The 72,089-nt window shown below is 43.2% G+C and overlaps 4 protein-coding genes and 2 long non-coding RNA genes across 6 annotated transcripts; 1 reads left to right on the top strand and 5 right to left on the bottom strand.

The window, feature by feature from the left end:
- Nucleotides 1–6,730: 6,730 nt before the first annotated feature.
- LOC310869151 (cyclic AMP-dependent transcription factor ATF-4-like) lies at nucleotides 6,731–9,883 on the bottom strand. Its single transcript, XM_083779756.1, has 3 exons — nucleotides 9,723–9,883; nucleotides 8,302–8,847; nucleotides 6,731–7,923 (listed from the first exon to the last, which is right to left on the bottom strand). Exons 2-3 carry the CDS (start codon nucleotides 8,744–8,746, stop codon nucleotides 6,800–6,802), a joined length of 1,569 nt encoding a protein of 522 aa, XP_083635882.1. The 5' UTR covers nucleotides 8,747–8,847; nucleotides 9,723–9,883; the 3' UTR covers nucleotides 6,731–6,799.
- Nucleotides 9,884–11,813: 1,930 nt separating this feature from the next.
- LOC310868735 (uncharacterized protein) lies at nucleotides 11,814–21,407 on the bottom strand (the record flags this gene model as incomplete). The annotated part of the gene is made up of 5 exons (XM_083779195.1): nucleotides 11,814–12,549; nucleotides 16,074–16,131; nucleotides 18,231–18,270; nucleotides 19,795–19,896; nucleotides 21,336–21,407. The coding sequence occupies 5 exons, from the start codon at nucleotides 21,405–21,407 to the stop codon at nucleotides 11,814–11,816; spliced, it is 1,008 nt and encodes a 335-aa protein (XP_083635321.1).
- Nucleotides 21,408–21,466: 59 nt separating this feature from the next.
- On the bottom strand, nucleotides 21,467–28,484 carry LOC310869178. Its single transcript, XR_014570135.1, has 3 exons — nucleotides 28,381–28,484; nucleotides 27,625–27,744; nucleotides 21,467–21,554 (listed from the first exon to the last, which is right to left on the bottom strand). It is a non-coding gene; the product is annotated as an uncharacterized lncRNA (long non-coding RNA).
- A 47-nt stretch (nucleotides 28,485–28,531) lies between these two features.
- Nucleotides 28,532–32,472, bottom strand: LOC310869177. Its single transcript, XR_014570134.1, has 3 exons — nucleotides 32,328–32,472; nucleotides 29,098–29,214; nucleotides 28,532–28,578 (listed from the first exon to the last, which is right to left on the bottom strand). It is a non-coding gene; the product is annotated as an uncharacterized lncRNA (long non-coding RNA).
- Nucleotides 32,473–35,834: 3,362 nt separating this feature from the next.
- On the top strand, nucleotides 35,835–48,431 carry napsa (napsin A aspartic peptidase). The gene is made up of 9 exons (XM_083779761.1): nucleotides 35,835–36,025; nucleotides 36,474–36,639; nucleotides 38,952–39,075; nucleotides 40,851–40,969; nucleotides 41,940–42,139; nucleotides 43,773–43,895; nucleotides 45,345–45,489; nucleotides 46,621–46,719; nucleotides 47,006–48,431. The coding sequence occupies exons 1-9, from the start codon at nucleotides 35,958–35,960 to the stop codon at nucleotides 47,165–47,167; spliced, it is 1,206 nt and encodes a 401-aa protein (XP_083635887.1). The 5' UTR covers nucleotides 35,835–35,957; the 3' UTR covers nucleotides 47,168–48,431.
- Nucleotides 48,432–52,379: 3,948 nt separating this feature from the next.
- On the bottom strand, nucleotides 52,380–65,968 carry mief1 (mitochondrial elongation factor 1). Its single transcript, XM_083779597.1, has 5 exons — nucleotides 65,853–65,968; nucleotides 62,945–63,113; nucleotides 60,471–60,651; nucleotides 57,522–57,799; nucleotides 52,380–54,438 (listed from the first exon to the last, which is right to left on the bottom strand). Exons 2-5 carry the CDS (start codon nucleotides 63,089–63,091, stop codon nucleotides 53,575–53,577), a joined length of 1,470 nt encoding a protein of 489 aa, XP_083635723.1. The 5' UTR covers nucleotides 63,092–63,113; nucleotides 65,853–65,968; the 3' UTR covers nucleotides 52,380–53,574.
- Nucleotides 65,969–72,089: the final 6,121 nt, after the last annotated feature.

Consider the following 72,089-nt stretch of genomic DNA (forward strand, 5'->3'; position numbering starts at 1 on the left):
CCTTCATCACATCCAGTGGTCCTGCAGTGCTACAGAAACACTAGATACATTTACATCACATCCAGTGGTCCTGTGCAGTGCTACAGAAACACATCCTTCATCACATCCAGTGGTCCTGCAGTGCTACAGAAACACTAGATACATTTACATCTCATCCAGTGGTCCTGTGCAGTGCTACAGAAACACTAGATACATTTACATCTCATCCAGTGGTCCTGTGCAGTGCTACAGAAACACTAGATACATTTGCATCACATCCAGTGGTCCTGTGCAGTGCTACAGAAACACTAGATACATTTACATCACATCCAGTGGTCCTGTGCAGTGCTACAGAAACACTAGATACATTTTCATCACATCCAGTGGTCCTGTGCAGTGCTACAGAAACACTAGATACATTTGCATCACATCCAGTGGTCCTGTGCAGTGCTACAGAAACACTAGATACATTTGCATCACATCCAGTGGTCCTGTGCAGTGCTACAGAAACACTAGATACATTTACATCACATCCAGTGGTCCTGTGCAGTGCTACAGAAACACTAGATACATTTTCATCACATCCAGTGGTCCTGTGCAGTGCTACAGAAACACTAGATACATTTGCATCACATCCAGTGGTCCTGTGCAGTGCTACAGAAACACTAGATACATTTGCATCACATCCAGTGGTCCTGTGCAGTGCTACAGAAACACTAGATACATTTGCATCACATCCAGTGGTCCTGTGCAGTGCTACAGAAACACTAGATACATTTGCATCACATCCAGTGGTCCTGTGCAGTGCTACAGAAACACTAGATACATTTACATCACATCCAGTGGTCCTGTGCAGTGCTACAGAAACACTAGATACATTTCGAGTGCTTGTTTGGGCTAAGGAGGGCTTGCTTACTTGATTACCTGCTGTTAGGATATATTTCAAATATCGACATGATTGGCACATTTGCTCCTGACATATGTAGAGAGAAGAGAGAGAGAAAGAGAGATAAACTCAGCTCCCAGAGGCCTGTTTAGACTTGTCCTATTTAGACACACAAACGAGTGCCTAATAAAGCTTTTGGTAAACTACTAACATCACTGTTTAGAACCATGCCGAAGCCACCAAGCCACCATGAGTTCATGGTGTTTAGAACCATGCCCAAGCCACAAAGCCACCATGAGTTCATTATTATATGATATCAACTCTACCTTTACAACTGTGCTATGAAATAAGAAATAAACCACCGGTATCCATGAAAGAAAACGGAAAGTAGCCTAGTGTGGAACAAGACAATGCAAGCCCATGTACTTATAAAGGTTGGTAATGAATGTGCTGTGTGACCAGTAGCACTGCCATGTGTTAATAAAGGAGAGGAAAAAACACATTTTCTACTAAAAGAGGCAAAAAGTGCTATAAAAGAAGCCACTGCTTCCTCGATGCTTTCCTGCCACAATGCTTCATCTAGGGATGTAGTGACTGTAGTCTACCACTAGGGGGAGGGGTTTACCCAGGCTAGTCTACCACGGCACTTTAGCATAGAAAGCATGCCTTCAAGAGTGTGTTGGTGTGTGAGGATATATTTCCAAGTCTTGAGTTAAACTTAAAAAGTTCCGCTCCACTTGTGAATACATACATTGTGTATAAAGCGATGGATATTTACAGTGTAAGATGATTATCATCATTGTTATATTGTACCAACAAAACAATTTTCACTGTGTAACGTCCACCAGTTTACTTTAGCCAAAGTGAAGTTACTTACTGTGTGTGATCCTATAATGTGGTGCTCGCATCATTAGTGCAAAAAACTTTGTTTCATCCAGACAATAAAATATATGGATATGTTGTTAACTTGTTAATGCTATTTCTGTTGTAGTATATGGTTTTGCTTTTTGCTTGTTTTTCATTTAGTTTAGTACCAATTGAAGCACTGAGAAAACTGTTGCGCCTTTCTTCGTCCTTTTTTTCTCTTCAAACTTAACTACGGTAGCGGTGGTCTCAAAAACATAAGGAAAACTTTGACTGGAAAAGTAAAACTCCTTAGACTGAGACTTAGAATATATTTTATTTTATTTTATCATGCTGTGCTCATGGTGCTCTGTGCTCATGGTGCAATTAAAAAGCAAACGTTTGGGTCCTCAGACCTTCGTCAGTGCTATGGTTTTTCACAGACAAAGAACTTACTTTGAAACAACTCCAAAACAATACAGCTCTTCTTCTGCTGAGAATTACTAATTGGTGACATCACCTGATTGTGGGCGTGGACATTACAGAAAGGATAATACAAAATCACAGTTATATAGGAAACAAGAATATTACATACATCACATGTTGACAGACTTATATAATCACTTTTTGAATATAACTTTTTACTTTATAGGTAGCACTGGAGGGAGATATCTTCATTTAAGCCACCTGGATTGACAGACTTTAAATAAAAAATCCATCTAGATTCAGTTTGGAGGAGTTTAGTGTCTAAATCACCCCCTCTTCTAGATGTCTTAATTTGATCAATGACTGTGTAAGACAGATCTGCTGTGGAGTGACAGGCTTCCATGAAGTGTCTGGCGACAGGAGATTTGATGTCCTTGCGTCTGATGGCACTCATGTGTTCTATGATGCGTGTGCGGACTGCCCTAGATGTTTTGCCTACATACTGTAGATTACATTTACATGTGATCATGTAGACTACATTAAAGGAACTACAATTCACAAATTGTCTGATAGTGTATTGTTTGTTAGTAACTGCACTAGTAAATGTGTTCGTTTTCTTGGAGTTTTTACAGGCCACGCAATGTAGACAAGGGTAGAAGCCGGTGACTCCATCAGCAGATCTCCTGTCGCCAGACACTTCATGGAAGCCGGTCACTCCACAGCAGATCTGTCTTACACAGTCATTGATCAAATTAAGACATCTAGAAGAGGGGGTGATTTAGACACTAAACTCCTCCAAACTGAATCTAGATGGATTTTTTATTTAAAGTCTGTCAATCCAGGTGGCTTAAATGAAGATCTCTCCCTCCAGTGCTACCTATAAAGTAAAAAGTTATATTCAAAAAGTGATTATATAAGTCTGTCAACATGTGATGTATGTAATATTCTTGTTTCCTATATAACTGTGATTTTGTATATCCTTTCTGTAATGTCCACGCCCACAATCAGGTGATGTCACCAATTAGTAATTCTCAGCACCTGAGCTGTATTGTTTTGGAGTTGTTTAAAAGTAAGTTCTTTGTCTGTGAAAAACCATAGCACTGACGAAGGTCTGAGGACCCAAACGTTTGCTTTTTAATTGCACCACGAGCACAGAGCACCATGAGCACAGAGCATGATAAAAGAAAAGAAAATATATTTTTCTAAGTCTCAGTCTAAGGAGTTGTACCAATTGAACCTTATTTTAAATAAGGTTCCATATCCGTGGATATGCACGGCTTGGGCTTGGGATACACTGCCATGTCTTCCTTCTCAGAATGCATTTATTTCATGTGGATTCCAAGGGATTCCACACCTAACTGATCTGACAGTGCCGACAATGTGTGCATCACTTCAATGTCCACAACTTCAGTTATGATATTTAACTAGTCCTTCATTCAGTCTCCGCTGTCTCTCCATTTCCAATATTGTTCTCCTAATTCCACTGCATCCATCCCTATGATGGGTACATCTGCTATAGCATTCCTTTTGCTTCCAAGTCCCTCCTTATCTTTCCGTTTGGTGCTTTAATCAATAAATGGACATCAATGCTTTGATTGTTCTTAATATTTCTCAAACGAGCCTTCACTTTCCTGCAGGTAATTCTCTGGGGTGTTTTGGGAACCAAACACATACATATTCAACGTTTCTTTACCTATAACTGGCAGGTTAAGGCCTAGTTAGTACATTGCATGTTGCATAATCCTCCTCTGCCCTCGGTTTCCTGTCGCTCTACTATATTCTATCAAAAGAAGTCAAAACTTCTAGAATGAGTTGTTTTACAAGTTCACCACAAGGGGGAACTATATGCTCACTTAACGCTTATATATTTGTAAATCCTCTTATCTAAGCTGAGCCCACAGTCTCAGAGTGAATCTGAATATTAGTGGTAAAACAAACACTGGATTCTACAACAATGGGGCGAGGACGTTGTTTTGTTTCTAAAGTGAGTTTGCGCTCCATTTAAGATGGTGTAAATCTTCATGATTATGAACAGTATACATTGTAATAACTAAGGTATTTATTAAGTTACATAATATATATTTTTTTTCAAACAAATACAATAATATAGTGTTCTTTGTCACCTTTTATCAATATATTTAGAATGTATAAAAGTAAGTAAAATATTCTATAGCCCTACGTAGTATACAACATAGATTTATAGTCAGAAACCAAAATAGGATTAGAATTACATCCCATTTCAAATGGTGTTCCCAAAGTGGGGTCCGGGGACCCCCAGGGGTACTTGAGGGAGTTCCAGGGGGTCCCCGGCTAAATGATAGTTTGGAACCAAATGGGCCGTTGTGGGTCTGTAACTCTTGAGTGTACAAATAGTGAATGGTTCCATTTGTACCATTCTCTCCTTGAAATAAAACAGGTTGAGAATCACTGCTAGAGCCGTAAAAATATTCTCTTATGGGGGGGGGGGGTCCCTGGCATGTCTTTTCAAATGGGGGTCCTTGACATGAGAAAGTTTGGGAACCAGTGTCTTAGATGACCAGGGTAATTCTTTTAAAAGAGCAGTACTAATGTCTTTTGTATAGCTCTGCAGCATTCATTGTTTTGGCCCCATCACATCCACAAGTAGATTTTTCCCAAAGCTGCCTGGTCAAAATCCTGAGCCATATAACAGTGTGTACCTTTAGGGCTACTCATACATTTAAAGAGTAACTTTTAAAGAGTTATCTAGTGATGCCTATGTCAGCACTCTCTCTCTTTCTCCCTTTCCTTTCCTGCATCGCCATTCTCTTTCCTGGCCTGAATGCATGTGCATTTCATCTCACGAACTAAAAACAGGCAAATTCAATTTCCCTACTGTCAGAAAAATGAAAAGAACTGCAGCAGAGAGGCCAAAATTAGCAGCATGCACATATAGCGTCGTTAAAGCACGCTCCGCACGCTGCCGTTTTCATCCTAAAATGGGCAGAGTCTTGGATAGGAAGTGGTGTGTGTGTAGTTTCACATGACTGTCATTTTGATGAAACACTCGTGTGTGGGCAGCACACTGCCGGTCAGGCCGGCCCCATTACCCTCCCTCACCTAGTCTGCCCTCTAAAAGAGTCTCCACAGGAACGAGACACTAGCTTCAACAGTTCCATTGTAACGTAACGCATCATCACGGGACTGGAGATCCGGTGGGTGGCCCGTTTCTGTGCTGCATTCTGAGCAAATTAACTACTTAATCCATTCTGACCTGAGATCAGATTAAAAAAAATGTCGGTTTGAAAATGACAGTTTTCCGAAAAAGCTATATTTCTATGTCAGTCGTTCTTCGATTTTTCAAAAATAGCAGACCTACAAGCTCGTAGCGCGCCACTCGGTGGCGCGCTATGAGCTTGTAGATCTGCTATTTTTCCAATAGCTAAAGAATAACATAATGCTAACACCAAAAGGGGTTCCCGGCACAAAATGGGTTAAGCTCTATTTTATACTTTTCACATTTTTTTAAATGGTTATGGTCGTCAAAGACAGGCATGCCATGTTGAAAGTGAATAATGGCCCAAAAAAAACTTCTGTTACACTTTGAGCCATTAGTGAATTCCAAAATACCGACACATTCTAAATAGTCCTAGATTTCAACACAGTAACACAAATACGAAGTACTGCACTTTCTTTACCTTTTTTTTAACATGTTCCTCCTGAGGAAATAGGACAAATTGACGGGATCAATCTTGTGTATTTATGTGGACACACACACACATGCTGTATATATATGCACATTGCTCAAGTGACTGAAAACAGTAGAATTTGGTTCAATATCCAGGTTCATGACCACAATATTATTGATAGTGCATAATATACCAAGCAGAACAAACACTTTTTTAGGGTTACAAATCAATACCACAGCCCTATAATTATACTACTGCTCGTATCACTCTGCAGTTAACCCCGAACCTAAGCATCTTATTTGCCAAAATGTGTATTGGATCCCAGTCCTATTTGAGCGTGTGTGTTCATAAAATGAGTTTAATTTATCCATTACACAATTTCTATCATAATAATGACCGACAAGAAATAATCTGTGTTTGAAGATTTCAGCTTTATTAGAGATCAAGACATAATGACCAGATATCATACTAAATATGCAAGTACATCTTCAAAATGTACAAGACAATCTCTACTATTAAAGTACAATCTTCTACATGAATTAAATACAAAGTTTACCAAGGTCCAAGGTTGTAATAAACGAATACATACAGTACTATACAAGTACAGATACTGAGTGGAAAATACTTGTAGGTTTTCATACTGGAAAAACTACTCTAAACAAGTACACAAAAAAAACAGCATATTTTAAATTTTCCTAAAATACCCATACAGTAGACTATACATATCTTGAGAAGTCAAATAACTTAGCTGGGTTTCTTTTTGGGGGGCATCTTCTCAGACATGTGTCACAATATAATAATACACACTTTAATCCTATCGTGTAATTGTTATTTCGGTGAGCACCATTTCAACCCTCTCTTTCTCATCATTCCGCACACACTTTTCTTTTTGGTACCACCCACTCGCCCCAACATGTCCAACAGTACCACCCACCCACCCAACAAGTCCAACAGTACCACCCACCCACCCAACATGTCCGACAGTCTCACCTCTGTGTTCTCCGCGTTGGCCCCACCGCTAGAGGTCAGCGCCCAGGCCTTTCTTCATCCTGGTCAGGCGAACCTCTTCCATCAGCTCTTTGAGGTACTGTATCTCCCGGGCCATGGACTCGGCCTTCTCCGTCAGTTCAATGTTCTTCTTCTCCAACTCGCCGTACTCCACGCTCAGCTGCTCGTGTTCCACCCGCTTCTTCTGGCGGTATCTGGTGGCCGCCGTCTTATTCTGCTCCATCTTTTTTAATTTCTTCTCCTTGACAGGCCTCGTCGCGGGAGCCAGCCTTTCTTCTTTCATCGTCGCCGCCGCCGCACCCCTGGGGCACTTGACTCTGACACTGGAGGAGGTGCTGGGGGGAGGGGAGGGCGGGCCGAGTCTGGATTTGGGGTCGGGGTAGGGCCTGCTTCTATGGGACTTCACTGGGTCTGGGCCGGGGGGAGAGGAGTAGACGACCTCCGGTCTGGTGGTCACAGTGGTCGTCAGGGTGGTGGTGGTGGTGGAGATCTCTCGTTTAGGGGCTAGCACGAGGACAATGCGGGTGGGGGACAGCGACAGGACGATCCTGGGGACCTGGGGGACTATGGTGGCCACGATGGGCTTCACTTCACAACACTCCGCCACGTCCACCTCGCTCCCCAGGTCCAGAGTGTATGTGGGGGAGGGGGGAGGCGAGTGGACGGGGGAGGGAGACGTGGAAGAGGAAAGAGGAGCAGGGGACACGGGCTCAGATTTGATCTCCAGCTCCTCCTGGGCCTCTGGGACGCTGTAGTCGTCCCCCCGTCCGTCCAGAAGGGACACAGAGTCCACCGCGGAGAGGACAGAGAGACACGCGGGAGGAGTCTCAGTGGACGGAGTCTGAGGAGGACTTGGCACAGAGGGTGTGGCGAGGTCCACAGGCGCAGGGAGGGGCAGGGAGTCCAGGTCCATGGGACAGTCCAGGTCCAGGGACTCCAGGAGGCCTTGGGGAGAGCTGGCCTTGGGGAGGGGCAGGGAGTCCAGGTCCATGGGACAGTCCAGGGCCTCCAGGAGACCCTGGGGAGAGCTGGGAGCGTCGTCATGTGGACTGCAGGGACCAATGAGAGTGTCCAGGTCAAACTCACTCAGGTCCATCCGCTCCGTCATCCAGTCCAGGTCGCAGAACGCAGCCTCTGTGGAACGGAAGCAATAAGAAGATCAGTCCAGTTGAATTGTGCTTTTTTTTTTACTTACATTTTTATTGATTTTCAAGACAAAAAGACAGAAGAAGAATTGTGCTTTTAATGTATACCTTTCTAGTTTGTCCTACTTTATTTATGATGCATCTTTTTGTGAAAATTCAATAAAAAAAAGATTCTTGAAAAGTTATGTTTCCAATTAATTAAGTTACTTTGCAATTAAGTGGAAATATGCACTTTAGTGTTAATTACAAAGCTAACCTTTGTGTGGTTTCATTAGGGTATTGGCATTCATGACTAAGTGCGAGACTGATTTCAGTGATTTGTGATTGTCAAGTATGTTCACTTTTTTATTTTTATTTTATTAATCACCTTTGTCGTTATCATCATCGTCCATGCCGGCAGCCTGGGAGGTGCGCCCCAGCTGGTCGGGATGGCCCAGCCATGCCAAGGACAGCATGTCCGAATCGGGTCCCGCCTTGTCTTCTTCGTCTCCGAGGAGGAGGAGTGGGGTCGGCGGCGAGGGAGAAGGGGAGTAGAAGGGAGGAGGAGACGACGAGGAGGAGGAGGAGGAGGAAGGAGGTGTCAACGAGGAGGAGGAGGAGAGGGACGAGGTGGGCGAAGAAGAAGCAGAGGCAGAGGAGGAGGCAGAGGCTCCGCCTCTGGGGCGTGGTGGCCCTTCGTCTTCCTGTTCAGGGTGGAGATGAAGGAGCGCCTGGCCCATGGGGTCAGCCATGGGACAGGCAGATGGAGGTCCGTAAAGAAGGGCCTCCATGTCGCCCAGGCCAAACCGTGAGCTTTTCATCGTCGTGGTCATAGTGGCTGTTGTCGGTCACGAGGAGCGACAGCGCGTCTGGGAACGTGTGGGACTCTTTTGTGCTGTCGCCTACAGCAGGTTTCAGGGATTCCACGAAGGACCTGTGTGTGTGTGTGTGTGTGTGTGTGGGGGGGGGGGGATATAAAGGCAGTACAGAGAGGATTATTATGAGATTCATCTCGTATTATTAGGGTGTAACGACACTGTTTTAGAGATGTTAATACAATCAGTACATTTGTGTAAATAATAACACAAAGTGTGTGTGAGGATTTAAGTTGTATTTCCCCGCCACCTGGTCATGTTTGAGCCCCCCCCGTCCCCCCATCCATCCCTGCATTTCACCTGCTTTACACAATGTGAGCCTCGAGTCTTGTGACTCTTACGTCAATGAATGGCCTGTCTGTTTCCATAGCAACTGGGCTGGGGGGAAAGTCCCACTACGCCCCACTCCCCTCCCCTCCCCATCCCATAATAACAACAACTGTCAATTTGGGTCATTTTTGTCCTGCTCCTCAAACACGCCTACTACACAAAGCCGCCATTTTGACCAAAAATGTGGAAGCGAACCATTTTCTAACTGCCACGTTGGCACCTAAAAATAATAATAATAATAATTAAAAAAATGACAAGAGTCCATTATAGCCTCTCTTTGTCGAGGGTGAGAGACAATGGAACATGTATAACACCACGTGTTCATCAATGTCATTAGAGTCGAGTAGCCTTAAATAATATATCCGCCTATTAAGCCTAAAACAACAATATGTCGCTATACTCACAAGCCTATATATATATAAATACAACGATCATCATAAAAACACCGACATTAATCGTTTATTAATATGAAAAGGTGACTTTGGAGCTCGACATTCGACATTCTATCTTCAGTGGGCCTCGCTATAGTCTGGATGCAAATGCATATTAATGGATCATGTTATGGGGAAGAAAAAATAAACTTTAAAATGTGTATAATACTCACGTCATTTTGATAAAGAGAGAGTAAAGCTCAGTGCACTGGTTGGATGCACTGTGTTGGTTGGGCGGCTGCGGGACGCGGCACACACGTTTACACTGCCATTTCTGCGATCAGCTCTTTAATGTGGCGTAAAAGAAGATATTATAATACTCCGTGTTGTAAAATCCTCGGGATGGAAAATGGCGTTGACTTTCCGCTGCGTTGCAATTAAAGGAGGACTCGACGCGCCTCTGTAGTGTCCTTCCGCACCACGCACAACACAACCCTTTACGCACAACTCCCTCCTCACCGCCCGGCGTCAGTGTATACGTAACGTATCACTCCGCCATATGTGACTGTTTGCATTCCGGGCGAAAGTAGTCACGGTCGTCTCTGCGTTTATTGCAGCATCATGGTGACATGCACGAAAGATTCGATGGTTGTGCAACGATGTTTTTTTGTAAAGCTTATGAAAGCTTCAAGAGTTCAAATGTGGTCATTCGTTCATTGGTAATAGATATATCTATTACTATTGTAATAGTAGCTCTGCAAAAGTGTGAAGTATAGGCTGTTTTTATTACAAATCAATATCCCTTTCATTGATAAATAATATATATATATATAGGACTGTACATGTTTTAAATACAATATATGCTTTAAAGTCATACAAGACAGTTACAGGGGAATTCCACTCATTTTCATTAGAGCTGTGTGTGGAAATAATAATAAAAAGTCCCCCCATTCGGTGTTTCCTAGAACTGGAGGTCTGGACACCCCCCCCCCCCCCCCCCCCCCCCGCCGTCTAGACCAGTGGTTCTTAAAGTAGGGTCCAGGCCAGGGGGTCCCAGGGGTCATTGAGGGACGTCCAGCGGGTCCCTATAGCTGCAGCTAAATGATAGTTTGGAACCAAATGGACCGTTATGCGGCTGTGGCTCAGGAGGAGACAGAGCAGGTCGTCCAATGATCCCTGGGTCGGTGGTTCGAATCCCGGCTACTCCTCTCCACATGTCAAAGTGTCCTTGGGCAAGACACTGAACCCTACATTGCTTCCAATGAGTTGGTCGGCGTGAGCTCACCACCATTGGTGTATGAATGAATGAACCGTTGTAAAGTGCTTTGAGCACTTGGAAAAGCGCTATAAAATGCAATTCATTATTATTACTAGTCCTTACCCGTTATGAGATATTGTGGCCGTGAAGGGTACTGCGCCTGGGTGCATTTGTAATTGACTAATACATTAATTAATAATCATTAATGTGTCAAATCGAAAAAAGGGCTTCGTTACGCCCTCCACATGCATATGGTCAATGCCTGTGTGAAAAGTGGGAGTGATTGGTGCAGGCAGTAAGGAGTTACGGCACTGTTTCTGACAGACAGACAGACAGACACTTAGACATTCGGTTAATTATACTATTATTATAGTATGATTATGGGTCTGTAACTCAAGAGTGTACAAATGGAATGGAACGGTTCCATTTGTACACTCTCATAGAGTTAAATTAACCTTGATTTTACAATATCAGTTGGGGGTCCCAGGGAAAACCTTCTTAGTTATGGGGGTCCCTGGCATATCTCTTCAAAAGGGGGTCCGCAGGGTAATTAGTGTCAATTTTGGGGGTCCTTGACATGACAACGTTTGTGAACTACATTGGTCTACTTTAGACTGAACTGCGTTGGTCTATACTTTAGACTGAACTGCGTTGGTCTACTTTAGACTGAACTGCGTTGGTCTATACTTTAGACTGAACTGCGTTGGTCTATACTTTAGACTGAACTGCGTTGGTCTATACTTTAGACTGAACTGCGTTGGTCTACTTTAGACTGAACTGCGTTGGTCTATACTTTAGACTGAACTGCGTTGGTCTACTTTAGACTGAACTGCGTTGGTCTATACTTTAGACTGAACTGCATTGGTCTACTTTAGACTGAACTGCGTTGGTCTACTTTAGACTGAACTGCGTTGGTCTACTTTAGACTGAACTGCATCGGTCTACTTTAGACTGAACTGCATCGGTCTACTTTAGACTGAACTGCATCGGTCTACTTTAGACTGAACTGCATCGGTCTACTTTAGACTGAACTGCATCGGTCTACTTTAGACTGAACTGCATCGGTCTACTTTAACTTTAGACTGAATTCCTTCCATATTGTGTTCAGTTCATCCAGAACTCCCTGCAGATCCTGAGCCAGCAGACGGACTCTGCTCATGAACTTGCACTCGGCCGAGCGGTTCAGCCTCTGCCCGTCCTTCTCCGTGAAGTACAGGTCCATCTCCTTGGCGAAGCTCTGGAGCAGCCTCTCGGACGACACGCCTCCTCCCCCTATGTGCGTGGTGGCGTCGTACATGCTCTGCGACAGCCGCGCCATCCTCAGCGCCTCCGGCTGAGCCCCGGCCCGCTGTAGCCGGCCCAGGTCGTGCCTCCTCAGCTCGTCCGTCCCGGCGTGGAGCAGCGCCACGCAGCGCTCGGCGTCGGCGACGCAGTCGCCGTAGTCCCGCGCCACGCCGTCCACCGTCCTCCGGTCCACGCACCGCTTGCGGGAGATGGCCGCCTGTGCCCCCATTCCCCCCGCCGACGCCACCATGCCGGCGCCCACGGCCGTGGCGATCAGAGACACGCCCATGGTCACGGGCGCCAGGGCGATGCCCACCACGGCCGCCACGCCGCCCACGGCGCCGGTGGCGCCCCCGGCGATGCCCATGGTCTTGGTCTTCTTCTGCGCCTTGTCCACGCTGTCGGAGATGCCGTCGAGCTGGGAGATGAGGCCCCGCAGCTTGGCGCCGCGCTGGGTCAGGAGGAGGTCGTAGAGACGCAGGGCTTTCCTCATGTTCAGGGCTCTCTGGTTGAATTCCCTGTAGAAGATGCAAGTGATAGAACAGATTGAGGGAAATGGTCATCATTTCTATGACGCTGGACTGATGGTTAAACCTGATATTCTTATAGCGATAACAAACACGGCACGGCACACAACTAATTTCAAGTCGATGTAGGCCTATTGTAAAAATGCCATGACTTAGCTTATAAAGACAATAGGAGTCATGACTTAGCTTATAAAGACAATAGGAGTCATGACTTAGCTTATAAAGACAATAGGAGTCATATAGCTTATAAAGACAATAGAAGTCATGACTTAGCTTATAAAGACAATAGGAGTCATGACTTAGCTTATAAAGACAATAGAAGTCATGACTTAGTTTATAAATACAATAGGAGTCATGACTTAGCTTATAAAGACAATAGAAGTCATGACTTAGTTTATAAATACAATAGGAGTCATGACTTAGCTTATAAAGACAATAGGAGTCATGACTTAGCTTATAAAGACAATAGGAGTCATGACTTAGCTTATAAAGACAATAGGAGTCATGACTTAGCTTATAAAGACAATAGGAGTCATGACTTAGAATGTCTTTTGCCGAAAAGCTATAATGTGATAATGTGGAGCTAGGAATATACACAGAAGTCTCATTCTGATCAAACAATCAACAATATATAATATTATAGGCTACAGCACAGTAACATGCACAATACATGGTCTCCGCAAAAAGAGAACATACTCTCTGTATCATAACATCTGTATAGTGGTATTCATATACCATAAGTGTGAATCGCCCCCCCCCCCCCCTCAATCCTATCTTAATGCACACACACATGTAGGCTACTCTCATAACTCTATGAAATACATATTCATATTTTTAACAGAGCCTGATTTCACAGTTTTCTCCTCTGTCTCGTCCCTTTAATCTACCTCCGATAGCCAATTAAGACAACTGGTGGTAAAGAAGATGAATTATTTATAATCGGCACATCCAGGTCACATCAAGCATGAAAGTGACGTTGAGCGTCGAGGCAAAGATTCTACGAGCTACAGACCTCTGCCCACACAGCATGATGATGTCACAGCCTACATCCTGCTTCTGTAGGACAGGATGTGAACCGAGTATGAACCTTTGAACTCCTTTTCCAGGACTTTGTACAAGTGCCAAGCCCCCTACCCTCTGGAATGCCCTCCCCAAACAGATCCGGGATGCCCCCTCAGTCACTCCCCACCTTCAAAACCGCACTGAAAACCCACCTGTTCCGAATAGCATTCCCGAGCTGATGTGTTTTTAACCTGCTACATGTACAGTTCTTATTGGTTTTTACTCTCATTTGAATTGTTTTCTAATAAAGTTGTCTTTTCTCATGTCGTCCCCCCGCCCCCCCCCCCCCCCCCCCCCCCCCGGCTCACCACACATGTAAAGCGTCTTTGGGTATTAGAAAAGCGCTATATAAGTCCCAGGTATTATTATTATTATTATTAAGTATAGGTCATTTGTAAATACCAATCACTCATTTATTTGATTAGTATTTAATTTAAAAAATGCTTTATTTAATGGCCTTGCTGTCCTGGCATTTGGCCTTTGTGCCCTAAAAACATTTACAAGACCAAAGGACCAAGTGGCCTCCCTCGCTTGCCCCCTAAATAGATGAAATTCCAGGCCTGGTTCATACTGAGGTCAAGATGTGTTACGTATAGTTACTGTAACTGTACATGCATCATGTGCATCGTATATCCAAGTATAGCCTGGATGTCAGAAAGGAAAGTTACTTTTTGTTAGTACAACATTTTAAGTCTGTAAATCTGGACGGGCTCAGCAGGCCTGATTTACACTACACAGTGGAGTTCCCAAACTCTGCCAGAACCCGACCAGAACCCGACCCATTTGTGTAATTAAGTGTAATTAAATGTGCTACGATAAGCATCTCAATCATATACAGTACCACTGTGACCCAGGTCTCTTTAAGAACATGCCACTAATGTAAAACATCTGAATTTGCAGTTTGAAAGTTACAGTCTGTCTGTTTTTCACAACGTTGTGTATGTAAGTGGACGAGACAAAGTGAAATGACCTGTAAGTGACCCTATGCGTGTACACATCGTGGTGAGATTAGGTTCCGCCTTCAGTAGCTTATAGAAAAACACATAGACGTAACAAACTGTTGGTTAATTGGTTGGTTAATCATTTTCTAGGTAATTATCAAGCTTGAGTATAAACGTATGTCTGTCTTTAATACATTTCTGCTGTCGGGAAGAAACCACCTAACTCCAAAATGTTCATATTTCAGGAAATTAAGAAAACTAAAACATATTTTGAAAACAAAGCAATACTGCCTCATCAAAGTTGGCATTGTAGTTTGCATGAGAGGGGGAGAGGTGGTGGAGTTAGTTGCTTAAATAGCAGACAGTTTGAGGGTCCAATGGAGTTACGAGGTTTTGTCCGAAGCGCTTTTCACTACCTTTCATTGGTTCAATATCTTTTAACCAACACACAAACTAAAATAATCTAAAACCTCAAAAGTGCAGTTAGGTGCATGGTTTCCCCCCCTGAAATCACCACTGTGTTATGAAACACTTCGTTCTAATCCCCGGTACGCCAAGAGCTTGTGCTGCATCATCATTCCTTCATCAGGAGATCGACTGAGAGGAAAATTATCTCAGCGTTGTCAAGCGTGAACCTTGTATGTCCAAATGAAAACTGGTTAAATATTTATAAAACGTAAGTGGTGAATGGTATCGTTATCGCCATGATGAATGAACAAATAGCATCCACTACGTCCATGTATCGTCAACCATGTAGCGTGACGCGTATCACATCGATGTTAAAATGTACCGTTACGCCCCTATGGCTGTTGTGACGGAGCATAGTGTTTACTCTTAAAGATGCTGATAACGGGCAGCCTCACTGTGGCCGACAGTAGCCGAGGATATGTCTGCGGATCTAGCACAAGTGAATGCGTGCTGCTGAATATTGCGACATACTGAACTAACTGTGAAACTATCCATAGCTATTAGCCAATATTGTTCTTTCCTGTGCACCATCTATCTTGACTTGTGTTCCAACTAAGAAGAAGCGTCGTGCACTTACACATAAAGAGTTGAAATACCACTTATGGAGATACGTTTCTGGCCAATATAATTCCAGTGGTTTTCAACCAGTGGTCCGGGGACCACCAGTGGTCCTTGAGGGGGTTCCAGGTCCCCAGCTAAATGACGGAGAGTTGGTAACCAAATGGACCCTTATAGATCTTTGACTCTTACTTGAGAGCGTTTAATTTGACTCTCGTAAGAGTTAAATTATTGATAATCATCTGCATTACTTAATTTAAAAGTAAATTAAGTAAAGTCTACACAATTAGAGCATGTAGATTGTTATTTTGATTGTTTGGCAACATAAGCATGGAATTGTGTACAAAATGGGCCTTGACGTGAAAAGGGTTGAAAACCACTGATCTAATCGATACAGGTTAGGGTTATATTAGTTAATATAATAATAATATATTATATTATATTATATTATATTAGGTCTACATAGAGACGGTCAGCTCCTCTTACCTCGTTTCATCTTCGATGTTGAGGCCATACAGTGATGGAGCCATCATGTCATTCGAGTCTACAAGGATACAAAAAGAGATGGAGTTTAGATAATGCAACAATGCACACAATGGTTTTCATTTCTCCCGGATTTCTCCTGGATTTGGTATCAAACTCCCCAAATGAACACAGGAACTTTCACCTTACATCTAACTATGTGTACGTTAAAAGGTTTGTGGGGGGGGGGAGGGCATAGAGATGTTCACTTAAATAATGAATGGTTATTATTAAAGACATGTAGGGATTGTAGGGCCTACTTTTTGCGTTCTAATGGCTGAAAAGCTGTACCCATCATTTTCCAATGCTATAGTAAAGCAAGCCTGATAAAACAAAGGTTAAAATATCTCCTGGATTCTCACAGTCCCCTGCCAAGGCCACCAGTGACCAGCACCACCCAAAACCAGATCCAACACAAAGCAAAACACAACATGTTATACCGTACTTACATGTTATACCGTATATATTACAGGTATAATAATAACAACATGTTATACCGTATATATTACAGGTATAATAATAACATGTTATACCGTATATATTACAGGTATAATAATAACAACATGTTATACCGTATATATTACAGGTATAATAATAACAACATGTTATACCGTATATATTACAGGTATAATAATAACAACATGTTATACCGTATATATTACAAGTATAATAATAACAACATGTTATACCGTATATATTACAGGTATAATAATAACATGTTATACCGTATATATTACAGGTATAATAATAACATGTTATACCGTATATATTACAGGTATAATAATAATAACATGTTATACCGTATATATTACAAGTATAATAATAACATGTTATACCGTATATATTACAAGTATAATAATAACATGTTATACCGTATATATTACAGGTATAATAACAACATGTTATACCGTATATATTACAGGTATAATAATAATAACATGTTATACCGTATATATTACAAGTATAATAATAACATGTTATACCGTATATATTACAGGTATAATAATAACATGTTATACCGTATATATTACAGGTATAATAATAACATGTTATACCGTATATATTACAGGTATAATAATAACATGTTATACCGTATATATTACAGGTATAATAATAACATGTTATACCGTATATATTACAGGTATAATAATAACATGTTATACCGTATATATTACAGGTATAATAATAACATGTTATACCGTATATATTACAGGTATAATAATAACATGTTATACCGTATATATTACAGGTATAATAATAACATGTTATACCGTATATATTACAGGTATAATAATAACAACATGTTATACCGTATATATTACAAGTATAATAATAACAACATGTTATACCGTATATATTACAGGTATAATAATAATAACATGTTATACTGTATATATTACAGGTATAACTAGAAAAAGTGCCCTTCTGGGCACAGGTCTCCACCAGGATAGGAATGTAGGACATTGCAGCTTGCCTTCATCTGGTAGTTGGATAAAAGGGCAACAAAAGTAAATTATCCACAGATCCGTGCAGTTAGAGGTAAAAACACTTTTCGGCCAGTTATAGCGCCACCTTGAGGCTGAGTTGAAATTGTTCATGTGGCATTTCGTCCTCGGCCTAGTGGGAATGTGCGTGCACAATTTCACGGAAATCACGCGATGTGTTCATGATTTGCAGCATTTTGTTTGAAACTGAGCACTCCTGTGAACTTTGGAAGCCAATCTTAACCAATCAGGATGGAGTCTGAGAAATCTGAAAGACCGGTTTCGTTGAATGGCTCTAGAGAGACTGTGTACCAATTTGCGCGATGTTTGGACAAAATCTGTAGGTGTACTGTGCAAAAACTTGTTTTGCACAAAGCGGCCTCCTGGTGGCGCTATCACAGGCCGTTCTGGAAAGTTTGGGGCAGAGATTCATCGGTGGCATCCAGGGAGTGTGTGTGCAAAGTTTGGCATCGACTGGGTTAACGGTGGCCGAGATTAGCTGCTCACGGACACACACACGGACACACACACGGACGGACACACGGACGGACGGACGGAGTGCAAAACATACTCTCCCCCCATGCCTTCGGCCTGGTGGAGACAATAATAACAACATGTTATACCGTACTTTACTTACATGTCATTGTTTTCAGCCATCTCAACAGACTGTCTACGTCCTGTTGGGAAGAAGAGGGTTTTATTGTCAGAAAGGGGCGGTAAAATCAGCGTAGCTTCAGGCAATGCATTTACAGTTAAGTGGATTATTTGCAATGACACATTTGACTCTAGAATCCAGGGGTTCTCAAGGGCTTTGGCCATGCATGTCTTGTGACTCTCGCCCCCCAATACAAATTGACCACTACAATAACCTTAATAACAGAGAAAATACATGTCCATTCTTAATTTCCATTTATCAGCCATTCAGTTGGAAAAAGAAAGAAAGGGGGGGAAAAAGAGTTTTTGAAAATAATCTAGAACTAAAAAACATCTCATGGATGCACCTGGGACGTACCCTCAGTGATGTATCCCAAGGTCATCACCTGGGACGTATCCTCAGTGATGTATCCCAAGGTCATCACCTGGGACGTATCCTCAGTGATGTATCCCAAGGTCATCACCTGGGACGTATCCTCAGTGATGTATCCCGAGGTCATCACCTGGGACGTATCCTCAGTGATGTATCCCAAGGTCATCACCTGGGAAGTATCCTCAGTGATGTATCCCAAGGTCATCACCTGGGACGTATCCTCAGTGATGTATCCCAAGGTCATCACCTGGCACGTATCCTCAGTGATGTATCCCAAGGTCATCACCTGGGACGTATCCTCAGTGATGTATCCCAAGGTCATCACCTGGGACGTATCCTCAGTGATGTATCCCGAGGTCAACGGGGTTTCGGGTCTCCCAACATCATACCCCTCCCTCAGGCGACCCAGCCGGAGTGATCAAGTCCCGACTTACGTCCCAGTAGCTACCCTCAATCAGTCCCACTAGGGAAAAACCAGGGGCACACAATCCGTTGGAACTACTCCAGAACTACTCTGCCAGGGCTGGGAGGTACACTTCTGGCACATAGAGAACCCCCCAAAATATTTTGGCAACCCCCAGGTTGAGAACCTCTAGACTAGATCCTACTTTTTTGCGGTGGCGATTATAAGGTTAAACTACAGTATGTATACGGTTTGGTTAGTAGATTCTCACAGATTACAGATTATGTGAAATTAGTGTAATGATCTGCAGCAGTGTTCCAGTGAGATGCTAAAGAAAGTAAAAACTTAAAAAAACAATATCAAATAGTATTGTGCATAAAAGTATTGTTTGTTGGAAAGGGGAAAAGGAGAGCAAAAGAGTATAATTCGTAATTTCTTTGGTTACAAACCAGACAGTGGCCTTGTGGTTAGAGTGTCCGCCCTGAGACTGGGAGGTCGGGGGTTCGATCCCCGGCCGGGTCATACCAAAGACTCTAAAAATGGGACCCAATGCCTCCCTGCTTGACACTCAGCATCAAAGGGTTGGTTTGGGGGGTCAAATCTACTAATCAAATGATTCCCGAGCGCGGCTCACGGCTGCAGCTCACCGCTCCTTGGCTGCGGCTCACCGCTCCAAGAGATGGAGGTCAGATGCGGGGGAACAAATTTCACTGCGGTAACTAACGTGTGTGACAAATCGTATGACTTTGACTTATGGCCATAATATTATACCTCCTCCTGGTCAGCGTTGGGGTAGCGTGGTCCAGTCGGTGGTGGTGGTGGGGTTCGGGATAGTCCCATGTACTGTTTGTACGTACTGTTTGACGGCCTGATCTGAAATGACATTCAATTACACGTTATTCAGGACAGGAAAACCCTTTTGGTGTTTTAAGGATTATGTTATACTTCTTTAGCTATAGGAAAATAGCAGATCTACAAGCTCATAGGTGGTGCCCCGGCACACTATGAGCTTGTAGATGTGCTATTTCAGATCTGCTATTTTTTTTTAAATGTGGCGCAAATCTTTGAATATATACAGTGCCTATTCTTTCAGATTAAACGTTTTTAATTCAAATCTTCATTTCTGTTTTTCAGAAAACTGTTTAGAAGACATTTTCTTAGAATGGGCCTCGGTCCTAAATGGGGTTATAAACCACGTTAAATCCTGGCATCCCAATTATGTGCGTGTCGTTATCGGTGGAATGTTTAAATGGAAACATTTCAAGCATCTTTTCGAAAATAGCAAATCTGCAAGCTCGCATTGTGAGCTTGTTTATGAAGCTATTTTGTTTGTTTATTTATTACAGTACAGTACAGTACAGTAGGGGGACAGGAAACAGGGAGAGGGATGGGGGGGGGGGGGGGGGGGAGACACACAGCAAAGGTCGTCGGGATCGGATTACCAGCCTAGAGGAGCGCTATAGCCCCTCCTATGCCCAGCGTTGTCACAAACACGGTGATTTGATTGGCTGAGCAAAGTAGGATAAAAGTGAGGGCAGAAAAGTGTGTGTGTGTGTGTGTGGGACGGGGACACACCCCCTCCCCACTTCTCACATCAAAAATTATTATCATTATTATTTTGGCAAAAATATGTTTTTGACTTTTTGACGATTTAAGCATTGGGATTTGAGCCCGGGTTTCCCCACATGGGAATCCCCCCCTTGGCCAAAAGAGTCATTAGGTTTCTGATGATCTTCAGCAGGGATCCTCTGCTGTATGCATGCATGCATGTACAGTATGTGAGCATGCATGTTTTCCTTATATCGGCCTATGAATGTAACCGTGTGCGTGCGTGCGTGCGTGCGTGTGTGCGTGTTGTAATGGGAATTTTAGAATGCCAGATATATGCATCATTGTGTGTATACATATATATTCCTTCCATGAAGTGTTTTTGCTCACCAATGTGCTCAGTCTAATTCACGCAGCTGTCAATCTAACTGACTTGACTCCTCCACGCTGTCAGCAAAGGTATACTTATTTGTGTGTCGCCCTTATGTTTAGCGCAGATCCTTGTATGGACATTCAGTGTGGCGTCTCTGTTAGGACAAGACTATAAGGACTGTCTGAGAATGGGGTTGGGGAGGCTTGCGCCCGGAGGGGCTGCTGGAACAGGCCGTTCCTCACTCTCTGCATGTCGTTTCTCTGCTGAATCACTTCACTTCGTCATGTACAATTGTTCTATGTGGCATTCTAAAATTCCCATTACAGTACAGTGTGTGTGTGTGTGTGTGTGTGTGTGTGTGTGTGTGTGTGTGTGTGTGTGTCTCTCTCACCCTATTATGGTTCTCGTCTGGTAACACTTCCAGGTACGGGGGATACTCTATGGCGGTGTACAGGTCCTGCATGTCGTCATAGGTGTATACACCGGAGGAATACGTCGACACAGCTGGCCTGGTCACGGGCCGAGGTGGAGGGGGAGGAGGGGTGAACGGTGGTGGAGGTGGCTGCTGAGGCCGCTGTGGTGCCCCCCCGCTTTCTGCTGTGTTGACGTACTGTCAACGGATAAGAGACAAGTTATATAACGGTTCACATTATTACAGTCACAAACAAAATGAATCATTCTGAGAAATGTCACAGACTCAACAGACTTTTCAACCCATCTTCATAATTTATAATAGGTCCTCACTAATAATCATGATAAAATGGCACGATTTTGTTCTACTCAGTCCGTGTCTCATAGGAGGGCTGTGGGCGGTTTAGAAACCGTCTTCCAGTGACATCATCATTAGGCAGATTATTTTTTTAAACAAGATTTTTTTTTACAAAAATGTTTAGATTTTCATTATCGTGAGAACCATGGCTTCCATGGCAACTTTTCAGGACTAGAAAGCCTGCAGTTTCTATTAGCTTGTATTCCCCGTCGATGATGCCACTGGAAGACGGTTTCTGAACTGCCCACAGCCTTAATATGAGACACAGACAGAGTAGGAAGAAATTGCGCCATTTTTTCATGATTATTAGTGAGGACTTATTATATGAATATAGGTTGAAAAGTGTTGAAGTGGTCCTTTAACAGTTTCCACTCATGTGATGTCTTAACTTTTTTCTAACTTTTTTTATTTTCACTTTAAGTTTAGCATCCCTATTCTGGGACAAACATTTGGTAAAAAATAGCATAGTATCGACAAGGTTTGATTGATTGATTGATTGATTGATTGATTAGTTATAGTAACGTGGCCGTGGTCCGGCCAGGCCGATTAGCCAATTTTAATAAAAGGATAATACAAAATAAATAAATATTATAATATAGCATACTGTAATCGTTTAATAAATATATTCAACTGGAGAAAAAAAAAAGTGTCGTGTCATCTATACGTCTGTGGGTTTAACTGTAATTTCCCTCTCTTTGTATTCCCTCGTCATGGCAACGAGAAGCAACCTTTTTCCTAATCGTTATATCTGAAGATCTGTATCGTCAGTTACAGTTACAGGAATGCACGTGAGCCATTCACAACTGTTCACCAGAGTGTGACACTTCCTTCTATATGTTTACTGTACACGTCTATTTACAGACATCAAAGGTATGCCTCCCCTTAAGCAATAAGCAGTGATTCAAAAGGGTGGGGTCTCAAGAAGACTGACAAGCCTACTTCATCTTCCATGACACTGGCATGACACCTTGGCACCTGGCCAATGGGGTTTCTCCCTTCACCAGAGACAGAGGGGAAGCTTCACAACTCCACAGTCATTTGAGGCATGTCAATTATATTGCTATTGTGTATCGTCTATGTTTAGAGAGCCTAATAAACATTCAACAATGATGCACGATAGTTGCTGGTATAGCCTAATTCGTATATTATTTATTTGTTAGTTTTATTTCATTTGATCATTTATTCAATTGTATTTAATTCCTTTATTACACCAGGAAATTGATTAATTTAATTTATGTAGAATGGGTACATTTCATTTCAAGCACAACTGAATACAAAAACTGCTACAAGGATAAGCAGAAAAAGGACTTGTTTACATCAGGGTCCTCCATTTTCAATTCATCAGAACATTTAGAGACATACAAATATAGGCTATACTTATAACTCATCATATATACAGTGAAATAAAGTAAAACAAAAAAGGGGGGGGGGGGAACGTGTACAGTATGGAAAAATAGGGGAGGGGACTTTTTGACAGGGGCCAATTTTTCGAATTGCAGATGCCCGTAAGTGCTCTTTGAGACCGGTTCTGAAGGAGTCTAGGGATTCACATTTCTTTTAATGGCCATTGGTAGGGCGTTCCACATTTTAGTGGCATAGGAGCAAGATTAATTTTAACCCCTTGTTTGAGCCAGAATCTGGGTTGCACGTGGTTTGTTGAACTCCCTGTTCGACAAACCTCTCCGCTCAGTGCCGATGCTTCACACATACAGTGACAGAACGATAGATATACCGTCTATTGTCTACCACCACAATCACTTCACTACCCCCAGGCTACCAACAATCAGGGACATGCACACACAGACATCAAAGGGGGCTTCAGCCCCCCTGCCCCTTTAAGGCCTATTCATAGTCTGGATTTTCGGTGGTGAGCTGACCACCGCGGCCACCGCTGACCACCGCGGAATAACGTTGAGCGGTGGTGAGTAAAAACAGAGAGAAGTGGTGGCGGTGGTTTGCTCTTCACCGCGGCTCAGTGACGTCATGTTGTAGTTCGGTGGTCACCTGAACACCGTAAATCCAGACTATGTATGAGCCTTTACCCGTCTGTAAAACAACTGCCCTTTCCAGACCACTAATGCAGCATTTGCTATGGCGCAAAGAAATGCAAATGCCACTCCTTTCCTTCCATGCCACATGCCGGAAGGCAGCATTCAGGAGAATTGCTATTTTTCCGAAGTCTCCTGAACTTGAACACAGTATTTTTGCGTTGAACAATGTCGTACACAGCATCTCCAGTAGCTAAAGAGTGCCGAGTTGTGCCCCGAAAATAGCTGATCTACAAGCTCTCAACGCATCGCAGCGCGACACATTGTGAGATCTTGTAGATCTGCTATTTTTGTTCCAAAAGTGCCCTCTTAGGGGATTTCAGCCCCTGCCCCTCTAACAGTAAGTAAGTAAGTAAAACTGCACTATAATGACTGATACTGTCTGTATTGACTGCTATACTGTATAACCGGTGGAGCAATTTTGTGGAGCCAGTGGTGAAACCTTCAAATTCTCCCCAGACAGTCTAGGACTCTAGGCCAATAATACAGAGCAAGGCCCCTATAGACTCTAGGGGTCTTGCTCTGTATTCTCCCCATAGACAGTCTATAGGGCCTTGCTCTGTATTCTCCCCAGACAGTCTATAGGGCCTTGCTCTGTATTCTCCCCATAGACAGTCTATAGGGCCTTATTGCTCTGTATTCTCCCCATAGACAGTCTATATGGCCTTGCTCTGTATTCTCCCCATAGACAGTCTATATGGCCTTGCTCTGTATTCTCCCCATAGACAGTCTAGGGGCCTTGCTCTGTATTCTCCCCATAGACAGTCTAGGGGCCTTGCTCTGTATTCTCCCCATAGACAGTCTAGGGGCCTTGCTCTGTATTCTCCCCAGACAGTCTATAGGGCCTTGCTCTGTATTCTCCCCATAGACAGTCTATAGGGCCTTGCTCTGTATTCTCCCCATAGACAGTCTATAGGGCCTTGCTCTGTATTCTCCCCATAGACAGTCTATAGGGCCTTGCTCTGTATTCTCCCCATAGACAGTCTAGGGGCCTTGCTCTGTATTCTCCCCATAGACAGTCTATAGGGCCTTATTGCTCTGTATTCTCCCCATAGACAGTCTAGGGGCCTTGCTCTGTATTCTCCCCATAGACAGTCTATAGGGGCCTTGCTCTGTATTCTCCCCATAGACAGTCTATAGGGGCCTTGCTCTGTATTCTCCCCATAGACAGTCTAGGGGCCTTGCTCTGTATTCTCCCCAGACAGTCTATGCGGCCTTGCTCTGTATTCTCCCCATAGACAGTCTAGGGGCCTTGCTCTGTATTCTCCCCATAGACAGTCTAGGGGCCTTGCTCTGTATTCTCCCCATAGACAGTCTAGGGGCCTTGCTCTGTATTCTCCCCATAGACAGTCTATAGGGCCTTTTTGCTCTGTATTCTCCCCATAGACAGTCTAGGGGCCTTGCTCTGTATTCTCCCCATAGACAGTCTATAGGGGCCATGCTCTGTATTCTCCCCATAGACAGTCTATAGGGGCCTTGCTCTGTATTCTCCCCATAGACAGTCTAGGGGCCTTGCTCTGTATTCTCCCCATAGACAGTCTATAGGGCCTTTTTGCTCTGTATTCTCCCCATAGACAGTCTAGGGGCCTTGCTCTGTATTCTCCCCATAGACAGTCTATAGGGGCCTTGCTCTGTATTCTCCCCATAGACAGTCTAGGGGCCTTGCTCTGTATTCTCCCCATAGACAGTCTAGGGGCCTTGCTCTGTATTCTCCCCAGACAGTCTATAGGGCCTTATTGCTCTGTATTCTCCCCATAGACAGTCTAGGGGCCTTGCTCTGTATTCTCCCCATAGACAGTCTATAGGGGCCTTGCTCTGTATTCTCCCCATAGACAGTCTAGGGGCCTTGCTCTGTATTCTCCCCATAGACAGTCTATAGGGCCTTGCTCTGTATTCTCCCCATAGACAGTCTATAGGGGCCTTGCTCTGTATTCTCCCCATAGACAGTCTAGGGGCCTTGCTCTGTATTCTCCCCATAGACAGTCTATAGGGGCCTTGCTCTGTATTCTCCCCATAGACAGTCTAGGGGCCTTGCTCTGTATTCTCCCCATAGACAGTCTATAGGGGCCTTGCTCTGTATTCTCCCCATAGACAGTCTAGGGGCCTTGCTCTGTATTCTCCCCAGACAGTCTAGGGGCCTTGCTCTGTATTCTCCCCATAGACAGTCTATAGGGGCCTTGCTCTGTATTCTCCCCATAGACAGTCTATAGGGGCCTTGCTCTGTATTCTCCCCATAGACAGTCTATAGGGGCCTTGCTCTGTATTCTCCCCAGACAGTCTATGGGGCCTTGCTCTGTATTCTCCCCATAGACAGTCTATAGGGGCCTTGCTCTGTATTCTCCCCATAGACAGTCTATAGGGGCCTTGCTCTGTATTCTCCCCAGACAGTCTATAGGGCCTTATTGCTCTGTATTCTCCCCATAGACAGTCTAGGGGCCTTGCTCTGTATTCTCCCCATAGACAGTCTATAGGGGCCTTGCTCTGTATTCTCCCCATAGACAGTCTATAGGGCCTTATTGCTCTGTATTCTCCCCATAGACAGTCTAGGGGCCTTGCTCTGTATTCTCCCCATAGACAGTCTATAGGGGCCTTGCTCTGTATTCTCCCCATAGACAGTCTAGGGGCCTTTCTCTGTCTGTATTATTGGAAATTACTACCAATTAAAGCACAGATGTAAATCCAATGAAGTCGTTAGTGGAGTCATGTGCCCCCCGGCCCGGGTCTCATGTTTCCTTTAGATTGGGACAGCTTGATGTATAAATGCAACCAATACAGTTATAGTCAAAGAATCACAATATATTCCATGACACCATCAGGGAATCCTGCTAGCAAGAGTTGTATTCCTATATGGTACTAACTCTCTTTCCAACAATAACAATAAATAATTCCATAATAAATAAATACAATTGACAGGCAGGCAGGCCAATAGGCGGCAGGCCACCAGGAAAGGTCCGGGCGTGCGTGCTGCCGTTCTGCCATCATGGTAATGTCACTGTACCTGTATCAGTGAGTGACAAATAAACCCTCTGCAAAGGGTTGTGTAGTTGTCTGTTGGTTTGTATCATTTATGTTGTTCTGTAAAAGTGGTGGTATTATTAGGGGCTTGTTTGTTTGTGTGTGCCTCGACGGAGCGGGGCGGTAGAGTTTCTGGTTGTGGTGGGTGGGCCGGTCTGGGCCAAATTCACACGAAAATGCCCGGGCCGAATTTTTGTCCCAGTACAGCCCTGCCCTACCCCCCCCCCCCCCCCCCCCCACTTTTAGTTTGTCTACCTTAGTTTCTAGTTTTTAACTTTTTTTTTTTTACTTTTTTTTCTTTTTTCGAATAAAACAGTTTTTATTATTTTGTTTTGTAAAGCGACTTTGAGTACCTTGAAAAGCGCTATATAAATTGTTTGTATTATAATAATAATAATTATTATAATTATTATTATTATTAATAATACAGCGCCCAGGGAGCAGTTCTGGTTCAGACATGGACACGTCCGACACTCTGGTCCACCGTCCAGGGGGTGAACCAGGGAGTCTTGACCCGTTCAACTACGGCCACCCAATGCAGATCAAAGACTATATCCACTTTTAGGGGGGATAAAAGGCCTATATATCTGTGCTGCTATGCTATATGAACCATAAAGCTTCTTGAAGGAAATCGCAACACACAAAAGAAGCTTCCAGCAAACGTCATAAAGGAAATGCATGGCGCTACTGTATAATATGGCCTGTCTGGTACAGTGAACAGGCAGCAGAATGCATGGCGCTACTGTATAATATGGCCTGTCTGGTACAGTGAACATGCAGCAGAATGCATGGTGCTACTGTATATGGCCTGTTGTCTGGTACAGTGAACATGCAGCAGAATGACGTACCTGATGCGTTAGTCCTCTCTGATACTCTGAGGGGTCGAGGTAGCTGGAGGGGGGAGGGGGTCGTGGAGGTGGAAGAGGGGATGGTGATCTGCGTCTCTCTCCACCATCTATACGTATAGTCTGGACAACACATGAACACAATGTTCAATTTCTCCAGCTAATAAACTACTCCTACATATCCTCCTACATATCACTAGCTGTATAGAGTACAGTATACTGTATAGAGTCATGGCTGAGTGGAACAAACTGCCAGCTATGATCACAAAAGAAAAAAAGGAAATCAAGTTTCAAGAGACAATTGAAGAGGCATCTTGAAACCCAAAAACTGTAGGGAGCTCGAACGCGCACGGACATACACACACACGCACACACACACATTATGTTCTGTGTGGACCCCAGGAAGATTAGCTGCTGCTATGCACCAGCTAATGGGGATCCTAATAAAAGTCTAAAACTCTAAACTAGCTGTTGTTTTGTATGATCCACTGTTTGGAAAATGTTATGCCGCAAATATTTTGTTTTAATTAAAAATGGCTACACATGAATGATGTCAACATTTCAGAGATACTTGAGTGTGCCTTTGAAAATGTGCATATTTCGCAAGTCATGAGTGTTGCTTACTGCAGTGCTTAGCGCTCGACTTTCATGCCAGCAATTATTTTGATTTAGATTCATGCACGCCCGATATTCTCTACGAATAACGGACGTGTTATTTTGATTGGAACATTTCATTTCACTGCCTTTTTCATTTCCTACCTCCAGAGTTGTTGAGCTGTTGTTGTTGTTGTTGTTGTGGCCTCCATTAAGAGTTGTAGTGGAACCACAGGAAGTCAGCCGCTTGCTTGTAGGGGGACTGGGAGGGGGCGGACGAGCCGGACGAGGACATGATTTGGACCTGGGAAGAGGCCTGAGCCTCATGGTGGTCAGGGACGGGCTTCTGTCCATAGGGTCAGTCTGAAGGTACAGTATAAGAGAAACCTATTGGCATTAACATTAACACCATAAACGGAGATCATTGGAACACATGCAATGGAATTATTTTGACTCAACAGATTTAGTCAAAGAATCAAGGGAGAAATTCTCAACTCAACTTTATCATCACATCACAGTTTTAATCTGTTAATCTATATATGTATATATATTGTTTAACCTTTTATTTATTGCTTTTGACAATACAAAGTGTACAAACAAGTACAATATAGCCCAATACAGTAGCCATATAGGATGTCAAAAGTTTTTTTTTCTTTCTTTTTTCCTTTGTGCCCTTACATCTTCCCCCCCACCCTTGGTCCAACATACAACGACAAAGAATACATACAATTACAAACAAAAAACTAGAACGAAAACAAATCAAATAATAATTATGATGAGTCTCGCTATCCCTCCTGGCACTCCCTCATGGCACATATAGTATATATACAGTATATAGTATATATATATATATATGAATATTTGGGTGAGATATTAACTTACCTTTAGGGAGTCTATGTCTTCATAGACAGCCTCTGTTGGGGTGGAGGAAGGCACTTCACAGGGGCCAATGATAGTAAAGGACTTCTCCAGACGTTTTGTCCTAGGGGGTACGGGTGGCTGTGGGGACAGTTATGACAAAAGAATGCAGTTGTTCTGGTTAATACGCAGTAAAATACAAGGTTAATATAACTCTGTGGAAAAATAGACCCGGTCCATTCACTTTCACATTCAAGAGGAATAACCCAGACGAAAAACTAGTACCGAGTGTGAATCAGTGTGACAAACCTTTCAGGTGTCGGGAAAACATTTGATCTGAACCCGTTCATTCAGAAAACGTATCCGTCATCGCACTGTTCATAGGAGCATTATGTAGGCGGATTCTATTGTTGTGTTTTCACACGTTTTTCTGTCCCGCATGGGTTATCGTTTAGATGCGAACTACGTACATCTGTAATACTTTTTCCTGCTCATTATCTGGTCATCGCATGCAGTTGAGATGACATGTTTGATAAAGCAACATTGTTTCGCCGTCCGGGAAAACATATTTCTTGTATGAATGGTCATGTTGATGTACATGGGGGAGGGACCTTATGTTACCTCCACGTTCCCTCAGGATTAGAACCCTATTATATCCTAAGGATTAGGGTTAACATAGTGCTGAGAGAATTTAGGGTTGAGGGGACATACACACACTCAATGTCCAATTCATCATGGCTTTAGCATGTTACTGATTCCTGGAGAAGCGACACAAGAAATTAAAAAAATAAATATACAGGCACTGTTGTAGCAATACAGCTGCAGCTAATGAAATTAATAAAACTGGATGTGAATCTGTGTCCCAGTGTGCAAGGCTCAAACATGGCCAATATTGTTGTTGACTAAACACATCCATTATAAATTGTATAGCTGTAGCTGTGTCAGTCTTTCGCCTAGCCGAAAATAGCAGAATTAACCTTTAAATGGAAGCAAATCCATTAAATAAAAATAATGTCTAGGGTTTGTCTCTAGGCCTAGGGCCTGTAATACAGCACCCAGTTTGAATTAATGCAATTCTAAGAAATTAATAAATAACATTGCCCAAAAGAAGAAAATGACAACTCATCAACATGGTAAGGGATGTACTCCTGCAGCCAGCACTGAAGTGCTGAGACACTTATTGTAAATGGTAAATGGTGCATTTATATAGCGGCGCTTTACATAGATTGTGCATTACATTCACCCATTCACACACACATTCATACACTGATTGCGGCGGAAGCCATGCAAGGTACCAACCAGCACATCGGGAGTAATTTGGGGTTCAGTGTCTTGCCCAAGGACACTTCGACTTGTAGACAGGAGGAGCCGGGATTCGAACCGCCGACCCATGGATCATTGGACGACCTGCTCTACCTCTTGAGCCACAGTCGCCCCAGTGTATATCATGGTCAGGGTAACAAATATGTGCGAAATGTACGATAAACCTGAATTTATTTTGGGGTGTCCCCAGATTATTACAAAAAAAAAAAAAAAAAAAAAATTGCAACTGACTGGCTGGAAAATGGAAATTGAGAGTTTACATAGTACACATAGCGCATGCATAAACTTTCCTTAATGATGATCTGGTTTCAGCATTTATTTATGATGCCTTTTCTCTATTATTAAGGTCATTGTTTGTAGCGGTCAAACTTGTATTGGGGGTGGGGAGGGGGGCGTAACGGGACGGGGGGCATTTCCCAGGGGTCCCCAGTCAAAACCGTTGAGAACCCCTGGCTTATGTTCTAGCTAGATATGAAGTGTTTCTGAAAGGAAACACCTGCATGGAAGTGAGAGGTCGTCTGAGGCACTAGACCATTGTTTTGGACCTCAATGTCCTTTACATGTATGATTGATTGTGACAGTGTGTTACAGTAGAGATATGGATCTTGTATTGTGTTTATGTACTGTACTATGTATTGTTTGCAGTTGTGTTAAACTATGCCAAATAGAATACGCTACCTTGTGTAACCTGGTGAGGAAACCCAACCCGCCACAACAACATAATCAAGCTATAGAGCGTCCCAGACTATTGTCTTATTCACTCAGTAGACAATTTACAATTTACAATTTAGGCATTTAGCAGACGCTCTTAATCCAGAGCGATTTACATTAAGCAAGAACAAAAAAGCATGGGAATACATCACATAAAAGCATGTATCATGAAACATGCGTAAGCTAAGAAAGTAACAGTGGAATATCTATATAATGAAACTATACATATAAACTATACATATATACTACTATGCTATACATATGTACTATGACGTGCTATGACTACATACAATGCAATTATTATTATAGTGCTGTCTACATAACATGCTATAAGTCTGTATCAAATGCTATCTAAGTCTACAGAAATGCTATCTAAGGGGGTGGGGTAAGTGCTATGGGCCATGATGGAGTCTGAAAAGGTGGGTTTTCAGACTACGGCGGAAGATTGGGAGTGATGCTGCAGTTCTGACTGCAATGGGAAGTGCAAATAGGTAGACTACTATTGGCTTGTGTGTCTTATTCACTCAGTAGGTAGACTCTTGGCTTGTGTGTCTCGCTTCAAGACGTTTTGAAATGTGCCATTCCACTGGTTTGTCCAGTTGAAGGCTGTTCTATTGTTTCTCAGGCATTCAGAATGGATTATGCAAGCCTGTCTGTTGCCGGTGCGCGAAGGCACGGTTTCAGTGACAATGCCCTGAAAAGCAACTTTTAAATTTTATTGTTTTACTCAACAGAAACAAAGTGTCAAAATGAGTGGGATACATTAATTAATACTAATAATCTAAACATCAGTCCCTAGAATAGAATGATGGGACAGTGTTTCCGTCTGTGTGCACAGATAAAACCCTTTGATCCCATTGTGTGGGAAACAACATGTTTACAGTAATATACACTATACCACAGTGGTTCCTTATAGTAATACATATATACACTATACCACAGTGGTTCCCAAAAGGACCCCCATATTGACACTAATTAGGCCCGAAGACCCCCATTTGAAGAAATATTCCAGGGACCCCAAGAGAAGAGTTACAGATACCCATAAGGGTCCATTTGTTTCCAAACTATCATTTAGCCGGGGACCCCCTGGAACTCCCTCAAGGACACCTGGGGGTTCCCGGACACCGGACCCCACTTTGAGAACCACTAGCGCACTACCAGAACGTCCCATAAAGATTTCAAAATACATTTTCATGTAATGAAACATGTTTTAGCCTTACCGCCATGTTATGTTCCAGTCAGGTCCTTCTCTCCTCTCTCTCTGAATCCCTATTCCTTCCGTCGGTTATCGATGCACAGTTATCGATGCGCGATAAAAAAGTCTCATCGTTCTGAAAACGTGCAGATCCCATCAGGGTTTGTCTTCTCTCTGTTGCCACACTCGTTTTTATGAAGCCATGGCAGGTGTGTGTCTGTCCTGGTTGCTCTCTATATGACGTAGAGAAGAGAGAAAGAAAAGCAGTCAGGGCGGATCACCTGTCTTCTACAACTGGATTGAAGACAGGTGATCTCGGGGGGCGGATCACCTGTCTTCTACAACTGGATCTAAGATCTAAGGTGATCTGGCAGGAAGACAATCACATTGCAAGGAGGATGTACACATGTGCATGAAGTGTTACATTACATCTCAATGATTTGCTGTATTCACCTGTTCGACTTTAAGATAATTGCATTTCTTATGAATGCCTCATGTTCATTTGTATTTTTAACATGTTTGTTTATCTAGTATCTAATCTATCTACGGTATTTATTTATTCATGTATCATCAGCATCTTGGAACCTAACCTGAAATACCCCTCTAAGTCAATCTGTCAAACAAACGGTGAAAAATCAATAACATTGGGTCACAGTGTGATTCATAACAATGAACGTGTCTTTACACATGTCATGAGAATTGAGATTTATTCAGCCAGTCGAACAGGTCAAGTGAGTTTTATAGTTGGTAACGTTGTCTGTGCGTCTGGGTCATTAATCAAGGGTCTGTCTCAGAATTGTTTGCATTTGTAAGCTTCCAAATTGGCCTACTTTTGGAATGCATGATGAGTTATGACGGATTACAATTAATTACCAAGGAGGTATAATAGTTCCTATGTTTATTCTTATCTCCAGCAGGCCCGAAGGAGAATGTTTTTGTCCTGTCCTTGTTTATCTGTCTGTGTGTGTGTGTGTGTGTGTGTAGCTAATCTTGGACACCGCTGGACTAATTGGCATGACACTTGAAATGAAACTGCATCTTCCCGCCAAGCCAAGGAAGAACCGTACTTCTAAACCAATTTACGATTATCCTCGTGGTCGCGCTATAACAGGCCGTTATAACAGGCCACTATAACAGGCCGCTTCACTTTTTAGCCTATATATTAAAATGCCATTTCGACTAGTATATGCCTGCAGCACCTCATCATAATCATGTACTTTAGCACCCCAAAGGCATTAAAAACAAAGCTGCAGACAGAACCTGTATAAACTGGTCAGGTTACTCAGGGTGTAGGACAGTGAAGCAACTTGCAATGGGCCTGGTCTTCAACTAAGATATGCAAGAAAACACCCATGTACCTGTCGGACTACTTTACACGAGAGGGAGCTCCACTGGTCTTTACTCAGCCCAGATTCAGCACAGAAACTGGGGTCGAATTCGCCAGTCAACACCTTTGATTCTGCGGGGGGGGGGGGGGGGGGGGGAAGAAAAAGAAAACCGCTAAAACAAATTGTATTTATTAAATGTAGTATATAGGAATATATTTTAGTATATAGTATATTTTAGAATATATTAGTTTGTTTTAACCCGTACAGCACTTTTGTCAGCTTTTGTTGTTTTAAATGTGCTATACTATAGCAGCTATATAGAAATAAAGTTTGATTTGATTTGGTATCATTAAATATCCAATCATTTCTTTTTAACATAATCAAATGATTTATGGTCATGGATCACCAGGACCATGGATGGCTTGATTTTAGTCTTAAAATAATTGATATTTATATATATATATTTATATATTTATTTATTATATATTTGTGTAAATCTCTATGGGAAAAATGAATGGCCAGTTATGGTTCAGTGGAACCAGAAAACCACGCCCACTGCTATGCCCTTAATATATGCCACCAGAATGTGGAATGCCACCAGAATGGGAATGCCAACACAATGGGAATGCCAACACAATGGGAATGCCCTACCAACTGACGTCAAAACCACAGCTTCCTCATGTCTTGTCGGCTGCATATTTTCTATACAATCTATGGCTGCACCCCAACGTCACGCCTGAGAAAGGCCTATCGTTAGTCCAGTTTTCTGTGAAGACCGGTGACTCACACAACACATCTCTCATGTTAAAGATGGAGTGCCACCATTTTTTTCCACCCTAAAACATGATCATCAGGTATTATTACAATATAAGAGGGAAGAACTTTTTCCAAAAAGTGTACAGTATTTGTTAAAATCATGCTTTTATGTGGACACGCCAACCAGTTCATTAAGTATGCCTGGTTTGCCAGGTTGGTGGTGATGGGTGGTGATCCACCTGAACTGAAGCCACACCCACAGCTTTAGTTGTATGATAAAGGGGGAGGGGTTAGGGGAGGGGCTGATAGTGTGGTGTCACTATATTACTGTTTACTTCATTGGCCCGTTTGACTGTCAAGGGTTCAGCCTCCAGGAAGAAACCCTAAATACAAAGTCAATACACCATTGCACATAAAAACAACTCCAGGGTGTCTAATGAAGTACGGTCACCTCATAGACACATGAAAAACTGGAAAAATACAAAAATTGTGGCACTCCATCTTTAAGTTACTACCGGTAACCACCTGGTGGTCAGGTCACCTCTTCACCCAAAACTACAACATCTCTCATGTTAAGTTACTAACGGTCAACTCTTCACCCAAAACTGGACTATGAACTGGCCTTAATGTCGCGTGCAGCCAAACCAGGCCTGGCAGAGATCCTTTTTTTTCTTCTTTTTTCTAGTTTTTAAAATAAAATAAAATGACTTACATTTTCTGTTTACTCTGTAACCACAATACCAGAACAACAGAAATGATGTTGGCTGGCATTTAGCAGCCATAGATGCTGTCAACAAACTCAACATGTTAGTGATTATAAAGCTCTCTGTGCCTGCAGACATGTGTGTTCTTATTGCTGACAGGATTAGGTGGAGAGGGATAATGCATTTGAGGCATTTTGAGGCCAGGGACAATGCTCCTGCTCATATGGTTATTTATTTGAAACCAACTCAACAGATGACAAGGGCCCACCCTATAGCTACAGATTATTAAGCTACTATTTACAATGGTTGAATAGTTGGGCTGCCTTACCTATATAGTCTCAATCCATTCTGATAGGCTATCTAAAGCCATTTTATCAGTTCTTTCTGCTTTAGTTTTCAGGCTGAAACTAAAGCAGAACTGATAACATAGCTTTTGAAACATTCAGCCATTTTAGACAAAGAGAGTGTGTGACCCAGGTCACTTTCTGCCACAAGAATGAACATTAAAAAAATGGCCTAGTACTGTCTAGTGTCTACAACTCGTGACCTGACGTGAGAGAATGAATGGGGGACCGAAACAAGTGCAGCGGTGGGTTGATGAATTGAGGTGATGGACATCCCGTCCATCCAACCGGATCGTCTCAATCTCGTCCCGTCGCCAACGGTCGCCAATCACCGAGTGCCAGCCGGAGAAAGCCGACCTTAGGCGGAAAGTACCGAAGAGCATCACGGATGTAAACTGACTGAGGCTGACTGATAGTTTCCTTGGTGCGTCAGTTTGAAACAGTTACTTCTGCGTTTTTGGCTTTTGCACGAGTGAAAGAAATCTATATATTATAACTGTACTGGTTTTCACGAAGGAGGACAATGACACGACTGGAAATGCTGTGTGCCATTGTCGTGCTGTTGACAGCACACACCGCTGCGATTATAAGGTAAATACCGTTTACCGTTGGACAACAATGGGACAGAGCATATGGTTCCTTAAACTGTCCGTTTATGCTACATACTGTAAACATAAACAAATGCATCCAAGGTTGTTTTTTTGATTCACGTGTTTTTTCCACAATTCAGTGCTGAAATGTTTAACGTTGCATATTATAACGTACAGGTCAAATGACATGTATTTTGGACTGTTTATGTTGATAAAGTAGTATAGTAGTCTGTCCGAACATTATGTGCCACGAAGAATCGCACACGCTCTTTGTGCGCCGAAATAACATCTCTGCAATCTAATAAAGCGGTGTTGTGTTCATATTAATTTAATGTGTGCTTTTTAACGATTGCACTTGCACGATTACAGCATGTGGTTGGCTCTAAAGGACCTTAGGCTGCGGCTATAAAGTGTGCATGTTTCTTCTTACCCATGGTTTCCTCCTACAGAGTTCCTCTTCATAAGACGAGGGCCGTGCGCCGCCTACTGAGCGACAATGGAATGACCATCGAGCAACTCCGAGACCTTGCATCGGCCTCACGAGCCGCCGAGGAGGACACCGTCTCTGCCCCTCTCCACGACCTGCCTGTTGAGAGGCTCACCAACTTCTTGGACGTAGGTGCTGGCAGTGTTGTTTTCGTCGACTAAAACTAAGACGAAATATGTTCGTCGACTACCTTTTTTCACTGACTAAAACTAAATAAAAAGGAATCTATGATGACTAAGACTAAATATAGTGACAATTTCAACAAATAAAAACTAGACTAAAATGTTAGGAAGGGACTAGTGGACGAGAGATCCAGTTTTATGCTGCAGGGTTGCATGCTGAAAATAGCAGATAGGCCTATACAATCATACAAAGATTGTATATCTGCTATTTTCAGCATGCAACCAAACTGTAAAATATGTCATTACAACGACATCAAGGCCTGTCAAAACACATTTTAGTCGACTAAATCAACTGTAGATTTAGTCGACTAAAATCGTATGACATTTAGTCGACTAAAACTAGACTAAACACTAGACTAGAACATTCCAGGTGACTAAAATGTGACTAAAACTAAGTGCAAACTATTCAAGAGACTATGACTAAAACTAAAATAGAATTTGCTGCCAAAAACAACACTGGTAGGTGGCTTGATGTAAACAAGTGTAATGCTTAATTGGGTCGTCGTCCACTCACAGTTAACAGTCTTTGTATTGAGTTTGTCCTTGAAATGTACTGTAATTCTGCAAACTGTTAATAAATATTTCAATCAATCAATCAATCAGGTGTTGGTAGTTGAGACTTGTACTATTCACTAGTAGGTAGGACTAGGATAATATAGAGTGATCTATTATATTGAATGCATGATTGATTGATTGATTGATTATGCTATTATTGATGGTTTGTAGAATGGATACATAACGATAAAACCCAGAAAAAGCACTAAATTAGACTTGTAAAGACATACAAATATACACATCTATGCAACATAGAAATAAGAATCATCAAATACACATTTAGGAGAAAAAAAAGGGAATACGTGAAGAGTATAGAAAAAAAATCACACCCATGTGAAGTGAGGGGCGCTCTTATCACCGTACTGTCCGTACATCATCATAACGTACTATCATAATGTCTCATTTGCTCAGACACACAACGTAAACTCTCCATTCATTCTCAATGGGAATATTGAATGTTTGTGTAGGACGAAAATCAACACTAATAGCTTAATATAGGAGGGGCTAGGACTTTCTTTTTTCTTTTTTTACAGGGGCCAGTTTCGAATTGCAGCCACCTGTATGTGCTCTTTGAGAGCGGTTCTGAAGGAGGCTAGGGATTCACCTTTCTTAATGGCTGTTGGTAGGGCCGCGTTCCCACATTTTAGTGGTATAGGAGCTAAATTAATTTGACCCCTTGTTTGAGCCGAATGTGGGTTGCACGACACGTCACGTGGTTTGTTGAACTCCCTCTGGTGTTGTGTTGTATTTTGACAGATACAGTACATGGGCATTTTAGCGGTGTAGTGAATCTTGTAGAGACCAGGCCCATTGCGAGTTGCATGCACAGTTCAGCCTTTGTGTTGGTTCACAGGTGGAACGAACCCATTTAGACCTGAGGACACATATGTGTCACTGTAGCTTTTAACAACCTTAACCCATTCTGACCGGGCACCCGTTTTGGTGTCAGCATCATGTCGTGCTTTAGCTATTTAAAAATAGCAGATCTACAAGCTCATATCGCGCCACCGAGTGGCGCGATACGAGCTTGTAGGTCTGCTATTTTTGAAAAATCAAAGAGCGACTGACATTTTTAAGAATCTGATCTCAGGTCAGAATGGGTTCATCAGACCAGTGTGTGTCCGGCGGAAACCTCGTGTGAATCTGATCTCAGGTCAGAATGGGTTAACCACTATTTTAAACTTTACCCTAATCATGATTAGGATAATATTTTCATTTTATTTTATTTATATAATCATTGTCCTGTAATGTAATTTATGTCGAAAGTCATGTTTTTATGTTCTGTGTGGACCCCAGGAAGATTAGCTGCTGCTATGCACCAGCTAACGGGGATCCTAATAAAACTCTAAACTCTAAACCTGATGAAAAATAGCAGATCTACAAGCTCATAGCTACGAGCTTGTTTTTTTTTTTTATGGATTATTTGTTTGCATGCTTTAATTTAACATAATATGGTTCTATGTTCATTCCTGTCCACTCAGGCCCAGTAATATGTCTGGTTCTGTTCATTCAGGCCCAGTAATATGTCTGGTTCTGTTCATTCAGGCCCAGTAATATGTCTGGTTCTGTTCATTCAGGCCCAGTAATATGTCTGGTTCTGTTCATTCAGGCCCAGTAATATGTCTGGTTCTGTTCATTCAGGCCCAGTAATATGTCTGGTTCTGTTCATTCAGGCCCAGTAATATGTCTGGTTCTGTTCCCAGGCCCAGTACTATGGGGCGATAAGCATCGGCAGCCCGCCCCAGGACTTCACTGTGCTGTTTGACACCGGCTCTTCCAACCTGTGGGTCCCCTCCATCCACTGCTCCTTCCTGGACCTGGCCTGCTGTGAGTCTGTGTGTGTGTGTCTGTGTGTGTGTGTGTGTGTGTGTGTGTGTGTGTGTGTGTGTGTGTGTGTGTGTGTGTGTGTGTGTGTGTGTGTGTGTGTGTGTGTGTGTGTGTGTGTGTGTGTGTGTGTGTGTGTGTGTGTGTGTGTGTGTGTGTGTGTGTGTGTGTGTGTGTGTGTATTCGTCAGTGTTGTCGACTAAAACTAAGACTAAACATGTTCGTCGACTACCTTTTTTTCACTGACGAAAACTAAATGGAAACTAAATGAAAACGAAGCTATTGTGACTAAAACTAAGCTAAATATATGGACAATTTCGTCAACAGATAGAAATGTTAGGAAGGGACTAGTGGACAAGAGATCCAGTATAAGTCATTTTACACTTGGTTGCATGCTGAAAATAGCCGATCTACAAGCTCACAACGTGTCGCAGTGAGCTTGTAGATCGGCTATTTGCAGCGAGTGTAAAAACAGTCATTACGACGGCATCAAGACCTGCCTTAAACCTTTTTGTTTAAAACTAGACAAACACAAACATTCCAGGTGACTAAAATGTGACTGAAACTAAATGAAAACTATTGAAGAGACTATGACTAAAACTAAAATCTAAATTTCCCTGCCAAAAACAACACTGGTATTCGTGTGACCTATGAATGATCATGTGAGGGTGTTAAACTGGCTCCAAAGTGCTTATTTGACACATTTTTCTTTACTGACTCATTCCACGTCCATATGGTTGATTGTGTTTGAGCGATCATGTGATGCTGTTAAACTTGCTCTGTTTTTATTTGACAATGTCTTTTTTTTGTGTGTTTTGTGTGTGTGTGTGACACAACTGCTTCCTGAAATAAGATCCACGTTTTTTATTTATTTCACTGGTTTTTTTTGTTTTTTGTTTTTGTAAATCTATGTTCTGTTTTGTCAGTGGGCTTTTGTGGGCTGTTCTTGACGCTTCATTTGCGTCGCAGAAATGTAGGACAAGAATACAATGGAAGGACGGTTCTTTGCACTTTGCTCTGTACTCTCTGTGTGGTTTTCCTTTTTTCTTTTTAAGACCTGAGTCAGATTCTAAAAAAAATCCTTCTAGATCCTGACCTGAAGTTGTCTGAAAAACTTAAAATATCTATAAATGCAACAAGTCTCTGACATGTGTACGTTCAGTGCACGTGTGTACCACTTGACTATAAAATGCAATGAGTCCCGATGGACTCATTGTAAAACTTTTAACCCATTCTGACCTGAGATCAGATTCATACGAGGTTTCCGCCGGACACACACTGGTCTGATTAACCCATTCTGACCTGAGATCAGATTTAAAAAAATGTCAGTCGTTCTTCGATTGTTCAAAAATAGCAGACCTACAAGCTCGTATCGCGCCACTCGGTGGCGCGATATGAGCTTGTAGATCTGCTATTTTTCAATAGCTAAAGCATAACATGATGCTAACACCAAAATGGGTGCCCGTTCAGAATGGGTTAAAGTCCATATGCTATTATCAGAAAACCAACTATGTTTAATAACCCTAACCATATAAAAACAAGCTAATTGGACAATTATCAGTGGCAAGTTTGGAAAACAATCAGTTTTGTCTTCAACATAAGTTTACTAAATTATGTACTTTTAATTATTATTACTATAAAAACCATCTTGGCTGGTGTCTTGACACAACCTTTGGCTAATGTTCCAGTTACATGTGTTACTTTGCCAGCTCTAAAACGATCCACTTTGAATTGGATTCTTCTAAACCCTCTCTGTGTGCGCTTTGTTCTCTGTTCAGGGCTTCACCATCGCTACAACTCCAAGAAGTCCAGCAGCTACGTGCAGAACGGCACCACGTTCTCAATTCGATATGGTCGAGGGAGCTTGTCTGGGTTTATCAGTGAGGACACTGTCTCTGTGAGTTAGACACACACACTCACTCACACTCTCTCTCTCTTATTCACTTAACCCATTCTGGGCGAGAACCCCTTTTCGTGTTAGCATTATGTTATGCTTTAGCTATTGAAAAATAGCAGATCTACAAGCTCATAGCGCGCCACCGAGTGGCGCGCTACGAGCTTGTAGATCTGCTATTTTTGAAAAATCGAAGAACGACTGACATAGAAACATGGCTTTTTCTGAAAACTGTCAGGATGTAGAAGACATTTTTAGAATCTGATCTCAGGTCAAAATGGGATAATAATAATTATAATATTATTATATTTACTCGTTCACTTGGCCATTGTTTGCCTAGATGCCACTATCTTGGTGGGAACATTGACCCCATAGTACATCTTCAGTGTGTATATATATATATGTACACAACATCAAAATCAATTTGGGGCTTTTTCTGCCTTTTATTTGATAGAGTAAGTAAAGTAAGTAAGTAAAGTTTATTTATAGAGCACCTTTCACAGACAATTACAGTCACAAAGTGCTTTAACAACAATAAAATCAAGTCGGTAGTCAATAAAACAAGTTAATAACTAAATCACTAATAACCCATTCTGGGCGGGAACCCCTATTGGTATCTTACCCCCTCAGGCCGGGCACCCATATTTGGGTTCTGTACAGTATGTACCTTAGGTCAGGATTTAGAGGCGTTTTTAGAATTGGCCTTAGGCCTAAATGGGATAAAGTAAGACAAAATAAAATAGAAAAAGTCGAGTAAAAATAAAGCAATCAACATTTAACCAGGCCGGTTATGGAAAAGGCCTGTTTTAAAAAGGTGAGTTTTCAACAGTCACTTTGAAAATCCACTCAGAATCCACAGTTCTTAAGGTGGAGTGGAAGCTCATTCCACTCCACCTAAGTAAGATTTAGCACTAGCAACTACGAATTCCTCATTGTTTCATCTTTGTGCTTTTGTTCTCTCTCTCTCTCTCAGATTGCAGGTCTGCCGGTCCTCAAACAGCAGTTTGGCGAGGCGGTGAACCAGCCCGGCATCACGTTTGCCGCGGCCCGCTTCGATGGCGTCTTGGGCATGGGTTACCCGTCCATATCCGTCGCTAACGTCACGCCGGTGTTTGACACGGCCATGTCTGACAAGCTGCTGCCACAGAACATATTCTCCTTTTACATAAGCAGGTAGGTGGGCAAGATGGTGACGGTGTGGGAATGATAGTTATCGTTATTGGCCAGAAGTGGGAAAATGGGTGCCATGTTTTAATAATGGTCAATAAGATGAAGACATAATTGTGTTGTACTTTTCATAGTATTATTAACGGTAACCCATTTAGACACGAGGACGTGTCTGTGTCACCTTATAGCTTTTAACCGTTATTTTAAACTTCAGCTGTTGAAAAAATAGCAGCTGCTATTTTTGAAAAATCATGAAAATGTGTGCAAATCTTTGAATGATATATTCTTTCACATCGAACGTTTTTAACTCAAATCATTGCTTGTTGCAACAACATATTTTCAGATGGGGGGGGGGGGGGGGGGGGGGAGTCTGAGGCCAAATACATACTGGGGTTGCTTGACATAAAAAGGTTTGAGAACCACTGACATAGAAACATAGGTTTCTCAGAAAACTGTCATGATTTTAGAAGACCTCAGCCTCAGGTTATTTGCATGCTTTAATTCAAATCTGCTCTTACATAATGTATGGTTTATGTTCATTCCTGTCCAGAATGAAGACATGGAAGACATTTTGTTCTGAATCTGTTCTCGGGTCATAATGGAGGACAAATAATTATGTCCTACAAAACATCCAGATATTGTTCTGCTCACAACTTTAACACCCGATGGACTCATTGTAAAACTTCTAAAGTCCATATGCTATTATCAGCAAACCAACTATGTTTAATAACCCTAACCATATAAAAACAAGCTAATTGGACAATTATCAGTGGCAAGTTTAGAAAACAATCAGTTTTGTCTTCAACATAAGTTTACTAAATGATGTACTTTTCTTTTTTTTTATTTATTATTATTGGAAGGAAACCCCCCCCCCCCCCCCCCCTTGATATTATCTTTTCGAGGGGGATTCTTAAACCACCAAAATGAAGGAGTGGAAAATGTCGTTTTTCAGCCATGGATCTACTGATTCTGGGAGTCTACTCTAGCCCACTTCAGGACGGGTGTTTTAAGCATTATGTTATACTGTAGCTAATGAAAAATAGCAGATCTACAAGCTCATAGCGCGGCACCGAGTGCACGTGCTACGAGCTTGTAGATCTGCTGAGATCTGCTAAATATTTTTTTTAACATGTATTCTTTCACAGCGAACATTTTCTCATTCAAATCTTTGCTTCGGGGGAGGTCCCTGAAACAACATATTTTGAGATGCGTTGCTGCGGCCAATAATTTTTTTATTTAGGGTCCTTGACACATAGAAACATGGGTTTTTCACAATAACCGTCAGTATTTCGAAGACATTTTGTAGAATCAACCTCAGGTCTAAAACGGGCTAGTATAGTAACATGAATGTATTGTTTTTTGAGTGGTGCAACCACTCCAAGGAACTGAGATCAGATTCTAAAAAATTTCTTCTACATCCTGACAGTTTTCTGAAAAAGCTATGTTTCTATGTCAGTCGTTCTTCGATTTTTCAAAAATAGCAGACGTACAAGCTCGTAGCGCGCCACCCGGTGGCGCACTACGAGCTTGTAGATCTGCTATTTTTCAATAGCTAAAGCATAACATAATGCTATAACACCAAAAGGGGTTCTCGTTCAGAATGGGTTAAATCTGTGCTACGCTTTCCTCTCTCTCTCAGGGACCCGGCAGCAGCAGTAGGAGGGGAGCTGATGCTGGGGGGCAGCGACCCCCAGTACTACACAGGAGATCTGCACTATGTCAACGTCACACGCAAGGCCTACTGGCAGATACACACCAGCAGGTGGGGAGGCCTACTGCATTGTTGTTTTTGGCAGCAAATTTCTATTTTAGTTTGAGTCATATAGTCTCCTGAATAGTTTTCACTTAGTTTTAGTCACATTTTAGTCACCTGGAATGTTCTAGTGTTTAGTCTAGTTTTAGTCGACTAAATGTCATGCGATTTTAGTCGACTAAATCTACAGTTGATTTAGTCGACTAAAATGTGTTTTGACAGGCCTTGATGTCGTTGTAATGTCATATTTTACACTTTGGTTGCATGCTGAAAATAGCAGATATACAATCTCACAACGCTGTGAGATTGTATATCTGCTATTTTCAGCATGCAAACCCAGCATAAAACTGGATATCTTGTCCACTAGTCCCTTCCTAACATTTTAGTCTAGTTTTTATTTGTTGACGGAATTGTCAGTATATTTAGTCTTAGTTTTAGTCATCATAGATTCATTTTTATTTAGTTTTTATTTAGTTTTAGTCAGTGAAAAAAGGTAGTCGACGAACGTTTTTCGTCTTAGTTTTAGTCGACGAAAACAACACTGATAGGGAGGCCTACTGGCAGATACAGACCAGCAGGTGGGGAGGCCTACTGGCAGATACAGACCAGCAGGTAGGGGAGGCCTACTGGCAGATACAGACCAGCAGGTAGGGGAGGCCTACTGGCAGATACAGACCAGCAGGTGGGGAGGCCTACTGGCAGATACAGACCAGCAGGTGGGGAGGCCTACTGGCAGATACAGACCAGCAGGTGGGGAGGCCTACTGGCAGATACAGACCAGCAGGTAGGGGAGGCCTACTGGCAGATACAGACCAGCAGGTGGGGAGGCCTACTGGCAGATACAGACCAGCAGGTGGGGGAGGCCTACTGGCAGATACAGACCAGCAGGTGGGGAGGCCTACTGGCAGATACAGACCAGCAGGTAGGGGAGGCCTACTGGCAGATACAGACCGGTACAGGTGGGGAGCACGGAATGTTGGTCATGTCTTTTTGGTCCAATAAAGGGGACCCAAATGTCATGTTTTGTGAGTCGTGATTGCGGGCGGGCGGGCGGAAACCCCATTTGGTGTTTGAAGCATTATGTTATGCTTTAGCTATTGAAAAATAGCAGATCTACAAGCTCATAAGCTTGTACTGTCTACTATTTTAGAAAAAACGTGAAAATGTGCAAATTTCGAAAATATATATTCTTTCAGAGAGAACGTATTTAACTCAAATCTTTGCTTCTGGGGGGGGGGGGGGGGGGGGAGGGGGTCCCTGGAACAACATATTTTCAGATGGGGATCGGCGGCCAATTACATATATTCTTCAGGGTCCTTGACATGAAAATGTTTGAGAACCACTGAAATAGAAACATGGGTTTTTTCAGAAAACTGTCAGGATTTAGAAGGCATCTGTATAGAATCATCCTCTGGTCTAAATGGGTTAATTATTCTTCCATCTCTGTGTCCTCCACAGTATCGAGGTGGGAAACCAGCTGACTCTGTGCAAAGCCGGGTGCCAGGCCATCGTGGACACGGGAACGTCTCTGATGGTCGGCCCGGTGGCCGAGGTCAGGGCGCTGCACAAGGCCATCGGAGCTCTGCCTCTGTTGATGGGGGAGGTAGGAACAACAAGGAGACTGGTTCTGTTAACACATTTAGTACAGGAAGTGCCTTCAAAATAAAGGCTATAGAGTGCCAGAGTTGTCTGATCGCTTTTACTTTGAAAGCCATGAAACAGGAAACACTTGCCTAAAAAAGTTGACTTTACAAAGGGACCTCACATCCCCGATCATCTTAATATAATTGTTTTACGCTCCAAAAAGCGTTCATATTTTGCGGGAGAGACGGATGAGGAGCAGAAATGAAGCGCCAGCATATCGATCCATTCATCACCACGGAGAGCGCCCTGGATTACGAGATACGAGTCATTCCTTCCGCCGCGCTAACATGGGAGTCAATGACAAGCTAATAGTTGCACTGAGCGTTAGCATACGGCAAGTGAAAAGCGAAATGCCAAAAAAAAAGAAGGAAAAATTCTGAATATTCTTATCTCGCCCCGCGTCGCTGGGACGTCGCTAGGACGTCCACAGACGTCCTAGGCACCAATATTTCGGGATCCTTATGCTCACACGTGTTTTGTCTTAATTGTGTTAATGGGAGAGGTAGGAACAACAAGGGACTGGGTCCCAAACTTTTGTCATGTCAAGGACCCCCAAATTGACATTTATTAGCCCGCGGACCCACATTTGAAAAATATGTGCCAGGGACTCTCCCATAAGAGAATAATTGTACGGCTCTAGCAGTGATTCGCAACCATTTTCATTTCAAGGACCCACAGTTTGACATGCATTAGTCTACGGACCCCCCCATTGAATGGCATTTCTATCTCTGGGAACCCCAATTTAACTCTTGAGAGTTAGGTTCCATTTGTACACTCTCTGAGTTACAGACCCATAAACGTCCCATTTGGTTCCTGTCTATCATCTAGCTGGGGACCCCCTGGAACTCCCTCAAGGACGCCTGGGGGTCCCCGGACCTCACATTGGGAACCACTTTACACTAGGGGACGTTGTGAAAGCCATATAGAGGTTCAATCCCTGTTGCAGTGAGTGGAGGAAACTGTTTAATGAGTCTATATATGTTTGTTTTTTTTCATCTCAGTACATGATTGACTGTAAGAAGATCCCAACTATTTAATGAGTCTATATATGTTTGTTTTGGCTCCCCCCCCCCCCCCCCCCTCGTCTCAGTACATGATTGACTGTAAGAAGATCCCAACTCTTCCTGTTATCTCCTTCAACATCGGAGGCAAGATGTTCAATCTGACCGGAGAGGACTACGTGATGAAGGTATACAGTAGATGCACCACCTCCTGGTCAATGAGTTAATGACACGTTAAACTCTGCTTTATACTTTTTAATCAATTCATTTGCATAGCCTTGTGACACCAGATGGAGATGGCGTTGTGGTGGAACCTGCGTGACTCAATGCTGCCACCATCTGGCGGAGTCAGGGTTTAACAAATTAAACATGATCTCGGGACAACGTGTGGACTCTGTGCAAACTGCTAGCGGCGTGTTTAGCGCGGTTGTTTGTTTGTTTGGGATTCCCACTCTCTGTTGTCACTCTTCTCAGGAGTCCCAGATGGGAGCGTCCCTCTGCCTGTCGGGCTTCATGGCCATGGACATCCCTCCTCTGGCCGGCCCCCTGTGGATCCTGGGAGACGTGTTCATCGGGAAGTACTACACGGTGTTCGACCGGGACGCGGACCGCGTGGGCTTCGCCCCCGCAAAGTAGGGATGGGGCGTGTAAAAGGAACGAGACGCATCCACTTCTCATTTTCCTGTCGGTAATTTGATAAACCGTATTATGCGCCTCTAGCTCAATTTCCTTCCAAAGTAGTCCACCTTTGTTTTTAATTCGGGCTGCCTGGTCTTAACAGCGTTATTGGATTATTCCCTCTGGTGCGCTCCAGACTGTAGCTGGATGTCCTGCAGATTTCCAATGAATCGTTTTGAGGACTATATAATGGACATAAGCTATTGGCTTTATTGATATTTTTGGGTAACTGTGTAGTGTACCGTATGAGACAGTCGGAGACAAATCGGTCAACCAGTCAAACCCCAAATGGACATGCAACAGATTTGAGCAGATAGAGGCATGAATACTTCTACAAGACGGGTTATTCTGACAACGAGCAATGACTCCAGAAGATGTATTTCACCGAAAGGAAAAGAAATGTTAAAGGGACACCTTTACACCCAGTTCCTCGCTTTGGACTGCTATAGTGCTGCACGCTCGCAAATGTCAGCTGATCACACTGACTGCTACATGCTTTGTAAATGTCAGCTGACCACACTGACTGCTACATGCTTTGTAAATGTCAGCTGACCACACTGACTGCTATACACTCGCAGATGTCAGATGACAGCGCTGAATGACTGTTTTGTTGTTGGGAAACGTGTGCTTGTGATTTAAGGATTCCCTTGTTTTGTTTTTTTTGCTCGACACTTTTTTTTTTTTTTTGCTTGATGATTGCGACGTCTCTCACTGTATCAGAAAATCACTTCCCGTTTGTAGTAATTGGCAAAATTCTATATGTTCCAACATTCAATATGTTATCTTTGTACACTGTCATTTAATTAAGCTGTCTGAAGCTTTATTTTTAAGTTTTAACATGTCAAGGTGAATTTCCGTATTGCCCTCTGAAGCGTGGTACTTTGAAGTAAGAAGACAAAATCATTACGACCTGATTAAGGCCTCTATTAATGTCTGCTAGGGGGGGGGGGGGGGGGTCTACTTCAAATAAAAGTGTTACCTTGTGAATCCGATTAAAGTCTGCAGGTTCTTGATTTATTACCTGATGATTATAATTTTTTAAACCTAGCACCAAAAAATGTGACTACTTTCTTTTGCCATTAATTGTAGCCATTCACTGTGGACTTGTTCCTTACTAAAACGGGAAATGTTTTCCTGTCTGCTAGCAAGAGGGGGAAATAAAAAGCATTACATTCTTTATCTGGTTATGGAAAAAAAGAAATAAATTAGACCTTGGACCACACAGAGCATGAGCATGTAACATTTATTTGAATATACAAAGTGCGAAGTGTGAAAACCATCAATTCCAGAGATTAACTTAAAGAAATAAATCTCACTAAAGCATTTTAACAAATGGAAAAACAGCATGCGAGTATAAGCACATGGCTAGGCTACATACTGTACCACTTTGGGTTTCCTTTTCTTTAGTATAAAGCCGAGGGCACATTAGCAGCTACTGTACGTGGCACAGGGACTTAATAATTACTACAGCACAGAAATTAATTTGGTGTGTGACGCCTGATCTCTAGACTTCTGTAGTGTTCACACAAAACACACAAAACATTAGCAGATCTACAAGCTCACAAGGCATCATGTCGCGATGCATTGCAGTGCGCTTGCAGATCTGCTTTGTATAACTCGGGCTATATAAGACAAAGAAAAAGGAAGACTAGCTGCACAAATATCGAGTTGTACGCGAGACCGATTGAGGAAAACAAAGCAACCAAGCACGTCCATGTAGTATTTTACACAGTTTCATTTCAAACATAAATATATATTATTTTTTCCGTTACAAATGTACAATAAATACAAAAATACTAACCTGTGTTCCCATTGGATTATTATTATTTTTTGACTGCTTTAATGCACATCTACAGTATAAGAGCTATGATGACCTGTATTCTACTTCTTCAGGCTAACGCTCGCTTCAGTATTATTAAGGTCACGGGGAGAGTGTTTCCTGTTGGAATAACTGCTGAGCAATGGTGAGCTCTGCATGTTTTTCGCCCTCCTTTGTGAGGACTATGAACAGACTGGGCCAGATGTTTCAACTCATTTTGACCCTGTGTGTACGAATAATCCGTGGAACTCGGGGGTTACTTAACCCATTATTTGGACCGGAGGACACATCCGTCTGTGTCACCTCATAGCTTTTTTTTTAACCATTATTTTAAACTTTAGCCGTGGAAAAATAGCAGATCTACAAGCTCATATCGCGGCACCGAGTGCCACGCTATGAGCTTGTAGATCTGCTATTTTTGAAAAATCGTGACAACGTGGTGCAATTCTTTGAATATTATATTCTTTCACAGTGAAGGTTTTTAACTCAAATCTTTGCTTCATACATGATGGCGGGGGGGTGGCTTTGGTGTGAGGCGCTGTGGGAATTTAGGTTGGTCTCAGCATATTCTCAGATTGGGGGTCTGGCGGGACAGTTACATAATAATATTTGGGTTCCCTGACATATGAACACGTCTGAGCACCGCCGATATAGAAACATGGGTGTTTTTCCGAAAACCGTCAGGATTTAGAAGACATTTAGTATAATCTGTTGTCAGGTCTCAATGGGTTAAATTAGAATAGATAACATGGGTTCCATTCTGACCTGAGATCAGATTCTAACGCACAGAAGAATGGTGGTTCTTTAACGCATTTTGACCTGAGATCAGATTCTAAAAATGTCTTCTAAATCCTGACCGTTTAAAAAAGATAGCAGACCTACAAGCTCGTAGCGCGCCACTCGGTGGCGCGCTATGAGCTTGTATAGATCTGCTATTTTTAAATAGCTAAAGCATAACATAGTGCTAACACCAAATAGAATAGATAACGTGCATCACAGACCAGACCAGACTGATCTTGGGTCAGATCGTGATCTGGTTCCCGATGCATATCATCCATGAGGCATGAACCAGATCAGGCGGAAATCCAGACAGCTACAATCAGGAGGCTGGTCATTGAGACATTAATGCCAATAGATCACAACCACTAGTGATCTGCGACAAAGGTTTTATAGGCACAGGAGGACACTGTCCTTTCTGACCATGCTGTGGACTGTGAGCTGAAACGAGCACATGTACTATGTGGGCACATGCATACGCACTCAATGAAGAACCGGCAGGCTACAGGTCACCAGAGAGCTGACCAGGCTACAGGTCCACCAGAGAGACCAGGTGGAATCAGACCAGGGAGACCTGGTCAGACCAGGGAGACCTGGTCAGACCAGGGAGACCTGGTCAGACCAGGGAGACCTGGTCAGACCAGGGAGACCCATTTGACAATCACGGGGCGGCCATTTTGCTCTCACACTATTATTCACTCAGGAGAAGATGGGAAAACAAACATCCCGTTCGCTATGAGAGCATAAGAGCAAAAATGTGAGGCGAGGGTGAGGCTGAACGAAACTAAAAAACAGAACAGAAACCCCCCGCAGTAAAGACCAGAGTTGAATGTGTGAAAGGGAACTTGATAAACAGTTAAAACACACATTTTCTCCAACCAATGGTACGTTGGTACTCCACTTGCCACGTTAATGTAAATATAACGAACCCAGACATACTGCAATTTATTGTACACCTGAAATATCCCTGAGCTCAGCTATAGCCTGGTTCATGATCCGGTTCGGGAGCAGGATGGTAACTTCCGTCAGGTTGTAGTCAATGATTTGTAGTCATCTGGACAGGAAGACGGAATCAGTACTACGAATGGCGGAATAGAGGGTTATGGGTATTCGATTGCATTAAATGACTTTAAATAAACATTACATTCACTTTGTCACTGGATCTGCCATTCACAGTATGCATAATAATAATAATAATGCATGTATGCATGCGCATACCCTCTATTCTTATTCCCCTTTGTGGTTTCCTGCCCCGATGACATGACGTAAATTACCATCCGCTACAGACCGGTTCACGCGGCCATTTTGGAACACAGACAAGGCTTTTCCTCCGAGGTGGAAACGACCTGGTGACGCGAGGTTAGAGCTCAGGTAAATAAATGGTCTGGCTGGACTTTATTCAGAATAATTTGAAACAATAAAACCTTCACCCCCCCCCCCAACCATCCCCCACAAAACCATGCCACGACGGGTCATTTAGACGTGACTGAACATCAAAGAAATGAAATGTCAGCAAGATAACAATGGCAGTTCCAACTTCCAAGAAGAATCGATGGCTATGCGTGTCAATATCTAGAGACTAAAGGTCTCTAGAAGAACATTTTGCAAGACTTTTCAATCATATCTGTTCCAGTAAATGTTACTGTGGAGGGATTTCCTATAGGCTTAAATAGGCCCGACGTCGAAATAAATAAAAATAATATATATTCAAAGATCTGTGCCACATTTTCATGATTTTTCAGAAAATAGCAGATCTACAAGCTCGTATGAGCTTGTAGATCTGCTATTTATCAATAGCTAAAGTATAACATAATGCTTATAGTTACAAGCTTTAGTTTGTACGGTATCATTATTTTCTTTCCAAATACTTCGTTATGTGGGACCAGATGAAAGACATCACATCACATACAACTCCTGTGTATAATTAACTATTCACAGATTGATTTCCTTGTCATCAGGCGACAACATGCAAAGCTGGACATTCCAGACAAAAAGAAAATCAACTCCAGTCTCTGAATTTAATGTCAAATTAAACCCAATAATAAGTCTGCCGCCCTGGAAAGACACAACGAACGCAACACATCTTGAACACAGTGATATTATACCGCTTAAGTTGTCACACAAATTGAACAAAGTTCCATAATAAGGTAGCCATTATCAAAAACAGTGCTCCGCTCACTCAGTAGAGTAAGCTTTTCTTTTCTTTTATGAAAATCAGATGAGAGAATATGGCAGTTTTTTTTCTTATAGATAGCATTTCTTTTCATCACAAGAATGTCAAGTCCTTTATATGTATAATTTATTTGCTTTGGGGGCACAGTTTAAACACACACACACACAGACACACACACACTCACACACACGCTCACATTACATTGCATCCATTGACTTTTGAACAGTCCTCAAAATCCCCATCTCAAAACCATATTTATGGAGTATACCAGAACCATGACGCTGTACCGCATTACACATCTGCCCAGCTACAATGCATGCAATAAAGCAGAGGATTGGCCCAGCAGAATAAATACAATTACCCGGTGTTTTATTCAAGCATTATAAATTATCATCGCATGTCATTTTTTCTCATATCATTCCTTTTCGCCGTTCGTCCATCATCAACCAATGTGGTATTCAGCAGTCTATCGCACTCCACTAGAGTGCTTAAGAAGCAGTATATATATATATATATATATATATATATATATATACACTGCTATTCCCATTATTAGAACGGCTCTGGTGTGAGGTGCTATATGGGCATTATTAGAATGGTTCTATGGGCATTCAGGTTTATTAGAATGGCTTCGGTGTGAGGTGCCATTATATTATTATGAGGTGCTATATGGGCATTTAAGTTCGTCTTGTTGAGGTGCTATATATGGGCATTTAAGTTCGTCTTGTTGAGGTGCTATATGGGCATTTAATTTGAGGTTGAAGGGATACTTAACTCGTGTCGAGTATTTTATGGACTGCTTGCCAAGACTAACAGACAACTAACTGTTGTTCCAACACGCTAAGTGCCAGTTACTGGACGCCTTACCCACTTTCTCACATGATGGGAATAAAACAAAATTAAAACCTTCAGTCGATCCAGTAGAGACATGGGTTTAGGATTCACGATGCAGATGTTGTGCTGCTGTCACAGGAACCTCATTATGAGACACAGAGACCGGCACGCCCAACGACAACAGTAGCAGCCATTATGTGCTGGGCGGAGAGAACTGTGTGGTGACTTCTTTTTTTTTTAACTATGGAGATTCACCTCACAGGCTTCACATAGCTCTGGTCCATAGCCTTCTACTGCTTCTACCATTCTGCACCGCAGTATAAGGCTATATGGGACTATCAGTTTTAAATCTCAAATCGAAATCAGACCAGCCTCTCCTCTTTTGTGGAAATCTCACGAACGTTTGACCTACTCACCAATACAAAGACGGGTTGTGTCCATTAGAAAGACTACTTTCCTTAGTGGACGCACTCTGAGCCCCCCTCCCCCCACCACACGTATAAACGGTACTTTTTGGCCAGAAAGGGATTTTTTTTTTCACCGGAGGAAAAATATTCTCTATGAGGCAGTTCTCTGGGCAATATCGGTAGAGGGCGCAGCGGAGTAACTAAAAGTATTTTTTTTTTCTCCGGTGGAAACTAAATCCCTCACACAGAAGTCCCATTAGGCTGAGGGTCCTCAGGGTGAGGCTGAGGGTCCTCAGGGTGAGGCTGAGGGTCCTCAGGGTGAGGCTGAGGGTCCTCAGGGTGAGGCCGAGGGTCCTCAGGGCGTGGCCGAGGGTCCGTGGTCCGGCCCAGCGGTCCTTAGCAGCCCCTCGGGGTCAGAGAGGGCGCAGTAGAGCGTGTAGCCCAGCTCGTCCACCTCCGGCTCCGTGAGCTCGCAGAGGAGGTCCACCCGGGGGCTGAGGGCGCAGGGCAGCCTCCCGGCCTCCAGGTGGCCCACCAGCGCGCGCAGCAGCTGCAGGAAGCGGTCGGCCAGCGCCTCGGCGGCCCAGTCGCCCTCCCTCTGGCTCAGCAGCAGGATGGCGTTGGTGAGCTGGCTGGCGTTGAGCCGCTGCAGCGCGGGGTTGGTCTTGCACACGGCCTTGGCCAGCTTCAGGACCGTGCAGCGCACGCCGCCGTCCTCCTGGTCCAGGGCGCGGAGCCGCGCCGTCTCCGACACGCGGAAGCTCTGCCGCCACAGGTTCTCCAGGTTCTGCTGGCGCCCGGCGGCCAGCCGGTGGGGCTTGGCGATCAGCGACACGCCGCCGCCGTCCTCCATCGTCAGCAGCGGCAGGAAGTCCACGTAGAGCCTCCGGTCCGTCTCGTACTGGACCTCCAGCGTGAGCGTCTCCGAGGGGACCACGGGCCGGATGACGTAGTCCAGGACGCTGCCGATGGCGGGCCAGTTGATGGAGCCGGCCACCAGCCGGTCGAACACCTCCAGGACGGCCTTGGGGGAGAGGTAGCCGCCCACCATGCAGCGGTCCCAGTAGCTGCTGCCGCGCGGGAAGTACTCCAGGTTCTCGCGGCGCACCAGCCAGAACCCCGGGACGTTCATGATGGTGTCCTCGCCGGGCACGGACGACCACAGGTTCTTCTCCAGCACCAGAGGCACCATCAGCTGGGCGTGGTCTGCAGTCACCACCTGGGAGAGAAGATTAAAAACAAGGAGAGGGAAATGGTACGCAAGGCACTTTACAGAGATTAGGTGATTCAAACGCCATACACGATGGCGGGGGGAAGGAAAGGTACTATGTTTACCCAGGGTAACTGGACTAAGTAAAGGAAAGGTACTATGTTTACCCAGGGTAACTGGACTAAGGAAAGGAAAGGTACTATGTTTACCCAGGGTAACTGGACTAAGTAAAGGAAAGGTACTATGTTTACCCAGGGTAACTGGACTAAGGAAAGGAAAGGTACTATGTTTACCCAGGGTAACTGGACTAAGGAAAGGAAAGGTACTATGTTTACCCAGGGTAACTGGACTAAGGAAAGGAAAGGTACTATGTTTACCCAGGGTAACTGGACTAAGGAAAGGAAAGGTACTATGTTTACCCAGGGTAACTGGACTAAGGAAAGGAAAGGTACTATGTTTACCCAGGGTAACTGGACTAAGGAAAGGAAAGGTACTATGTTTACCCAGGGTAACTGGACTAAGGAAAGGAAAGGTACTATGTTTACCCAGGGTAACTGGACTAAGGAAAGGAAAGGTACTATGTTTACCCAGGGTAACTGGACTAAGGAAAGGAAAGGTACTATGTTTACCCAGGGTAACTGGACTAAGGAAAGGAAAGGTACTATGTTTACCCAGGGTAACTGGACTAAGGAAAGGAAAGGTACTATGTTCATTGTTTACCCAGGGTAAGTGGACTAAGCTCAAGAACTTGTTTACAGCCAGGCCCTGCTCATAGAACATTTCATGGTAGGGGTTCAATGCCTTGTCCAAAGGGCACTTCAGCGGTGGTAATTTTAACGTGCCGGTCCGGGGATACGAACTAGCGACCTTCCGATATCAAGATATTCAGAGCCTTGCCCAAGGACACTTCGACACCAACTCTGGGGGAGCCCACAGGGATCGAACCGGGAATCTCTCGGTTCCTATACTGTTCTTACACGGCCACTCTACCCCTGAACCACTGCCGGCAAAAATTCCGTAATTAATTGGAGGATAAATAAAAGTGAGGTTCATATTTGAATTCAGTTCATATGGTGCGTTCACACGGGCAGATGCAAAGATGCAGTTGTATAAAATTGTTGTTTTCTTTCTCTCCCCCAGGCCTCCGACAGACACACACACACACACACACACACACACACACACACACACACACACACACACACACACACACACACACACACACACACACACACACACACACACACACACACACACACACACACACACACAGTTGATGATGTCAATGACCGTGTGAGCAACAGATATACATACATGGCAACAAATATTCTGTGCATCTTTGCATCGCGTGAACGCAACAATACAGTATACTACAGAATGCCCGGGGCATTCAGGTAAAGAAAACCTGCAGGCAATTCAACCCCGTCTAGACCTTAAAAGAGTATATACTCTAAGCCTCGAGCGTGCGTCCGCAACTGGTTGTGGCCCCCATCAAGTGACCTTTTGACCAACGCGGCCCTCGCCCCAAGTTCAGTTCGACACCCCTGCTCTAAGGTCTAGACCTGCCCTGTTGTGTATTAAACCCGTCTAGACCTTAAGAGTATATACTCTAAGGTCTAGACCTTAGAGTATATATACTCTAAGGTCTAGACCTGCCAGGTTGTGCAAATTCAGTGTGACGTTTTGTTTCCCCACCAGCTGCCGTTTGATCCCTGAACGATGACATCGTCATAAAATGACCCGACCCATTTGATATAATAGTGGAGGAAAAGAAACCGGCCATACTGGCAGTCATCACAAATGTGACGAGGACATGAGGTCATCAGTGCACATTTTGGGCAAGTGGCCATTATGGCCTGGAATGGATTCAGAATCGACACGTCTGACACGTCGCATGCTGCTTAAAGCATAATGAAATTTAGAGAAATGTTGCCTTATATAGGTTGTTAATGGTAGGCCAACTTTCAGCAGCACACAGTTTCCCAAGGTCGATGGCTCGACCATTAGCCCATTCTGACCCGAGATCAGATTCATACGAGGTTTCCACTGGACACACACTGGTCTGATTAAACCATTCTGACCTGAGATCAGATTCTAAAAATGTCCGTCGTTCTTTGATTTTTCAAAAATAGCAGATCTACAAGCTCGTAGCGCGCCACTCGGTGGCGCGCTATGAGCTTGTAGATCTGCTATTTTTCAATAGCTAAACCATAACATGATGCCAACACCAAAATGGGTTCCCGTTCAGAATGGGTTAGAGCAAAGAGCATCTGTGCAAAATGTTAGACAAATTAGCAGGAAATATCCCAGGCAGGCTGCCCTGGACTATAACTGCCCACGCTACGAGAAAACACATAGGGCTGTATTTTGCGTGTCTTAAGTACCAGGTCTTATTACCTATAACTTGAGTAAACTAAAGACCTGGAGGCGTGATCAATGCTCTTTGGCCACTCCAGAATAGCCACAAATGGCATTGATCACGCCTCCAGGTCTTTAGTTTACTCAAGTTAGGGAATAAGACCTGGTACTTAAGACACGCAAAATACAGCCCATAGTCCGTTTTCCATTCATCCCACTACCTGGCATTCTGATGCTGGCATTCAAAGCAAACAAAGGTATGGCTCCCCCATATCTTGCAAGCATGATCGAACCCTACAAACCCCTCCCGCGCACTCAGATCAGCCAACGCAGGGAAGCTGGAAGTATACCCTCACTAAAAACGCCGGGACAACAACGCTCCACACGTCCCAAACTCTTCTCCCTTCTGGCCCATAGCACTTACCCTACCCCCTTAGATAGCATTTCTGTAGACTTAGATAGCATTTGATACAGACTTATAGCATGTTATGTAGACAGCACTATAATTGCATTGTATGTAGTCATAGCACGTCATAATACATATGTATAGCATAGTATAGTATATATGTATAGTTTATATGTATAGTTTCATTATATAGATATTCCACTCGCATGTTTCATGATAAATGTTTTTATGTGATGTATTCCCATGCTTTTTTATTCTTGCTTAATGTAAATCGCTCTGGATTAAGAGCGTCTGCTAAATGCCTAAATTGTAAATTGTAAAATTGTACCTGCAGGTCGTCGTACAGACTGCCACTCAGGTACATCTCCCTGAGGGGCATGTCGGGCAGCTTGGCGTGGAGGAAGACCCGGAGCTCGGCGCAGATGTCTATGGCGGCCCGCCTGGCCGTGGCCTGCTCCTCGGCGGGGATGTTCACCTTCTCCCGGTAGAAGCTCCACAGGCTCTCCTGGAGCGACAGGCGCATGCGGGCCCGCAGCATGTCCGTCTGACTAGTGGCGCCGGCGCCGCCGCCGGCTCGGCCCGCCGCCGCCGCCCGCCTCATGCAGTCTGGTACCGGAGGAGGACATTCAGAGGAACACAAGGACCGTGAGACTCGTGTCTTGTGGGAGGCGAGACCCTCTTAACCCATTTAGAGTAGACCTGAGATCAGATTCTACAAATGTCTTCTACATCCTGACCGTTTTCTGAAAAGCTATGTCAGTCGTTCTTCGAGTTTAAATAGCAGACCTACAAGCTCATAGCGCGCCACTCGGTGGCGCGCTATGAGCTTGTAGATCTGCTATTTTTCAATAGCTAAAGCATGACATGATGCGAACACCAAAAGGAGTTCCCACCCCAAAATGGGTTAACCCATTTATACCTGAGACCAGATTATACAGATGTCTTCTAAATAAATAAATGGTTTTATTTAAAAAAAAACGATGTTTCTATGTCAGGCTATGAGCTTGTAGATCTGCTATTTTTCAACAGCAACAGTTGAAAATAATGGTTAAAGTGGTTGAAAGCTAAAAGTGACACAGCTGCGGCATGGCTTAAATTAAAAGGCACATGAAACCCTAGGGTGATTTTGTCGGTTTTCCAATTCAGGTTAAAAACGACACCACACATGTTTTGATGTGGATTTAGGTGTGTCCAGATTCCAGAACCATGTGCAAGCATAGACTAGCATAAATGTATTGTATTAGCTGCCACTGTGTTGCTTACGTCAGTGTACCATATTATACGACCTGGCACCGTGTTTGACCCTGCCTACAGTTTCGTTCCCCTTTGACAAGGTCCTATTTAATGCCATTTATCTTCATAATTTCCAGAGTGGCGAGGAGAGGACTGTCAGTATCACATCTAATATCTAAGTGTTCCCAGGCAGCACAAATGCACATTTTAGGGGACTATGGGTAAAATCAATTGACTAACAGACACAAAGACCCTTCTAGTGTGGAACTAATTGAACTCAACAGCTCCATTATGTGAGGCTGCAGGGATCACCTACAAATACAGTAACTACAGTAACTACAGATGCTACAGAGTCAACACCCACTGTAGAGGAACTACAGTAACTACAGATGCTATAGAGTCAACACCCACTGTAGAGGAAGAACAATAAATCACCTACAACTACAGTAACTACAGTAACTACAGACGCTACAGAGTCAACACCCACTGTGTGTTCTGAGGAAGAACAATAATCCGTCAAACAGGATGTCTGTCAAAAGATTAAAAAAACAAAATGCGACAAATAGTTATAATGACAAAAGCAGTTAATGTTAATGATAAGCAAATAATTCAACTATAAATAATGTACGTACAAACACTGTTTTCTCTCCATCATAATTAAGAGATGCGGCAAATGGGAAATTCTTGGTCGAAACCGAATACCAAATAGCTGAATATTATTAACCCATTCTGACCGGGCACCCATTTTGGTGTTGGCATCATGTTATGCTTTAGCTATTGAAAAATAGCAGATCTACAAGCTCATATCGCGCCACCGAGTGGCGCGATACGAGCTTGTAGGTCTGCTATTTTTGAAAAATCGAAGAGCGACTGACATTTCTAGAATCTGATCTCAGGTCAGAATGGGTTAATCAGACCAGTGTGTGTCCAGCGGAAACCTCGTATGAATCTGATCTCAGGTCAGAATGGGTTAATATTCTTTTACCAGTTTTTATACCGTTGCCGTCATGGCCGTATCTTTGTCGTAGAGCTACACGATGAATGGCAAATACATGATTACATACATCACAACAAAACAGTGGGTTACGAAAGGTTCTTTGACTTCGGTTTCGTCTCTAAAAAAAATCGACCGAACCGAATACCGAATATGCATTTTTGCCACTATCCGGACGAATAGTTTTGGTGGCCGAATATTCAGTGCATCTCTACATAAAAATGGAAGAGAACAAGGAAGCCGCCACGTCCGACGCAGATGTACGAGTCCGCCCTAAGTCATAAGAACTTGTAGATGAGGTTAAATGGCGTCGTTACTTGGTTCAAAACCAGCTCAGTGATCTTGTGGTTAGAGTGTCCGCCCTGAGACTGGGAGGTCGGGGTTCAATCCCCGGCAGGGTCATACCAAAGACTGTAAAAATGGGACCCAGTGTCTCTCTACTTGACACTCAGCATCAAGGGTTGGATTGGGGGGTAAGTCCCTGCGACATACTAGCGTCATGTCCAGGGGGTGTACTTGTACATCAAGCTGCCTCACGCTACAGAAACAGGAGATAGGCTCCTGCCCCTATGGGCCTCATGGCTACAGGAGATAGGCTCCTGCCCTATGGGCCTCATGGCTACAGGAGATAGGCTCCTGTCCTATGGGCCTCATGGCTACAGAAACAGGAGATAGGAGCCTGCCCTATGGGCCTCATGGCTACAGGAGATAGGCTCCTGTCCTATGGGCCTCATGGCTACAGAAACAGGAGATAGGCTCCTGCCCCTATGGGCCTCATGGCTACAGGAGATAGGCTCCTGTCCTATGGGCCTCATGGCTACAGAAACAGGAGATGGGCTCCTGCCCTATGGGCCTCATGGCTACAGAAACAGGAGATAGGCTCCTGCCCTATGGGCCTCATGGCTACAGAAACAGGAGATGGGCTCCTGCCCTATGGGCCTCATGGCTACAGAAACAGGAGATAGGCTCCTGCCCTATGGGCCTCATGGCTACAGAAACAGGAGATAGGCTCCTGCCCTATGGGCCTCATGGCTCGGCAAGGCTACTTACTTGGCTCGAAGGCGTGTGAGGAGGTGGGCAGAGACTGCAGCGACCGGCTGACGGTAGATTTCATGTCATGGCTCAACACCCGCGGCGATGACCCCATCCAGTTAGGCTCCTCCCAGCTGCGTCTCCCGGGCGGGTCCATCTTGGTGGGGCTGGTGGGAGCACTCACGGCGTTGTCGTACATCTACAGACACATCATGTGATCATTTAACGCTTACGTTAAACACTAGTCAGGCGACATTAATCCAATCTGGGAGTACATTTCTTACCGAGAGTTTTCTTCACAAAATGTGTTGGTAAGCGTGTCTACCGTCTACTAACATATCCCACATTGGTTTCTATTCAACAACCCTAGGGGACTTTTCATAGGCAATTCACACTGAGACGGACTGAATCCGTTTCATTGGAACCGTTTCCGAATACGGTTGCCTGGTCCCCGATGGCCACGATTCACATTGCCCGAGATTCAACAGCGCACCCGGGTACACTTGCATAACACACTTTAATCCTCCTGATGACGGTGTGCTTGATGGCTGGCGCGCACGGACACTGACCATCTACTGTGCGACATTGTCTCAAATAAATCCAGACACGCTGCATTGCATTGCCTCTTTGCCGTTATACTACTATACTGTCAGCCTGCCTGCTATTCACTGTGTCAGTCAGTTCTGTGCTTTATTATAGATTTTTTACAAACACATAAAACATAAAACCTACAATACAAACACAAGCAACAACAGCAGAGTACGTATTCATGGACAGACAAGATAGATAAGATAAACAAAATTAAAAAAAAGGAGAAAAAAAAAGGAAAGATCTAATTAAAATGTGAAAATAGTTTACATTATTTACACGACCAAACGCAGCATCATCAACCGTATCATAATGTGTACAATACAATACAATACAATAAACAATCAAGAGGGCATTGCCTGATCATGGATCACACCAAGGGACCTGCAACATGACTCCAGTGGCGTGTTTGATATTAGTTTGCTATGGATTCTACTTTAGCATTATTATTATTTAGGGCCGGGACTAATTGCGATTAATTTAGATTAATTAACTACAGAAAAATTAATCGCGATTAACTACAGATAAATTAATCGCACCTTTTTTTTCACCGCGGAACGTTTCTCACTGGGCGCTTTTCTATAGTACTGAAAACTGGAAATAATAAAAAGTCACCCCATTTTGTGTTGCCTAGAACTGGAGGTCTGTACTTTTCAGACCTCCAGTTCTAGGCAACACAGAATGGGGTGACTTTTTATTATTATTTCCACAACAGGTATATTAATGACAGTAAAATGTTGAAAATGAGTGGTATCCTGTAGTCACTATTCGTTGATTCACTGGGATACCAAAACACATTTAAAAAAAAGGTTTCTCGCTGTTCTCGGGTTGAATATTGATATGCGATTAAAATGCGATTAATCTAGATTAATTAATCGCAAAGCCTCTGATTAATTAGATAATTTTTTTTAATCGAGTCCCAGCTCTATTATTATTATTTTGTTTTACTTTGGAAACTGTGCCAAGCAAAGCCCAAGAGCCACGTGCAATGAGATCAGCGCGTACTGCGGTGCTGCGCTTATATGCAGATTCAACAGGAGACGGGCGGCGTTGAGAAATGAGCTGGTGTTACGCGTTGTGCAGCACTGCAGCGGCTGTGTGTTTTTTTTTGTTGACGCTTGGCTCGTCGACTAGAGATTATGTCACGTTAAAAAAAAAACAGTCCACTTCCTTCTTTAGCGTTCAAATTGGAACGATCCGTATCTGAATACACTTCAACGGTCCAGAGACCCGCCCCCCCATGTGGTCCCGGGGACGGTTGGGGCGATCCGCTCCCGGGAACGGTACGCATCATTCACACTAAACCACAACATCTGCGAGTGCGCACCCGGGACCATAGTGTGAATCGCCCCTTAGAAACCAATGTGGGATATGTTAGCAGACACCTTTACAAACACATCGGTGAAGAAAAAAAGATTCTTGGCTAAGAAATGTATTCCCAGATTTGACAGTATTCTGATAAATATTATATCCCTGATAACAGATTCTTAACCAGTGTTGTTTTCGTCGACTAAAACTAAGACGAAAAATGTCCTTTTTTCACGGACAAAAACTAAATAGAAACTAAATGAAAACTAAGCTATGATGACTAAAACTAAGACTAAATATACTGACAATTTCGTCAAGAAATAAAAACTAGACTAAAATGGACTAGTGGACAAGATATCCAGTATAAGTCAATTTACATGTGGTTGCATGCTGAAAATAGTCCATCTACAGGCCAACAACGCGTCGCGCTGTAGATCGACTATTATAAATCTGTCATTTCGACGGCATCACGGCCCGACAAAATACATTTTAGTCGACTAAATCAACTGTAGATTTAGTCGACTAAAATTGCGTGACATTTAGTCGACTAAAACTAGACTAACACTAAAACATTCCAGGTCTTTGTCTCCACTTACTCGTTTAACGGCTAGCGTTGCGATGCCAAGCATGGCCGCTCCTCCGACCCCGAGCACCAGCTTGGCGTTGGACAGCATGAAGTCGATGGCCGTGCCGATCCCATTGTCGTCTTTCTTCCCTTTGCGGTCTCCATTCACCCCGGCCATCCTTTGTCTGAAGACGGAGAAGCTAGACAGACAGGCAGACAAGACGGAACAAGACGTAAGGAAAGGGCCTCCTATAGACTAATCCACAGAGGGGTGCCCCGGGGCACGGCCATTACTGAGGTGTAATCCATGGAGCAGGTGCTCCGTAGGCCAGGTGTGGCTAATCAGTGCTGCGGTGCTTAATGGTACACCTCAGTAATGGCCGCACCCAGGAAACAGTAATGGCCGCACCCAGGAAACCCTCTGTGGATTTGTCTATAGACAGCTATAATTTCCATCGGCGATGAAGGGACAATTTGCAGTTATATGTAGATGAGCAAATCATCGCATAAATGCAGTTGTTCATGAGATGTAGTTCATGAGATGATGTATGATGATGTCATACGTTTGGACATCACGTTGACATCATCATTGGGATGAAAGGTGCCGCTGGTGAGAACTTAACCCATTCTGACCTGAGATCAGATTCATACGAGATTTCCGCCGGACACACACTGGTCTGATGAACCCATTCTGACCTGAGATCAGATTCTAAAAAAATGTCAGTCGTTCTTTGATTTAAAAAAAAATAGCAGACCTACAAGCTCGTATCGCGCCACTCGGTGGCGCGATATGAGCTTGTAGATCTGCTATTTTTCAATAGCTAAAGCATGACATGATGCTGACACCAAAATGGGTGCCCGTTCAGAATGGGTTAACCCAGATGTCTAAATCCCTGGAGATATCTGGGTTGTACATGCAGGGGGCAGCGGTGGCCGAACGGTTTGCGGAGCGGTCTTGATGCCGGAAGGTCGCTATAGTTCGTATCCCCGGACCGGCACGTTAAAATTACCACCGCTGATCGCTTGGTCGGATTATACTGTAAGGGTTGACAATGTTCTTGGTCACAAGAGCGGAAAGTGCTGACCAGGTTGAACTCTTTTGCAGAGTAAGGTCTTGGCTAAATCAAGTTTAGGTTTAGATTCTCATACAGACTTGATTGCAGTTTATAATCCGACAGAGAATAGTTCTGGCAAGATGCCTTATATAAGGAGGAGATGACGTCACAACTAGGTAGGCGTGACATCGGCCCTGACAAGTGCCCTTGAGCAAGGCATTGAACCCCTACCATGAAATGTTCTATGAGCAGGGCCTGGCTGTAAACAAGTTCTTGAGCTTAGTCCAGTTACCCTGGGTAAACATAGTACCTTTCCTTTCCTTAGTCCAGTTACCCTGGGTAAACATAGTACCTTTCCTTTCCTTAGTCCAGTTACCCTGGGTAAACATAGTACCTTTCCGTACCTTTCCTTTCCTTAGTCCAGTTACCCTGGGTGAACATAGTACCTTTCCTTTCCTTAGTCCAGTTACCCTGGGTAAACATAGTACCTTTCCTTTCCTTAGTCCAGTTACCCTGGGTAAACATAGTACCTTTCCTTTCCTTAGTCCAGTTACCCTGGGTAAACATAGTACCTTTCCTTTCCTTAGTCCAGTTACCCTGGGTAAACATAGTACCTTTCCTTTCCTTAGTCCAGTTACCCTGGGTAAACATGCCTTTCCTTTCCTTAGTCCAGTTACCCTGGGTAAACATAGTACCTTTCCTTTCCTTAGTCCAGTTACCCTGGGTAAACATAGTACCTTTCCTTTCCTTAGTCCAGTTACCCTGGGTAAACATAGTACCTTTCCTTTCCTTAGTCCAGTTACCCTGGGTAAACATAGTACCTTTCCTTTCCTTAGTCCAGTTACCCTGGGTAAACATAGTACCTTTCCTTTCCTTAGTCCAGTTACCCTGGGTAAACATAGTACCTTTCCTTTCCTTAGTCCAGTTACCCTGGGTAAACATGCCTTTCCTTTCCTTAGTCCAGTTACCCTGGGTAAACATAGTACCTTTCCTTTCCTTAGTCCAGTTACCCTGGGTAAACATAGTACCTTTCCTTTCCTTAGTCCAGTTACCCTGGGTAAACATGGTAACTAAGGCCAAATATCTCCATATTCGTTACACACACTGTTGTGACTGACAGCACTTTGCAACCTTTTGCAATTGATTCAGCACTAAATCGATCCAAGATAACACGTTTAGTAATTCAATCATGTTACTATAAGTGACGACCAAGAACTATCATCTTCTGTTAATCTGTACCAAGTAGACCGCTAGACCTACTGCACGGTTTGGTAGGCCTGTTGAGGTCGTGTTACATTCCTTTAAAGAGGCCCAGACCAAGAGCATGCTTCGGCTCTATATCTAGTATCTCTTCTGACCCCTTACATGTTTTATTTAAATGATGAATATCAACTAAATACAAAATGCTGTACACTGTATATACTTTCCCCATTTTCAACCGTTTTTATATTTTGACACTTGCATTGGCAATTTTGTAAAGGCATCTTTTCTCGTGCCAATAAAGCTCCTTTGGATTGAATTGAATTGGCTACTCCCGACTACTAACCCATTTTGGGGCGGGAACCAATTTCGGTGTCAGCATTAAGCTATGCTTTAGCTATTGAAAAATAGCAGATCTACAAGCTCATAGCGCTCCACCGAGTGGCGCACTACGAGCTTGTAGGTCTGCTATTTTTGAAAAATCTAAGAAACGACCGACATAGAAACATAAGCTTTTTCAGAAAACTGTCAGGATGTGGAAGACATTTTTTTTAAATCTGATCTCAGGTCAGAATGGGTTAATTGATTATTAATCAGACCAGTGTGTGTCCAGTGGAAACCTCGTATGAATCTGATCTCAAGTCAGAATGGGTTAATATACACACAATCTATTGAAAAACCTACCGAAAAGCTGCTACATCAGGCCGCCCAGCCGGCTGTTGAGGAAGAACTGGCCCCTCTTCAGCGCGGCCTCCTTGTCCCCGGGCGCCGTCAGGGGCTGGCAGCGGCGGAACTCGCGGCCCACGGCCAGGCGGTAGTAGTTGCGGTCCGTGTACTGAAGGTGGCGCCCCGCGCGGAGCAGCGCTCGGTACAGCTCCAGCACCGCACCGTGAGACCAACCGCCCATCAGGGACCACGCATGAGGAGGTGGGGGCACACTGGCACCTGAAAGAGGTTAGAGAGAGGTTATTCATTTAGCATAAAATAATGACTATAGGTACCCTCACAAAAACATGCAGTAATCCATGGTCACTAAACTGCCTCCCCCTGGCCAGCCGGTGGCGCCTGATGGAGGGGAAAGGAACTGGTTGGAATAACGTGTTCCTTCCACGCGCTATACGTCCAACCAGGGAAACTCCCCCCTGTCAGGTGTAAAGGAGCAACTTGGACACTCAGGCATGAAGGAAGCATGAGTTCAAGTCCGTTGCTCTCCCCTTGTCCCCCATATATGGGGACTAGGTTGGTGGAGGGTGTGTAGAGCCCAGGATCACATTAGATGATTGACACAGGGGTGAAAAATGGGTTACAAAATCGTGGGATAAAAAAAATATATATAAAGAAATTTATTCTGATCATTGACTGATGACACTCTCTGCAGTTCTGTCCCCACCAGCTTGTGATTGGGACATTTTCATCAATACATATTATTTTTGTAACGGACATAGAAAATAACTGGTGAATAATTTTATTTACCAGAAATCCAAATGACTAGCCTGGCCCTAAATGTAAACCAATGGACTCGTAATGTGCCATATAGTGTCTTATTATGCCTGTGTGTGCTGAACATTTTATTTTGAACCCATTTAGACCGGGAACTGCCCATAGATCCGAAGTCCCGTTAGTCCGAACATGCACTGCTCCCGTGCTTGCGGTTAGGTTTAGGTTTGCTCCCATGCTTGCGGTTAGGTTTTAGGTTAGGTGATAGGATAGGGTAATTTCGAACTTCGATCAATGACACGGACCTTCCTGAGGCACTCTGACGGCTATGTCAGTGGTGCTCAATGTATCTGACTGCAGACCCTCATGAGAATATGTTGTTTCGGGGGACCCCCAGAAGCAAAGATTTGAGTTAAAAACGTTATATATATTCAAAGATTTGTGCCACATTTTCACGATTTTTCAAAAATAGCAGACCTACAAGCTCATGGCGCAGCACCGAGTGCCGCGCCATGAGCTTGTAGATCTGCTATTTTTCAATAGCCAAAGTATAACATAATGCTTAAAACACCAAAAGGGGTTCCCGCCTAGAATGGATTAAAGCCGGGGGGGCTAATTCAAGGTTAGGACAGAAGGGGCCCCCTGCCTTTTCATCTCGTTATAGACCGCTAATTCAAATAACGCAAAGGGAATAAGGCAAGAAGTGTAATGCAGTTCCTTCGTTTTTTTCCTACAAGCTCATATCGCGCCACTCGGTGGCGCGATACGAGCTTGCAGATCTGCTATTTTTCAATAGCTAAAGCATAACATGATGCCAACACCAAAATGGGTGCCCGGTCAGAATGGGTTAAACCGGGATGTCTAAACACGTGCGGTCGGGAAGATCGGCATCTGGGTGGTTATAGCCGGATACCTCGGCTCGTGTGGGTTGAGGTGTGCTCGTCTTGATCGCGATCCTCTACCGAAGGTCAAAGGTCTTGAAGGTAGAGTCTTGACGAGGTGCGTGTCCTGTGTCTTGTGCTGAGAAAGAGTACTGCTCGGTATCTGCGCTGCAGGGGGAGCGTTAACTTGTCGGATGATATGAAGGTCTTGAAAGTAAAGATTCTGGGGAGTTGAGATCGCTGGGAGATTCCTGACTGAGTGCGTTGGTTGGAATCCGTTAGACCAGGGGGTTTCCAAACTGTCCCTCTAGGGGGTGCGTGATGGTGGCCGGTTTTAATGTGTTGTTTAACATAAACGGGGAACGCTGTGTTATACTTTAGGGTCGTCTGCTTGCGCTCTGCTCCTTTTATTATGAACCGCTGAACTGGTCGAGTCATCCTGGCGATGGCGAGTGATGCGTCTTCAAATATGGATCATGTAATATGATGATGTCAGCTCCATACATGATGTCAGACGTAGATGTGTAGTTCTATTTATGGTATTATGATGACGCCGTCCGTGGGGTTCAGACGTTAGACGTGTAGTTCTATTATGGTAGATCTAGCTGATGATGTCGTCCGTGTCGGCGCGCTCCATATACGGAGATTCAGGTGATCATGGATGTGTGGAAAGGCTTCGTGAACAACAGGTGACTTGTCAGATAAACTAGAATGACAATGATCACGTTGAAAGTCTCCGTAACATATAGTGTACACATTCTAACCAAACGCAAATGACACGCACATCGCACACGTTTGTCCATGTGTAGACATGTTGATGTTAAAACCCTGTTAACCCATTCTGACCTGAGATGAGATTCATACCAGGTTTCCGCCGGACACACACTGGTCTGATTAAACCCACTGTACACTATAGCAGGTATGCGCATGCATAAAAAGTCAATGGCAAATTGAGTGGCAAAGTGAGTTTAATGTCATTTAACCCATTCTGACCTGAGATCAGATTCTAAAAATGTCTTCTACATCCTGACAGTTTTCTGAGAAAACGCTATGTTTCTATGTCAGTCGTTCTTCGATTAAAAAAAAATAGCAGACCTGGCGCGCGCTACGAGCTTGTAGATCTGCTATTTTTCAATAGCTAAAGCGTAGCATAATGCTAACACCATAAAGGGGGTCAAAGGAAAAGGAAATGGGGGTCTATGGCCGATTAGAATGGTCCTTGAAAAGGTTTAGTGTCATCAGTGTTCTACAGAATCAGTTTGGGCATGAAAGGTGGTTCCAACCATTTAATTATAATAATGAATTCATCATATCGAATGATCTATCAATCTTGGACAGATATTTGTAGTGTTTGAGTATGTTTTGTCAGAACTTAGGCTACCGGTATGCAAGGAACACATACCAACAGTCATTCTATTAAGATACACTTTGCTCACCGTTGATATATCCACACCTGTTATTTCTATATATGAAAAATCACACCCGTGCGCTCTTATCATACATCATCTCAATTTCCGACCAATCACAATCTGCGTCCTCACTTTTGTCTTCAATGTTTGTGTTCACGCAATAAACACAAACGCTCCAAACTGGCCATTCAATGTCAATGGCATTCAATGTTTGTGTTTTAGGACCACGTTTGTGTTTACTTACACAAACCCTCAAAGCTGGACATAAAAAAACTACTGATAGTCAGAGAGTGCAGTCTCACCATGAAGGCAAAAAGTCAACCATCATATCAATAATTGCATACATTCCGATGATTCAGCCGTTCGGTTTGACTCTGTACTGTTTACATCTCTAATAAAGTATTCAATCGATCAGTCAATGCTATGTTTGTGCAAATATGGGAGGTTTAACCCCCCTCATCACTTATTCCATAGAAACCCGTTACATTCCTATATCACACCCCTACAATATCAGTGATTAGATCATATCATTACATCCACCACCCCCTTTTCTTCTCACTGTATATGTTTCTTTTCCCTTTTTGCTTCCTTTATGATGAATTCCTGTTCTGTTCTTTAACTACATAGAAGTGTATATTTGTACGTCTCTAAATGTTTTGATTAATTGAACATGGTGGACCCTCTTGTTATCAAGTGCAATGCTTAATTGGGTCGTCCACTCACAGTTAAGTGTCTTTGTATTGAGTTTGTGCTTGAAATGTACTGTAATTCTACAAAATGTTAATACATATTTCAATAATCAATCAATCAAACCAAGTGGCCACTGTAGACTGACAGTTTCAGCTCGTCTGAAGGAGCTAATGCAGGCAATCGAGCTAATTAGTTAGCTTCCAGTTGCATTGTTGTCCAGACAGTAGCTCGCCACTTTCCTACACTGTGACTATAAAATAGCACACATCTGACATATATCAATACCTGGGAATAACTCTCTTTAGAAAATGGCTGTCTGAGACTCTGAATGGAAAGTCAAAAGATCTTGTTAACTAGCTTGTTAGCGCCTATAGCATTCTGGGCTAGCTTCAGGAGTTGAACGTTACTCAGGTCAGCCTCCATCTATCTATCTACCACCCCGACAGTCAATAACAACACATTGGAAACGCGACGGACGTCAAAAGACGTTTCAATCATCAACAGAAGTGCAGTTCCAACTTACGTTTTTTTTATCAACTCTAGCACAGGTTTGTCCTTCTTAACACAGATCTGGGAACAGCAACACTCACGCCGGGGTCAGATTAGACATCCATTGATTCCATTCCACAACCCGGAAGCAGACGGTTGTTGTAAACCTGGTAATCACATCCGGTTGGCAAAAAACTGTGTAACAGTGTAACTATGGAAACTGAACTTGCTAGTCAATTTTATTTTTTAATTAAATGGCCAATTGGGTTATCATTTGACAACCACAACAATATATATATTTTTGAACCCATTCTGACCTGAGATCAGATTCTAAAAATGTCAGTCGTTCTTCGATTTTTCAAAAATATCAGACCTACAAGCTCGTAGCGCTATGAGCTTGTAGATCTGCTATTTTTCAATAGCTAAAGCATAACATGATGCTAACACCAAAATGGGTTCCCGTTCAGAATGGGTTAAAGACTCATGGCTGATTATTTCCAATTGTCTATTAAACCGAGTTATTTTACAACACATTTTTGAAATGAACTGAAGAATTCAGGCTGATTGTGGCAAGTATGCTCATCATGTGAAAGTGGTTAACAGGAATTATGGCCTGGTATTCCTCATAGCCATGAGTGATAAATTCTCTCTTCCTCTCTCACTCCCTGGAAACATACTTTTACATTTTTTTTTGCCAAAGCAATTGGGAGATAAGAACCAAACAACTAAGGTGCGTATAGTTGTAGTTAGTTGTAGGTATGTTGTAGTTACATTATCTACTGTCTTCCTCTAACTCTCTCTATCTCTCTCTCTCTCTCTCTCTCTCTCTCTCTCTCTCTCTCTCTCACACACACACACACACACACACACACACACACACACACACACACACACACACACACACACACACACACACATCCATTGTCTACCTCTCCCAAATATCTTTCTCTGTCTGTTAAACTATATGTAATAGTTAACTATTAACTATATTTAATGTCTTCCTTCTTATACCCCTCTCTCTGTCTGTTGAACTATATTTAATGTCTTCCTTCTTATACCCCTCTCTCTGTCTGTTGAACTATATTTAATGTCTTCCTTCTTATACCCCTCTCTCTGTCTGTTGAACTATATTTAATGTCTTCCTTCTTATACCCCTCTCTCTGTCTGTTGAACTATATTTAATGTCTTCCTTCTTATACCCCTCTCTCTGTCTGTTGAACTATATTTAATGTCTTCCTTCTTATACCCCTCTCTCTGTCTGTTGAACTATATTTAATGTCTTCCTTCTTATACCCCTCTCTCTGTCTGTTGAACTATATTTAATGTCTTCCTTCTTATACCCCTCTCTCTGTCTGTTAAACTATATTTAATGTCTTCCTTCTTATACCCCTCTCTCTGTCTGTTGAACTATATTTAATGTCTTCCTTCTTATACCCCTCTCTCTGTCTGTTGAACTATATTTAATGTCTTCCTTCTTATACCCCTCTCTCTGTCTGTTGAACTATATTTAATGTCTTCCTTCTTATACCCCTCTCTATCACTGTCTACCTCTCTGAGTCCATATCTTTCTCTGTCTGTGCATGTGAAGAGGGAACGTGAGTGTGTAACACAGTCATAACCGCTGTCTGTCTCAATGAGGTGTAGTCACATTTATACTCAAATATCTCTATTATGCTTCATGCAACTAAATAGTAAAATGTTATATGCATTTTTGGTTAATAATGGATACATGTTTCATTGTTACTTGAACATTTAACACCACATTTGACATACATTGTTTGTGTGGGTAATGAATATAGTAGGCTATTGAAAATATTGGAAGGGGTCATTTGGGACCAAAAAAATATTAATGGACTATTAACATGAATCAGAAGATCAATATCTCAGCTACCTTTTCACATTGAATCAAAAGGTTGTTACAGCAATAGTAATACATAGCAATAACATAGATACCATAGCCCCAATAGCAAAAGCTATATGCCAGATGTCAATATCATTCAAACAAAACATATTAT

The sequence above is a fragment of the Protomyctophum parallelum genome (genome assembly GCF_964188405.1).
Source record: "Protomyctophum parallelum genome assembly, chromosome: 13".
Lineage (NCBI taxonomy): Eukaryota > Metazoa > Chordata > Actinopteri > Myctophiformes > Myctophidae > Protomyctophum > Protomyctophum parallelum.

Coding starts and splice junctions, on each gene's coding strand:
- LOC310869151 (XM_083779756.1), bottom strand. CDS start 8,746: ATGACCACGACGATGAAAAGCTCACGGTTTGGCCTGGGCGACATGGAG. Junction 7,924..8,301: donor CGATGATGATAACGACAAAG/GTGATTAATAAA, acceptor TCCGTTCCACAG/AGGCTGCGTTCTGCGACCTG.
- napsa (XM_083779761.1), top strand. CDS start 35,958: ATGACACGACTGGAAATGCTGTGTGCCATTGTCGTGCTGTTGACAGCA. Junction 36,640..38,951: donor GGCTCACCAACTTCTTGGAC/GTAGGTGCTGGC, acceptor TTCTGTTCCCAG/GCCCAGTACTATGGGGCGAT. Junction 40,970..41,939: donor TCAGTGAGGACACTGTCTCT/GTGAGTTAGACA, acceptor TCTCTCTCTCAG/ATTGCAGGTCTGCCGGTCCT.
- mief1 (XM_083779597.1), bottom strand. CDS start 63,091: ATGGCCGGGGTGAATGGAGACCGCAAAGGGAAGAAAGACGACAATGGG. Junction 60,652..62,944: donor CAACGCTAGCCGTTAAACGA/GTAAGTGGAGAC, acceptor ATGTGTCTGTAG/ATGTACGACAACGCCGTGAG. Junction 57,800..60,470: donor CTCACACGCCTTCGAGCCAA/GTAAGTAGCCTT, acceptor CTCCGGTACCAG/ACTGCATGAGGCGGGCGGCG.